The 72,089-nt window shown below is 36.2% G+C and overlaps 1 long non-coding RNA gene across 1 annotated transcript; it reads right to left on the bottom strand.

Annotated features, from left to right (window-relative positions):
- Window positions 1–20,350: 20,350 nt before the first annotated feature.
- LOC143661584 (uncharacterized) lies at window positions 20,351–64,998 on the bottom strand. The gene is made up of 3 exons (XR_013164707.1): window positions 64,896–64,998; window positions 48,046–48,231; window positions 20,351–20,713 (listed from the first exon to the last, which is right to left on the bottom strand). It is a non-coding gene; the product is annotated as an uncharacterized LOC143661584 (long non-coding RNA).
- Between the last annotated feature and the right edge of the window lie 7,091 nt (window positions 64,999–72,089).

The raw sequence follows: 72,089 nt of genomic DNA, 5'->3' as shown, positions 1-72,089 counted from the left end.
GCTTCACTCTCTCCAAGACCTGAGGCGGCATGACTCTCCCACTGCAATGAGGTGGAAGGCCCATTCTCTGCCTTTGGGGCAAACTCACCCTCTCCACGGGCTTGGGTGGGTCCACTCTCCTGGCCCAAGGCTTCTTGACTTCAGACCTCAGCCTCCACGGTTTTGCCTCTGAAGTTATTTTTCCTCCAATGTGTCCCTTCTCTGAACCCGTCAGTCCAGACTGGCAGCGGCTCTGTTTATACAGGTCCCACAGCACTCTCGTTGGCTTTCTATGCAGTAGCCTTGGATCATGCCCATCAGACATAAGGAGTTTCCACAAATCTTTCCTGGATAACTCCATGTCCGATCCTGACTTTCTCTGAAATGGCTGGCTGGTTCCACATTTGGTTAAATCCACACTCAGGGCACTATACTCTGGAGTCTCCCTTTCTGTAGGCCCAGAATTTTCCAGGACCTCAATTTCTAGTTTCTTTTTACTCAAGAGTTCAGTTCTCAGCTTATCTCTTTCCTTTCGCATTTCACTATAAGCTGTGAGGAGAAACCAGGCTGCACTTTCAACACTTAATTTGGAGATCTCTTCTGCTAAATATACAAGTTCATGGCTTTTACAATCTGCCTTCCAGCCAAAGCCACGAGTCAATTTTGCTAGATTATCTGCCATTTTAAAACAAGGCTCACTTTCCTTCCAGTCTACAATAACACGTGCTTCATTTCTGTCTAGGGCCTCATCAGAGGTATCTTTAGAGTCCACATTTCTCCCAACAGTCTCTCCAAAGCATTCTAGGCCTTCTCTATCAAGCTTCTCACAACTCCTCCAGAATCTTCCCCTTATCCAATTAAAAAGCCGTTCCAACATGTTTGGTATTTGCAAACTGCAGCAGCAGCACCCCACTCCTGGTACCAAAATCTGTTCTAGTTTGCTAGCTGCTGGAATGCAATATACCAGAAACGGAATGGCTTTTAACAAGGGGAATTTAATGAGTTGCTAGTTTACAATTCTAAGGCCGAGAATTAAAACAAGTCTATAGAAAAGTCCAATCAAAGGCATCCAGGGAAAGATACCTTGGTTCAAGAAGGCCGATGAAGTTCAGGGTTTCTCTCTCATCTGGAAAGGCACATGGCGAACGCAGTCAGGGCTTCTCTCTCGGCTGGAAGGGCACATGGTAGACACGGCGTCATCTGCTAGCTTACTCTCCTGGCTTCTGGTTTCATGAAGCTCCCCGGGAGGCATTTCCCTTCTTCATCTCCAAAGGTTGCTGGCTGGTGGACTCTGCTTCATGGTGCTGCAGCATTCTCTGCTCTCTCTGAGTCTCTCATTCTCCAAAATGTTTCCTCTTTTATAGGACTTCAGAAACTAATCAAGACCCACTCAGATGGGTGGAGACATGTCATCCCCTAATTCAGTTTAACAACCGTTCTTAACTAAATCTCATCAACCAGGGAGATGATCCCATCACAGTCCCAAATACACAGCATTGAATAGAGACTATTCTACCTTTAAGAAGTGGGATTTATATTAAAACATGGCTTTTCTTAGGGGGCATATATCCTTTCAAACCAGCACAATTTGCATCATTCCAGAAAAAGAAAAAAGAAAAAACTCATACATCCAATACCCCTTATCCCAAAACAATTGGATTTTTGAAAGGTTTTTCTCTCTCATGTGGGGTGTATGATAACTCTGTGTGTGTGTGTGTGTGTGTGTAAGTGTGTGTAGGTGAGTTTAACTATTTAGCAGTGATTAACTATTTAGTTTAACTATTTAGTTTAACTATTTAGTAATGATGTTGTTCTACCACATGCATCAGGTATTTTCTTTGCTGTTGCTAACACCTCCCTCTCTCCCTCTTCCTTGCTGAAGATTACCAAAGCAAAGCAAAGAACTTATTCAAACTCCTTAGAAATGCTGGAATTGCATGAACATTCAAAACTCCTATTGTCGAATTTAATCTTTTGTTCAACTCATACACCGGGGAAATCTCTCTCCTAATAGTTCATACTGCAGAATGTGATGACTCTAGTTAACTCTTCTGGGCTTTACATTTGCTATAAAGACTATTGTAACATCATGATACGTGATGAAATTTACTCCGGTCACCTGCAGGGTAGTCAAATACCAACAATTTAAGGCTTTTTTTTTTTTTTTTTAATTTAAGGCTTTTTATGATACAGTACTAATGTTATAATTTAAGCAATCACAATCTATATTTATCCACCTATATAGATTGTGGATATTTGGATCATTATAAATCACACTATTTGTTTGCAATGGCAACTTATTATATTATAGAAAAAGATTTTCAAATTTGGGAACTAACATGTTAAAGGTGGGCTATGACTTGCCTTGAGTTAGGGAGGAAATTAATGTACTTTGCTCCACCCCTCTTGATAAATAAAAGTAGTCCTTTCAAAAGATTGAGGGTCCTCAAGGAAATTGGGACTCCTGGTCATTTTAAAAATTTTCATTTGAGAACCAAATATTTGGGAACATATTCAAATTTTAGGCAAGGGAAGCCCAGCAATGAGTTTTTAATAGGCAGAGAAGAATTGTAAATATAACACTTGAAATATTTCATCAGCGAATGTCTTTTCCATGGATTTTTCAAAATACCATCTAGTAACCATTAAAGTAATATTTCTCCTACTTTAAGCTTTTGATGATTGCTTTTATAAATTCTGCCATTGTCTGTTTACTATTTTTTTTCTGCAAGGGCAGGCACCCAGAATCGAACCCGGGTCTCCTGCGTGGCAGGCGAGAACTCTGCCTGCTGAGCCACCATGATCTGCCTGTCTGTTTACTATTAATTGCTTAATTTTTCTCCCAATGAACCTGCTTTTCATTTAAATACATTTGTGTAAAGGAAATTTCATCACAACTATAAATGAAAAATATATGCAACAATCATAAACAGAAGTAAATTGGAAAAAAAAGGAACATCAGTGTTTTTTAATTCTAACCAGATAGTGCTCCAATTGAAGGATAAGTTGTAAAAATGGACATTTAGATATGTAGAGAGGCCTTTAGTACTGGTATGAAATGAAAGCTTTCTCCTAGAGAAATAGGAAAGGTTGAAAGACAACTGTGGCATTAATACCTTAATAATTATTTAGTGTAGAAGCTGACACCACTAGTGGTGTACCTACCATATTTTGGAAAATATTGCCTTAAAATAGTAACTTGCAGCTAAATCCATTGCCTCTGTTCTATTCACATTTTACCACAAATTTTCTGAGATCTAAAAGTATTGTGGTTTCCTTTTTTTCAATATTTCGATGGTTTGTTTGAATTGAACACTATTTTAAGTTGTATTTGAATAATCCTACCACCACGAGTGTGGATCCATCCATAGTTATGGTACATATTGCTAATAAATTATTTTCCATTCTCCCTTCGGTTAAATAGCCATTTATCATTTTGTGGACCTCTATGCCCCATTGCCAGGTATGATTAAATGTGTGTGGGTGTGAATAGGAAATTTTCGGTTTCTTAGAAGAGACAGCCCATTTCATAATTTTAAAACATATCCCTGTTTACAGAGGTGCAAGGGTGTTCACTGTACAATTATTTCAACTTCTCTGAAATGTTGAAAATTTTCATAATGAAACATTGGAAAACAACCAAATTACACTACATTACATAAAATAAAAAATGTGCCACTGATTTTTCCCAAGCTAATAGTAAGAAGAAAGTGAAATATACTTTGGCTGAACAAAAATATTACCAAATTTTCTTCATATAAGTTGTGGATTCTTAGGTTCTTGGTCTAAAGAGGTTACAAAACCCTTGAGATACTGACAAGCCCTGAGAAATGTACATATTTATTTCATTTCTTCCACCAATAGTTAAATGTAAATAACTTCATATATTAATCTTTTTTTCATCTATAATCTGTTACATTTTTTATTTGAATAGAAGTTTCTTGAACTTTAGTATGGGAAGGTACATGTGTGGGGGGACACATACTTGAGCTATTGTATAAGCATCAGCAGCTCACCCGTTTCTGTTCATATTGTCTCAATTTGATTTGACATAGTTGCTCAAAAAGAAATATATTCATCTGTTAATTGCTCGGTGAACTTTTACCTTAATTTGCAGTGTAAAGGCTCATCTGAACATTTATATACAACTATATATATGGGGGTCATTTAAAAATCTTTGTGGTGATTCTTTGACACATTTGCAATGAGGTAAGGATGTTACAGTATACAGGAAACAGTTTCCTCAATACGGAAGAAGACATATAACAGTTCTATGGTGTAAATAGTCCCCAATACTTTCCAACAAATAATAGTGACTCATCAAATAAATATTAATGAATCTAACAAAGAATCATTGGAACTTGCTATTACTAGAGATAAACAGATGCATTGATGGATGTACATGGTAACAGTCCCTGAAATATGACTACATTAGGTCTTTACTCTTCTCGATTGATAATGCAAGCTGTAATAAAGCTTTTACTGGTTATTCAATAACAGCAATGGCATTCGCAATATAATATGAGTTGCTTGATGGAGAAGAAGCCAAAACAAAGATTATAGAATATTGTTTTTTGATTCCAGTTTTTAAGATCTTAACTTCATTCAATTTGGTTACATCAAGAGTCTTAGAGTGAGGAATGGAACTAAATAAAGGAAAAGAAGCAGAATTTGTGAAATGAATTCAAAGGCAGTTTTTATTCTCACAACAGCTTTTCAAAAACTGAAAACTCAATTCAATATTTGTAACAGGACAGGCAAAAAACATCCAATGAGACATATTTTAATTCTAGTTCTGAAATGTTTAAATAGACAGGAAAATGCTGCAGCATCTTTTAAAATTTGTTTCATTATTCTCTTCATTGCAATGATTAACTACAACTACTATGTTTGCTTTGATTATGCCTACTCTTTCTAATATTGAGTACCTTAAGTCAGCATCATATAGTGGACATAATTAAAGACTGCGTATGTTTTCTGAGCTAGCACATCCTTCCTCATCCCTGGAATTTCTGATCATTGACCCCTGATGTAAAACAATCCATTGTCCACCTGGCACATGGATTATGCCACATCTTAAGCTTTAAAGTTCACGAAATTGGCTTAACTCACAAGGGTACTGAATGTTTGAACTTCAGCTGACATCCCTGAGGATGGATGATATCAATGAAGAATGAGCATGGTCAACCCAGAGCACACTAGATTTGTCTGAATTGGAGCCATTTGCTTCCAGAATTATTTTATTTGAGGGAATTCCAGACCACATGCTCTATGGGTCATCTAGGTGAACATGCTGAATTTGTCCACCACTGTTATTTTTATCCCAAAGCAATCTACTTTGATATACACAAATAACTTGGCACTCATGAAGACAAAGGGATTTTGAATCAAATAAAATAAAACAACACAGCCTACCATATGTACTGACAAATGCTATTGGTAACCTTTAAAATTTTGTCTATTTGGGGACAATACCATAACATGTTCCAGAATTGTTTACAGCTTTTTAGAATGCCCAGGGAAATTGGTTGCTTTCAAGCAATGTTATAAAAGGTGGGAAATGGGTAAGTCTGGAAGACCTTAGAATTCTAGAATAATAGAACTGAAAAGAACATATTACATATATAATGCCTATATGTAATAGGCATATATGTAATAATAATAATGCCTAGTACTTCATCTCTTTATCCAATTAACAAACATTTATTAAGATCCTACTGTGTGATGGATGCTGATGGCAAAATGAAAGAGAAGGTGCATTTTGTGCCTGAATGAGTTCAGGACCAAGAGGGAGAAATACAACCACAAGGACACAATTAAGTAGTGTTAATTGTCTAAATATATATTAGACAGAGACAGGAACTATGGGAAAACAAAAGTCAGAGTGGAACTCTGTGTGAGGGTTGGAAGGCACCCCTTCCTCTGAGGTCTTCTTCCTTCTTGTGTTCCCTCCTAATGATACTCATGCTCTACTTCATTCTCATCTAACCATGAGTGGTTGGTGATGGCATTGGATGGGAGTTTTCTGTTCATAATAAAGGAAAAGACATATATATCTTATTGTGCGAGAATTTACTTTAAAACATGTATTCAACAATTCTCAGGAGAGAAAGAAAATTTTAAAAAAAGTGTGGTTGAGAATAAAAATACTCGCAATCACACAACTTAACTAGCAGACTATTTAGAGTTAGATTTGTTGTCCTCAATCCTGGTTGCCGACTAGAGTCACCTGTAGAACTAAATTACAATGCTTTGTTCCCACCCTAGAGATTCCGATTTAATAGATTTGGGATGGGTGGTGGGAATCACTGTTCTAAAATGGCTCCCCAGGTGAATCTTTGCTGCCAGGGGTTGAGAATCTTCAATTTAGATTAGTGGTCTTTTTCTAGCTTGCTCTCATCTCAATTTAAGAAATTCTTGCGCTTTCCAGTATCACGTTAACAGGACTCGCTTCTTATTTACAAGCAGATGACATATACTAATGTTGTCTGCCTTTTTTTTGAGCATTAGAAGAGTTGGTATTCTCACTGGTACTCTTTTTTCTTTGACAAGCCTATATAACCCTCTCATTATAATACTATATCTTTCTTGTTCTGGGGAGATTTCCCACATCCTGGTTTTAAGATGCCTTCTCACTGTCTATTGCCCTTAAATAGTCTCCTTTTTATTTATTTTTAAACAATATTATTTTTGTTATGAAATTTGTTGGTTTTTTAAGACAATTAAGACTCGAGATCATCCTCCGTCCCCCTACAGCAGGCAATATTACTTTGTGGCACATTCTTTCTATCTTTTTTCTATGTTAATAAATATATGAACATTTTATTTACAAACTCAGAATCCTACAGTTATGAATCATGTTTTAAAATCAGTACTTCACCTGAAAACTTTTATCTTGCAGGGTTTCAGGATTGATAAATATTATTTTCGGTCATCATTTTTAATGGCTGCTTGGTATTCCATTGGGTATGACACTTTTTATTTTTTTGTTTTTGTAACCAGTCTCCTTTCTGGGGCATGGAGGTTGATGCCACTGTTACCTTCAAAGGGTCCGTACTTGGATTTCGTTTCTTAATGCCACCTTAGAAGATTTGGTGACTTTAAGCCATTCTCCATGATTTTAGTATTTTACAAGTTTTTTCTTCTTCCATATCATTTCAAGCTTCCTCCCTCTTTTTCAGTGGCTTCTTTCTCTTTTTGTTGATCCTCTGGCTTTCAGCGATGTGATGAGAGTGAGTTGGGCAGGAGTAAGACCATCGCAAATGCCCTGCTTGAACTCTATCTACCTCTGTCATTGGGAAATTAGTTCAGGAAATATTAGGAATTTCCTGCTTGGATTGTCTTCTCCTTGTTCCCAGGCTGCATACTCATTCGCATGTGGGTTAGGGCAGGATTTACATCAGTGTGATATATAGTTTGCAGAAATTCTTGGAAGTTTTGTTTATATATCAGTATCCTTAGTGTTCACTGCTGATGTGAGTTTTCCTCTATGTGTCCACCAGGTCAGTTATGAGAAGTCCTGCGTGGAACTTCAGGATTCAGACAGGAATGAGTCCTAATCCAGTGTTCAGCTTCTACCAGCTCTATGTCTGTGCAATAATTTAACTCTCTACGTTTCTCATCATTAACAGGGAATGGCAATTGCACATAACTCATTAGATTACCATAAGAATTCTACGACATAATGTATGTGAAGTGGATATCCCAGTGGCTGACGTGAAGAAGTCCTTAATAAATACAGCTTGATGATCATGGTAATAATGAAGATGATGAGGAGGAGGATTTCAGTGGAAATCTCAGGTTGCCCTGGTGCCTAGAACCATTTTCTGAGGGATGAGTTAAAAGGAATCGAGTCTTTTATTGGAAGTAAATTATTGTTATTTTTTAAAAAATATTTTTATTGACAAATCTTCACACACACACACACAGTCCATACATGGTGTGTACATTATTTTTCAAATAAAAATGAATGTAGCTTAAGTTATAAAACCAAATAAGTTACTGAAAGTGGATTCTTTATTTGCTACTTTTATGTTCACTCTGTACCTGTAAAATTCTTCTTATTTCTTAAAGATTTGTTTCTAACCATTACAACCTTAAAACTAATGCTGCAATTTAGACCAGATCTAACGTTTGCCCTTTGTAGACTTTTAAAAATTAATTAATTATCTATCTTTTTAAAACACATTATTATCACCAACGTTATATTTTGCTGCTTTTCAACTCTTTCAATAAAAGAGTTGCTTCAAATGTATAGTTGTTTTCTTTTCTTCTTCTTTTTTAAACCTCTTTCCTTTTAAGCCCTTGATTTCTACCCTGGTCTTATGTCCCATTTCCAACACATCCATATGCTGAAAAGTTTATTCCAATGTCTTCATTGTTGGTTTGCTTTTTCTTATTAGCCTACAGAAGGGTCCTTTATAGCATCTAGGATATATGTACCACTGGACTCCTTTTCCTTCATGGTCTTTTTTAATTGCTCATTTTCTATCTTAAGTATGTCTGAGTGCTCAACTGATGTTAGAGAATGCTTAGAAGAAGAAAACTGGTGAACAGATGAAGTAGTGGCTGCACAAGGCCAAAAAATCTAATTAAGAATTTTATCTGATCATTCAGATTTGTACAAACCACAAAGTTGAATTTCTTTATTTTGCTTGAACTCAACTCATTTAGCAGCTTTTGGAACATAAACCAGCAATATTTACCAATTTTTTCACTGCACAAAGAGGAAGAAACAACAAATCTCTCTCATTTTTCATTAAACGCAAGCTCATTGAAGAAATTTGTTGTTACATACCATAGTAGCACCCCAGAATTCAGAGCATGGAGGATGCCCATTAGTGTTTTTTTTGCTGATTGAGAGATTTGCCAAATAACATGAACATCTGAATAAATGTCGATGAGAAATCTGAAAATGGGGGGACATTTCTTGGGAATTCCATGCTTAATAGTTTTCTCCTTAGAATGAGTAAGTAGATGTAAATTTCAAATATTTCATATTTTAAAGCATTTTTGGAGAAACCTGCTGGAAAAGTATAGAATATTTACACTAGATGTTATCCCAAGAGCTAATTTAATTTTTTTTCCATGGCTTTAGGAACTATAACCAGTCACTATGGGTAAATTCTTTAGTACAAGTTTAAAAAAATCTTCATGGACAGTGTTTCCATGACCATTCATGAATAAATTTTTATTTCATGTCTTTATTTGTATTGGAGAGGAATTGGAAAATATTATATTGCCAGAGCTTTTAAAATGTGAGAAAAAGAAATCCATTTTGAAGCAGTTGGCCACAGAGTTTTTCTGTTCAGCAGATATCATTGACTGAATGTGGGATGTGGTATTTTATTTTCATCCTCCTGTCTTCCAATCCCAAGGTAATCATTCTTAATTTGTTTTATGGCAGAACATTTCCAAGTAAGATTTTATATCCCAATTTTAAGTACAATTTCTTATCAATGTCATACATCCTTCCCCATCAATTGTATTTTTACCACTCTAGGTTCTGTAGTTGGGGTGCATTTTTACCTTATCAAGATGTAACATACTGGCTACTTCTTTATCATATTTGAAACTGGGACGCTATCATTGCCATGTTCACTAGATGTCTTTCCTATAGTGTAAATTAAGTCATTGAGTTTAGTTATAGTCATTTCCTGGCAGAGAGAGGCAATTAAACTCTGTGGGTCCAAAGCTGGTAATGACTTCACATTTATAGAGCAACCACAGACCATGGTGTTTCATATAAATGATCACAGTAAACCAACATGGACTTTCAAATGGGACCCTGGACTTAAAAGCTGTGTGGCAGAACCTTGTAGTCAACAATGTCATTTTAGCTTATGTCTCTTGACATTGGAATTCTCTTTGTTAAATTTACCAGCAAGTCTCCTCTTCAGTAGAGCACTTTGGAGTACTTTAATTCTAACCACATATTGATTCATCTGATTTCATACTTGAATAGTCATAATTTATATTTATAGAGTTAGAGATGTGCAGTTTTTGTGGTCTATTTGTTTTATAGTAGGGTTCTTTTCCTCTTTCCAAATGGGATCCCACTAAAATCTCTGTTAAACTGTTCCGACGCTGCCACAGGACACTTTGTGTGCAATAGCTTTGGGTGGTTTCGATTTAATCAAGAGGAAGATGAAAGTGGGTGTCCATTTCTTTCAACTCCTCAGCTCTTTCACCATCCATCTTAGTCAATGTATGGTTACTCAAGACACAGCATTAATGATAGCTGTCAAAATAATAGTCTGTGGGTTAGAGGTCAAGAAAAATATGTAAAAGACTTCAGGGTGAACCAGATGATAAAGTAACTCATTTAGCCATTTAAATGCTAGATGAGCCTGGCCTTGGCGGGATCAGGGGTTAGTGGAAGCAAGAAGAATAAATGGGGACCTCTCCAAGTAGTTTACTCTTGTTAAAAGAAAAAAAAAAAAAAGAAGAAGATGATAATAGCATTACCAAACAAGCACACTAGAGGCAATTTTCTTAATTACAGTGCTGACCCAGCAGTGCTCACAGAGTGGTCTTGCCATTGGCATGAAAGCTTTTACTTTCAAATGATATTAACCCTTCTTGGTACTGTATGTCTTAATTAAGATGATTCCTGGAAGTGCTGCCAGTGTCAGCAGTTTCGTGTTACTGTGGGTGTTTATAAGCCATTTGTAAAAGACGTGAGTTGGGGTCCTGGGACAGGGTCCAAAGTGAATTATTCTGTCCAAGGAAATTTCTCAGTGAATCCAAAGGGAAAGTTCCCCAGCAGTGTTTTATTAAGTTGGTTAGTTAATGTTATACTACACAAATTCTTGAGAGAAGAGAGAGAGAGAAAGAGGAAGAGAGTGAGATCTTTTTGTTCCCATAAATGCTCCAGAACAACAAAAGCCGTGCCACAAGATCCAAACAAGAAGACATTACTTGGTTTGAAATAAAGGTCACAATTTGACATTCACAGCACAATTGTTAGACATAATTAATTATAATACATTTTTATTTATAGTATGAAAAGAGTAGAGCAATTGCTTGAAGTAATTACACAATGTGAAAATCCTTGGGATCTCATTTCAACATCTGAAAAACATTGCATCAGTGTAATTTTTAAATGAATTCTTACATTCCAAACCACTGCAGGGCTCCAGGAAGGAGCCTCAGAACTTCTCTCAAGAAGAGCTATAGTTAATTTATGGTCTCTTGAGGATTTGCTTTCGAAGAGAGACCTGCAGTATATAATGTCACTCCAAAATATGTTTTCTGATTTCTCTACCTGGAAATGTGAAAGTTAGCCTCTCTGATAGACTCATGGTTCACTTAAATACAAGGAACATAAAGAATATAACAAAATGGAAACTTGAGTAGGATCTGAAAAATCTGAGTTCTTGAGCAGTCTAGATTGGGTATCTACATATCAATGACTCTTTGAATAGTGGCCAAGGCTCCACATTGCTTGATTCTGGTCAGAAAGTTAGAGGAATAAAATTTTCCCATGGGCTAACTTAGACAGATTAGACTCATTCTATTTTTTAAGCTTTTATTATAGTTTCTTCAGATCTCTGTAATCTTATACAATTTCCTTTGTTGTTATAAAACTATTTTTAATACAAAAATAGTTTCAAACGTGTTTGATTTATGAATTATTTTCAAACTTTACGCTACAAATGTACATACCTCTCTTTATGGCTCATGTTATGCAACTATGAGATAATGTAAAAATAGTTCTTTTATTTTCGTTATTCTTTTAGTTGTTTTATGCATGCAAGATGCCTACAGTAAAACAATGTTTTTTTTTAAGTTTCACAAAAAATGTTTTCCCTTTTAGCAACTGTTCTTATGGGGTGGTGAGATTCTATTCTTGTCCTATTAGTCTCCTTTTAAGAGTTCCTTTTGTCAATGACATCAGAACCAATAGAGATTTACATTGATCTTTGATTGTACAATGTATCCAGAAGCCAGCAATGGGTACAGATTTTGATAGCTGAAAGGTGGTGTGACGGTTGGGTTCAGGTATTAATTTGGTCAGGTGATGGTGCCCAGTTGTCTGGCCAGACAAGCACTGGCCTAGCCCTTACTGCGAGGATATTTCGTGACTGGATAAAAAGGCTGATTTCATAAGTCATCAGTCAGTTGATTGCTGATTACATCTACGATCAACTAAGGGAGTGTCTTCCGCAATGAGAGAATCCAATTGGCTGGATTTAGTCCAATCAGTTGAAGACTTTAAAGGGGAAAGAAAGAATTTCTTTTCTTTTTTGCCTCAGCCAGCCAGCCTCTCCTGTGGAGTTCATCAAGGAACTTCATCAGGGTTGCCAGCCTTGCAGCCTGCCTTATAGGTTTTGGACTTATCCCGGCAGTTGCGTGAGGCACTTTTATAGGTCTCATATTTGCAGATATCTCCTGTTGGTTCTGTTTCTCCAGACAACCCTGACTAATAAAGCTGGGAATGAAAATTTTCCTTCAGTGAAATTGTCCTCATAAAAAACAACCAATCAACCAACCAAATAAGCAAAACACACAAAGAAATAAATCACAACTAATGAAACAACAGTTTCTGTATAGTTCTTAACACTAGGCTGTTGCTCTATATTCTAGAAAAATCTTGATAATGTAGAGAGTTTACATTAGATAGAAGGGAATAAAATCAATAGTAGATTTATTTTATTTGAAATCCAAATAGAATGAACACTATAATTCTTAACCACACTCAGTCATAATGTCTGAAGATTAAAATTAGGGTTAACACTTACTTCTGCCTCATTTATTTCATTCCTCATTAAAGTGTGGAATATTTCAGCATCTTCAGAGTCCCAAAAGAAAATGTACGTTTCTCTTGGTAAAGGTGAGAAGGAAGAACTTGGGTGAATGTGATTATAATTACTATGATAAAATAAATACTATAATAATGTATTACAAAACCAATGCTAGGTGTCATCTGAAGAAGATGTTAATCTAAATTAATCCAGCGCCTAAATTAGTGTTTGAATAATGCCCCCCAAAAATCTTATTTCTATTTCAAAAGACATAGGGCAATTCAAATCACTTGGAAAGAGTATTTCATTGGAATATAATGTTGGATGGATGGATAGAATTTTAAGTGGAATGGGATGGAATGTAAAAAAAGTTTGGAGATAAGAATGAGGAAGTAAAGAAATGACTTAGAAACATTAAAAAAATGTAGTTAGTAAAAAATTTGTAATTAAAATTTAAAAGCTATTTTTTTCTACCTCGGGTATTTATTTTTCTATTTACTTAAATATTCAGCAAGAAGTTATAGAAATTCTATTAAGTTTTTTACCTTTATATATATTGGGGAAATTATTTCATGTTTATAATTAAGATAATTCCAAATTTTTCTAAAATCAGTATTAATATGGAAAGAAAGAAATAAGATTGTAGCAATCAAAAATATGAGAACAGTTCAAAGTTAACTAGTTTATTAAATTTCTTTATTAAATTTCTTGAGCAAATAACTTCTCTGGATCCTGATTCTTCCATTGTAAAATGAAGTTGAACCAGCTCATCCCTACCATCTGTTTAAATGTAGTTGTCAACTATTAGACGGGCAGGACTTGCTCACAAGGTGACACCTTTTCTTAAATTGCTAATTTTGGTCCATTTTGCTGACCAAATTATATCTCAACATGTCTACTGCTCCATGAAGCTGTAAGGATCGCCAGCCCCCCAGAAGACTTGACAGAAACTGAACCCTCAGCTAAGTTGTCCTTCTTGTCCAAAACACAGTACGCCAGACTGATGAGCTTTAACCAATCCTGACTCAGTCAAGGTACTCAAAGTTGTTTCCTTGTTTGTTTGTTTTCCACCTAGAAAGTGATTGGGAGAAATTCATTTCTCCTTAAAAACATGTGGTGGAAGGGGTGCAAACATCTTTCCTATGGAGGAAAGACCTGGAATTAGAGCCAAATAAATCTGACCAAATGACTCTGGGGGACAATCACATACTCTGATGAGGGAAAGTTGTCAAATAAATAGATTATAGTTCAGAAATAAGACTATGCTCTAAATGAACTTAATAAGAATAGAATAAGTTTGAGAAACATCAGATCTATGGAGGGATTGTAGAATTTTCTTAATCAAAATATAATTTTCCAAAGGAGTTACTATTTTGTGTCAAATAGACAAAATCATGAAGTCTTTTGAGATCCCAAATACACCCAATTCTCTTTAATAAATTTAAATTGCTGCTGTGAGTAGAAACTAGTGAGAAAGTCTTCTCTGTTATGGACCCAGTTTTCTGTATTTCTTCCCTATGATTCTGCCTTTGTTTTTCTTTATCTTTTAGTCACTCTTTTTCTAGTGGGTCTCAGAAAAATTCCTTTCATTCTTTAGTTGGGACTTTCTCCTTCCTGTCTGAAAAATGGATACATCGTTCCTGAGACACAGAGAAAATGAACGTACTGCTGTTTTAAAGGATGACACACCCACGGGCATTTATGAATACAGACCATGGGCTTGGGACCTTTTGGGGACACGGGACAGCAGACATTCATAAATCTCAAAACCAGGTAGTAATTAAATAAGCAGCCACATCAGACAGCCTCTCGCCTTATAATTTCAATCTGTCCACTTGATGGAGATAAGAAGCTGATCAGATTTCTCCCACTCCAGGCCTCTTCCCTCCTGCAGTTAGTAACTCACAGGTCCATTAAAACATTAGGTTGGAAAGAGCAAAAGAGATGAGATCTCACAGAAGTTGGAGAAGGGAACTGATTTGACCAGGGCCACAGAGCTAGTTATTGGCCAAGTCTTAAGTAAAACATTCATCTTAATTCTAGCTCAGTCTCAGTTACTTACACAAGTTCTCTAACATCAGGCAACTTCCAGAAATAGCTGTACCCCTTACACCCCAGAGCCTACAGATTCAAGGGACATTAGGAACATGCCAGCAAAGCAAGTTCTACTGAGTCTCCTTCACTGATGCTCAGTTGCTCCCCTGATTCTTTTTGACCTTCTGCTTTTAATCAATTAACAAAAAGTGGGGGGAGCTTTGCAACCAAGAAAAGGTAAGGAGATTCATCTCTGTTTGCTGCCTTTTCTCTCTTCCCAAAGCAGCTTAGGGTCTCCATTAGGAGAAACCATGGCCCGCTCTTTTCTGCAGACCTTGTTCATTGCTTCCTGTCTCTCCATCACAAATTGTAAGCCTCCTTTTCCTGGCCTGGTGTGCAGTCATTACTCGCTGACCAGGCAGCGAGCGTCACAGTGGCTAATGGAAACTTTCTCCTCAGCATAGACGGTGCAGTTCCCTAATTTGTTTAGCTAAACTGCATTAGTCATCCTGAAAGTTTTATTATCAGTCAAATACAGGAAGCTGGATCAGACATGCCGTATTTTTAAAAATTAAAGCATTTTTAAAAAATCAGCTTGGCATATTGATTAGCCAATTTTCTAGACAAGGGACTCATTCCTTTTAATTCCCAGCGTTACTGTAAATTTTATTTCCGCCCATGGCTCATACTGTTCAGAATGGAATCCTACAAAACATACAAAGCCTAATGCAGATGTATTTCATATTAGGCTTTGTTTTAAACACCTTTTCTAAGATGTTTTTGTATTGGTTGGGAGAAGTGGACCCCTGAATTTCTATAGCACTGCCAGAGTAAATTTGGAAGACTGAACCAAGATTCTTTGCTTAACTTGAAACAAAAACTCTCTGTTCCTGAGTGTATGTATGTGCACGTGTGTGTATAAATACATATATAAGCAGGAATACAAGTAGATATGAATATATAAGAATATAACCTAGAAACATAACTAAGCATAACAAAAGGAGATATATATATATATATATATTTGATTCCTGTATGTTTTCCCAGTGGCAGGTATTCTGCTATTTCTATGGAGGGCTCTTCATTTGACTCATTTTGTGTTTCTCCTGGCCTGCAGTAGGAGTGTATCCTTCTTTTCGCCCTCTTATTACTTCTTGTTGTGTGTTTATAACAGGGAAGCTCATGACCTCTCTCACTGCTAAGAATAAGTCAGACTATTATTGTGTGAAACATAAGACTGATGAACTAGCTCCTTCTGGGTGAATGAGCTTTTGCCGTCATAGTGGATGATGTTTCATCGGGACTACTCAAATCTTGAGGCAACAGATTATATAAAGCCCACTTCCAATGTGTTAACTTGAAATCTTCCCGTCCAAAGAAACCTGCTTGTCTCAGTCGCCATTTCATCAGATTCATTGTTATTATTTTCAATGCCTAGCACTGTTCTCAGGTCATAGTAAATCTCACTAATCCCTGTTTCATAATAGTGAAGAACAAGCAGGGGCTATCTCTCAGTTGACATTTAAAAGCATATTTCCTTATTCCTGATTTCAAAATAAGCTACCTCTGTAAGAAAGTCTTTACTAGACCCCTACTATTTATTAAAACTCCTCATCTTACAAGAGCAATGGAAAAGTTTCTGGTTTGGAAATTGTCAGACAATCCATCCTATAGGTAAATGTTCTAGGTTCAGTGGATTTGGTATATGCTAAATAGGAAGGAATTAACTTGAAAGAAAATAGTGGGAAGGTTCATTCATTTTCTCCCAAAGTTTAACTAAAGTAATTAAATTAGGAAACCAATCACTTTGTGTTTGCTCTTGGAGTTTATTTGGGAGAAGCAATTTGTTTAGTAGATTCTGTATTGCCAAGTTAATTTTTTATGACATTTGCAAATGGATCAGATGGTGTAACATTACCTCCTTCTCCTTGTGAAAAGGAAAAAAAAAAAGCACCAAAAATAGATGTCCTAGGCATAGTACTCACATCATTCAAATTACCCAATTCAACATTTGAAGCCAATCTAAATGGCTGTACCCATCCCTACCACCACCCTCCCACACTGGAAATATGCTCCCTGTAAGACGTCTTCATGATGAATGAGCTAATGTTTATGAAGCACTCAGAGATCCTTGGGCAAGACACTATCTAATTACAAAGTATAGTTCTCATTATTAAATGGAAACTATTTTCCCCCTGTGTTTTCTGTTACCCATGCCATTTCCATGCCTTGCCCCCCTGATGGTTTCCATTGCCAAATGAAACCACTTCTTAAAAATAAGGGGGAGAGGGCTGAGAGCGTAATAATTTTAAGTCACAGAGCACTGCACATGCCCAGAAAAGCCCAGATCACTTCCAAATTCAAGGACTAATAAAAATTGGAAGCACTCCAGTAATTTTAAATTGCTTTGCACATTGAAGAGTGATTTAAAATCATTGAAGTGATTCAATTTTTTTATATATGCACTGCAATTTAGAAGTGAGTCAGTCAGACAGCATCATAGTGTGGAATAGAAGTCCAAGACATTGAATTATTGTCTGAAAAGTTAGGAATTCGACTAGAACATAACAGGAGGAACCAAGATCAAACAATTGCCAGAGTAGATTGAGGCAGAAGTTGAAAAACTTTGGTGAATTTCCAGACACATTTCAAAGGACTGTATTTACCTTGTCCATGGCCACCTCTGTTTCCTCTGAACTAACAATATTTGCCATCTCTACTGCCAATTTATACATCTATTATACATGTATTTTAACATTTCTCACATTTATTTCTCAACATTGTTATTTTCATTTGGTCTTTTACTTTTCATGTTTGTGAATCTTTACATAGAAATATAATGTGAGCCAAAAATGCAAATGACAAAGTAATTTAAATTTTTCTAGAGTCACATGGAAAAAAAAAGGAAAGGGAAAAATGTAAAATTAATTTTAATAGTATATTTTATTGAACCCGATATATCCAAAATCTATCATTTCAATCTGTAACTAGTATAAAACTTACTGATATATTTCACTTTCTTTGTTTTGTACTAAGTCTTTGAAATCTGGTCTGTACTTTACCCTTACAGCACATCTCAATTGGAACTAGTCACACCTCAAGCATGCAATAGCTCTATTTGACTACCAGCTACCATACTGCTCAGTGCAGCTCTAGACTATAAATGCCTTGAAAGAATAAATTGCATCTTCTACTTTGAAATCCCGGTTATACTTTGGATTTGCATTTATCATTGCTTTTACCATCTCAATTTTCTTGGTGGCTATAATAGTCAACAATGCAAGTTTATTAGCACAAAACCAAAATGAATCAAAGCAACAGCAAACATTCCAGTGGTCATTCTTCAGCCCACATGTAGTTTGACAGCATGTATTCTACTTATGCTCTGTACAGGATTGAAACAGAAAGCTGACATATAGAGTTTCTGGAAGATCTAAGGCTGAGTTTCTAAGTGTCTATGCACTTAGACATAAAATTCAAATATGGCCATTGGAAAGGACTTCTTTATTAACCATGCCAGAAAGAAGAAAAACACAGGAATAATTTCAGTGGTTGGATTGTGTAAGAGTTTATTCACAGCTATAGAAAAGAGGAACATCATTTTCCCAATAAAGATTCTGGCCAGTAATTGGTTCCTATCTCAAGTGTCTCCTGGAAAAGGCCTTCTATGCTCAGGGGACAGATTTTTCTAAGCTTCCCAGACCAGAACTTGAGGATATGAGTAAATGTAAAAAAGATGGCACTGCACAGTGGATGCATTGTCCAGAAAGCAAATGGCTTTACATGTCTCAGAGCAAAGAAAGGATATATAAAGCCACAAGTGACAGTTTGATGGATAGAGATGGATGGCCAAGGAAAAACCCTCATTTAAAAGTCTTCCTTTGAGCATTCTTCCACCAAAGAATTTCATAGAACTGCATTCTTTCCCTTTTACATTTTTTAAATTATTTATTTTTCTGATTCTAAAGGCAATATATGTTCTTCATAGTTGTTTTGAGAGCACCAAAAGGAAAAAAAGAATTTAAAAAGAGGATCCTTTTCCCACCACCCGAAAGAAATCATTGTTAATTTATTAACCTATTTCCTTCTAGTCTTTCTTTCATGGATTCTATTTTGTGCCTTCTTCCTTTGACATTATAACTATTTCCTGCATCTTAAAATATCTCTTAGTAAAAATAAGTTTTAGAAATATCATCAAATCTCTTTAGAGAAAATGGCCATGATCGACTTTGTCACTCTAATAACACATTTTCCACTGTAAATGATGCTCTGATGAACATCTTTGCACATAAATCTTTTTCTACATTTCAAGTTGTTTGCATAAAATAGATTGCTAAAGGGAAATTACTGGGTCAAAAGATATCAATATTTGCAAGGGTTTGAAATTATATTGCCAAGATACATTCAGGAAAAGATACATTTTCCTTCTGATGGATATTTCTACCATGTTTTGAACACAGCACAAAACCAGATATTCTTGACACCTTTAGTTTTGTTCTCTAACCATTGTTTTAACTCCCATTACACAGTTTTGTTGATAATAGTCCATAGTCGTTTTCAGTAAACCTGGTGTTCAGTACCTACTCAAGCTATTTGCAAACAGCGTACGGAGGAGAGTTTTGAAGATATTTGCTTCTCTGAAAGTGGATTAATGCTTTAATTTTAGCAGATGAATTGGTAGGAAAATATTTTAGGAAAAGATTCTGTTTGTATCTATTTAAAAATAGCACTTTGTGACACTCCTCACTTCTGTTTGCTTAGTGACCCAATCATCTTTTAGGATCTGTAACAACCTGCATTAATTGAGAACGTACTGTGTTCCAGACACTCTCTCAATACTCTACATTTTGGATATTGTCACTTCATCCTCACAATCACTCTATGAGGAAGAAACCATATACAGTTTGGGGATCTGAGTCTTAGATGTTGAAAACATGTAGTTTACTCAAGTCACATTGCAATTAATTAGCAGGGGCAAGGTTCAAACTCAGAATCCAGAGAGTCTACTCTGAGACAAGTTGTCTGCTCTGAACTGCTACCACCACACAGCCTCATATGCGAACTCCTTCAGTGGAAACATTCCTCTTTTACATCCCCACCCTGTCCTCTACCTTCTGTTTTCTTAACATCTACTACTGTTTATTGCCCTTGTCTGCATACTGGTAGGTTGTAAGCTCTTTGAGGGCAATTTGATGTCCTGCTTGTCCTGGTGTCTCTAGGGCCTGTCACAGCACCAGACACCTTGGAAGTACTCAAGAAACATCTCTCCTGGAAGTGAGTCACAAGATGATATTATGCCATTCTTTCCAAAATATGCAAATTTTCCAGATGAGATGGGCTTGTTTTTTATGAGGGCAGTTTGGAATAATGACCCAAACAAACAAGAGACGTCAATCATTTAGCCCTTTGACTACTAAAATGGCAGTTAAGGCACTCTGGACTGCATTTGGCCTGTAATACAGACCAAATATTTAGCCTACACTCCTTCAAAGATTTCTCAACAGTTGTAAACCAGAAAGCCTATTTTTTTAAAAACAGGTCTCAATGGTTATCTAATAACCCACTTGGAAGTCAAGTGAAGCTTTGTGGTTTCAATTATTTTATTTTTCAGAGTGCAGCTCTGCGGGTGTGAACTCACACAAACCAAAGCATAAAAGGGGAGGGGGATTGCACAGAATCTTTGGGAACTGAAGGTTCTTAGTACTCACAGCTTTATTCAGCAATCTAAGTGGGTAACAATGTCCAACTTTGCAGTCTAGCACATTTAAAAAATGATGATTCCTCAGGCAATTGGAATAAAATGCTTAAAAACAAAATAATGATGAAACCATTTGACGACTTTTGTGTGCATTTAGACTCCTGTGTGTTTACAACTTCTGTGTGTTTTCTTTTCTTCTTTTTTTAACGAGGCTGGATCTTAACCTGAGCATCTGGGGCTTCATACATCTTCTTTTCTGTACAAAAACACATAAAGACCACTTGGAGGTTTTGTGCACCTTGTCTTTGGCCTTATTTCTGTTTCATAAGTGGTAGAATTTGGCACAATTACTTGTGCTCAGCATCTTCCTTTTATAATAAAGTTTGTTGCAAAAAAGTGAAATAAATGTAGGAAAAAAATGCACCTGAACTTGAAGATAACTATTTAAGAGTAGGGTTAGGAAATTTATCTCTATAATTTACTATGTATGCTGTATGTAAATTTGTGCACATTGTTTTTGGATATGTTTATATATATAGAATATACTTTTAAGTATCCTTATGAAAGTTTTCTAAGTAATTTTCATATAGAATTTCTGTTTTCTGCTTTCATAACTTCACTCAATCCTATACCTTCTTTTTCAGAAGTATAATTATACTGTATTCAAAGTATATTTAAACAAAGAATACAGTCTTTTTTTTTGATGACATCTTTTCATGCCTAGCCAATATATTTTCTAAAAGAGGCATATGAAACATTTTTTCTAATAATTCATATGTTTGGGGTGGAAGAAAGCTATGTCTAGCCTCAAGGTTCTATCTGGTGGCTCAATGTGGTGACTGTGCAGAGATGGAGAATGTGCTGGGTCAGCCCTAGATAAAAAGTAAGTAGCCAGCAGGTACGATCTGTGACTAAATAGCAAAGCTCAAAAAAGAAGTAACAACTGGTATTGAAGTTCATGTTCACAAAGTGGCACCAAAAGGATGCTCTGTGAATTGTAGTTCAGTGAGGGATTGACACAAAAGACAAAGAGCTTGGCCAGATAGTAGGAAACTGACTTCAGGACTCCTTAGTGAAAACTTTCCCTAATACGTTTCTGTTGTTCTTCTTCTGTTTGCATTCAGGCTTCATTATTTCATATTTGCTTAAAAGCACTCAAGTTATAATTGAGTCTCAGGGTAAAATCTCTGCAAACCTACCACATATTTGGGTCTCGCTTTGACACCACCAAAAGTCTCGAACCATTCGATTTGGGTTAGTGTGCCCTGGTGCTGTGTTGTGAGAAGGGATAGAATACCAAGAGAGTAAAATCCCAAGAGAGAAAACATGGGTCACCACAACAGTGGAGCAAATGGCTTCTTGGCGTCAACCATTGTTCTTTTGAAATGGACAGATGAACCAGAGATGGTTCAATCAGACTTGATCACCCAGCTGAGGTAGTAGGTCTTTCACTAGAATTTAATTTACTGAAGTGGGGTCAGGAGGGTTAACTGGAGCTGCAAGAAATTTTAGATCAGTAGGACATCAGGGAATATGATAGTAAGAGGTAGGATGGGGCAGAGAGGAGAAGAATCAAGAGGAAGTGCTTGGCTCTTCTTCCCTGCTTTGTAGGTCCATGTAATACTTCACTTGAGTAAAAGAGTCTACCGTTAAAACTGCTCTGAGGACCTCTGCTTATAGTTTTATGTGGTCCTTGGGGATGCCACATTCTCACTGATAATGAAAGTCATCATTGATGAATACTGCAGTGAGGAATAACTGGTCTGATAGAAAACAAAACAAACAAAAGAACCCTAAGCTGGATAACAAAACAGATCAACACTTCCAGTGGTGTGCAGCACAGAGCACAGTGGTCCCTCACATCTTCTTGTGAAACAACTGTGGCATAATTAAGGTTAAAATGAAGTGACAGTGCAGGTTATAGATGGCGTAATAGCCACTAAGAACCACCCATGTTGAGGTGTATATTGAAAAGCATGTAATGAGGAGTGGGAGTTATCCAAGGATGCCAGGAAGTGCTGAGTGTTCTTCATATCCCCGGGTCTCTAACCATTTCATAAAATGGGGCTAAGTGGAGGATATTTGATTGTCTAAAGCACGATAATATGCGCCAAAAATCTGATTCAGGAAAAACTCAAATTCCACAAACTATTTACATTTGGAAAGTGTTGGTGTAGCTGCCATGAAAAACAAACAAACAAACCTGGTCAAATGTGGCTAACAGGCAAGATACTATATAGGATTATAATAGTTTCTACATACAAGATTAAACAAAAGTGCATTTAAGAACCCTGGAAAAGAATGGAATTGTGGCATCACAAGATACTAACACAGTCTCTTATTTCGGCTCACTCTCGGATATTGTTTGTGAGATGTCTAGTTCTTGAGTATTAGATCATTCTAATAAGAAACTTGCTTCCTAGAGGCTGTATGGCATAAATGGGTCCAGAAGTTGTATTGCCAAGCTCCAGAGGTCAATTTGTCTTGAATAAAGTGACCTGTGTCTGGTAGAATGATCAGAAAAAGCCAAAATCATTGTAGATCAAGCTTGTAGTTTAGGTTTCAAAAGGTTGGCCATTTCACATGTTAATATATTAATAAATACATATTAAGAAGCATGGGGATGTATTCATATGGTTAATGGCTGATGTTAGTGTTCGTATTTTACTTTTTTTATTTTTCCCAAATGCCTTAAAATGACTTTGTATTACTTTTATTATCATAAAGATAATAAAATCATAAAAGTTTTCGGCTCTTCTTCTGGCTCAGATTTTAAACAGAACCTGGGTCTCATATGGGTGATACAAAAAAGGCAATGGCCTTCTGGTGGTAATTAACTGGATGAGAAGCCCTAAGAGTTCTGGACATTTACTCTAAGACCTCTGTAGGTACTTCAGGAAACTGAGCAAATACATGGGCCAGTGGCTATGAAGAACTTATTCTCCTGAGCCAGACGTTGTACCTGCTTGTTCTAATCCAGATTTGTTCCCACAAAAGAGCAATTATTTATAAATAGATCAAAAGCATTATAGTGAGCTAACTAGGAGTGAGCAGAATAATGCCATGTTCAGTGAAATGCAGAAAATGGAAAGAAAGAAATACAGTGGTATTGTTAGTGAGTACCACGTAATCCATAGCAGTGTTACAGATAATGTCAACAATCTCATACCTGCAATAACAGCTACATTCTGTGAGCTTACAGCAGTGCTAGAGGGCATGTTAGAAGTTAGTACTGAACCCAAATCAAGGAAGTTAGAACTCCAATTCAAGAAGGACATTGAAGTCAATGAAAGGGATGTGTTTAGGTATCAGAAGACGGAAGCATAAGTTCTTTTCCAGAACGCTCAGTGAACTCCTCCTATTATTTCTGGAAAGCAATTTTATTGAGATGTATTCACATACTATACAAACCATCCAAAGTATACAATCAACGACTTTTAGTAAAATCAAGAGTTGTGTGTTCATTACCACAATTAATTTTAGAACAGTATCATTATTCCAAAAAGGAAAAACCCATACCTTTTACTAAGTCACCTCTCAATCCTCTATCTTTCCCCAACCCTACATAACCACTAATGTAATTCTGTCTTTATAGCTTTATTTATATTTACATTTTATATAAATGGAATCATACAATATGTAGTTTTTTGCATCTGGTTTCTTTCATTTAGCATAATGCTTTTTAAAAATTATTGTTATATATATATATAATACACATATTTTTAATTAGAAAAGTTTCCCCTATTATTAACACTTTGTAATGGTAATGCACATTTGTTATAATTCACGAAAGAACATTTTTACTCTTGTATTATTAACCACAGTCATTGTCCACAACAGGGTTCACTGTGTTATATGGTCTCATGTTTTATCCTTTAGCTTTCCTTCTACTGACATATATGAACCAAACGTCCCTTTACAATAACATTCATACACAATTCAGTACTGTTTATTACACTCACAGTAATGTGGTACCATCAACACTATCCATTTCTAAACCTTTATAATCAAGTTAATTAGAAATTCTGCACAAACTAAGCATTGACTCCCCATTCTCTACCTCTATTCTATTTCCTGGTAACTTATATTCTAGTGTCTAACTCTGAATTTGCTCATTATAATTAGTTCATATTACTGAGATCAGGCAACATTAGTTCTTTTGTGTTGGCTTATTTCACTCAACATAATGTCCTCAAAGTTCATCCATGCTGTCACATGCATCAAGATTTCATTCCTACTTACAGCTGAATAACATTCCATCATATGTATATATCACATTTTGTTTATCCATTCATTGGCTGATGAATATTTGGGTTGTTTCCATCTTTTGGCAATTGTGGCTAAATTGCAAATATCTATTTGCATCCCTGTTTTCAGTTCTTCCGGGTATAGCAGGATTGCTGGATTGTAGGGCAACTCTATACTTAGCTTTCTGAGGAATCACCACACCAACTTCCACAGCAGCTGTACCAATGTACAGTCCCACCAGCAAGTGTTCTTATTTCTCCATGTCCTTGTGAACACTTGTAGTTTTTTTTTAATGGTGGTCATTCTAGTCAATGTGAGATGTGATTTTATTGTGATTTTGATCTCCATTTCCCTAATAGCTAGTGATGCTGAGCAACTTTACATGTACTTTTTTGCCATTTGTACTTCCTCTTTGGAAAAATGCCTATTCAAGTCTTTGACCATTTTTTAATGGGTTGTTTTTCTTTTAATTATTGAGTTATATGATTTATTTATATGTGCCACATATTAAGTCCTTATTGGATATGTGGTTTCCAAATATCTTCTCCCATTGAGTTAGCTGCCTTTTCACTTTCTTGACAAAATCCTTTGAAGCACAAAAGTTTTTTTTTTTAGGAGGTAATATTTATCTATTTTTTCTTTCATTGCTTGTGCTTTGGATGTAAACTCTAAGAAACTACCTCCTACCATGAGATCTTGAAGATGCTTCCCTTCAATTTCTTCTAGGAGTTTTATGGTCCTGGCTCTTATATTTAGGTCTTTGATCCATCTTGAGTTCGTTTTTTATGACGTGTGAGACAGCAGTCCTCTTTCATTCTTTTGGATATGAATATCCAGTTCTTTCAGCACCATTTGTTGAAGAGATTGTTCTATCCCAGTTGAGTGGACTTGACAGCCTTGTCAAATATCAGTTAGCCATAGATGTGAGGGTCTATTTGTGAACTCTCAATTTGATTCCATTGGTTAAATATCTATCTTTATCAATGCTGTTTTGACTACTGTAGCTTTGTATTATGCTTTAATGTCAGGAAATATGAGTCCTCCAATTTCAATGTTTTTCAGCTATTCATAGTTCTTTACCTTTCCAAATGAATTTGGTAATTGATTTTCCATTTTTGCAAAGTAAGTTGTTGGACTTTTGACTGGGATTCCATTGAGTCTGTAAATTAATTTCAGTGGCACTGACATCTTTGACTATATTTACTCTTCTAATCTGTGAACATGGAATATCCTTGTATTTATTTTAGGTCTTCTTTGATTTCTTTTAGCAATTCTTGAAGTTTTTTATACAAATCCTTTACATCCCTCGATAGGTTTTTCCTAGACATTTACTCTTTTAGTTGCTATTGTAAATGGATATTTTTCTTGATTTCCTCCTCAGATTGCTCATTACCAGTGTATAGAGACACTACTGATTTTTACTTTTTGATCTTGTATCCTAACACTTTTCTGAAGTATTTCATTTTAGCTCTAGCAGCCTTGTTGTAGGTTTTCCTAGACTTTCTGGATCATGTTATCTGCAAATAGTGAAAATTTTACTTCTTCCTTTCCAATTTTATTTTATACCCCTTAAAAGGAATATCTGTATAATGCATAAGAATAGCTTCTATTTCTATTTCCTGCATAACTGCTCTAGCCGGAACTTCTAGCACAATGTTCAGTAACAGTGTGACAGTGGTCATCCTTGTCTCATTTATAGTCTTAGAGGAAAAATTTCAGTCTTTCACTATGGAGTACGATATTAGCTGTGAGTTTTTCATATATGCCTTATATCATGTTGAGGAAGTTTGCTTCCATTTCTGTCTTTTGAAGTGTTGCTGGATTTTTTCAAATGCCTTTTCTGCATCAATCAAAATGATTATGTTTTTTTTTTCCCTCTTCAATTTGTTAATGTGGTATATTGCATTAATTGATTTTCTTGTTTTGAACCACCCTTCATACCTGGGGTAAAACCCACATGATCATAGTGTGTAATTCCCTTATGTGCTGTTGGATTACATTTGAAAGATTTTCGCACCTATATTCATTAGAGAAATTGGTCAGTAATTTTATTTTCTTCTAGTATCTTTTTTTAATGCAATTTTGTTGAGATATATTCACATGCCATATAATCATCCAAAGTGTACAATCAGTAGTCCACAGTATCAACGTATAGCTATGCATTCATCACCACAATTTTTGAACATTTTCATTACTATAAAATACATGAAAAATAGAAATTAAGATAAAAATACAAGAGAACACCCATAACATCCTATGCCCCTAATCTCCCTATTATTTTTTGTCCTTATGTTTTACTTATCTGTCCATACACTGGATAAAAGGAGTGTCAGCCACAAGGTTTTCACAATCATATGGTCACACTGTAAAAGTTATTTAGTTATACAATAGTCTTCAAGAATCAAGGCTACTGGAATACAGTTCAACAGTTTCAAGTATTTCCTTCTAGCTATTCTAATGTACTAAAAATTTTAAAAGGATATCTATATAATGCATAAGAATAATCTCCATTTGCTTTATTTTTCTCCTCCCTTTTGGTCAAGAAGCCTTTTTCAATTCCACATTAGGGTGCAGGCTCATCCCTGGGGGTATATTCCATGATATCTGGGAGATTTACACCCCTGGGAGTCATGTCTCACATAGGGGGGAAGGCCGTGAGTTCACCTGCCCAGCTGACTTTGAGAGAGAGGCCACATCTGAGCAACAAAAGAGTTTCTCTTGGGGGGGGGTGGTGACTCTTAAACATAATTACAAGTAGGCTTAGCTGCTTCTTTGCAGGAAAAGTTTCATAAGATCAAGCCTCAAGATCGAGGCTCTGGGCCATCAGATTGACAGTTCCCAATGTTTGCAAGAATATCAGGTCTTCCACATTTTCCCCCAGTCCCCCCAAGGGGGTTTTGTAAATACATTTTTATTCTCTGCCCAGATTACTCTGGGATGTACATGTACACATCACACTGTGTACAAACTAACAGAATCTCACTCCCCATTCAAATTTCCATGTATTTATGGTGTTTGAATAAATTGACCACAGAAGTTAAATTAGATACTGTGCTACCAAAAATATAAATTTTACACCAAACAAACATCTGTTTCTTTGGTCTCACACAGAAGTTAAGATTTTAAAATGTAGTCAATATCACTCTTCAGTCTGATTTACCTTAGTCCTCACCAATTCTGCTTCATTCATATCTCTAATTGAAGTCTGATCTCTTTTTCAGTTTTTTAAACCATTGATGTATGGGCTAATGCTGACTTTCAGAGCTGTGGAACTCTTGCTCTGAGTCTCAGGTGTCATAGAAATACCCAAAATTCCAAGGACCAATCAGGTTATACACAAAAAGGTCAGCATCTCAGAATTTAGAAACAACCATTACAACTCTGGAATAGATGTGACTGCTGTAGATGCTTATAGTCAAGGAACCTTTACAATAAGCCTTCCCCTGATAACCTACGCTCTTGGATTCAATTCTCAGAGTTTGCACAATATAGTTAGTCCATATTAGTGAGGCATTGTAATGTTTGCCTTTTCGTTTCTGGCTGATTTCACTCAATATACTGTCCTCAAAGTCCATTCACCTAGTTGCATGCCTCACAATTCATTCCTTCTTGCAACTGCTCAATATTCCATTGAATGTATTGTTAAGTTTGCCCTTCTATTCATCTGCTGATGTACGCTTAGGCCACCTCCACCTATTGCAAATTGTGAATACTGCTCTCATAAGCACCCGTGTGCAAATGTCCATTCATGTCACTGCTTTCAGTTCTGCCTAAAAAACAGGGTGGCAGGATCATATAGCAATCCTATGCTTAGTCTTCTGTGGGACTACCACTCTGCTCTCCAGATGGGCTGCACCATTCTACTTCTCTATCAACAGTGAATAGGGAAGAGTACATTCCTCTCTTCACATTTTCTCTAGTACTTGTATTTTTCTGTTTTTTTTTTTCATATGCTGTATGGTGGGGTCACATTTCATTATTTTTCCATGTGAGTATCTTGTTATTGCAGCATAGAATTATTTTTGTTTTGTTTTGCTTGTTTTGGGGAAGTACATGGACCAGGAATCAAACCCAGGTCTCCCGCATGGCAGACGAGAATTTTACCACTGAACTACCTTTGCACATGCACTGTTTATTTTTTTAATAGTTTTATTCACATATCATATAATTCATCCTAAATAAACAATGAATGATTCCCTGTATAATCACTTACTTATTCATTCACCACCGCAATCTTTATGAGGACATTTCCTTTTCTTCCACAAATACAGAGGAAGAGGAACAAAAGCGAAAATGAGGAATAAAAAAATTAAATAAAATAAGAAGGAGAAATACCAATATCAGCACCAAGAATCTCATACCATTCCTTTATGTCTCTCTCTTATTGACATGTAGCTTTGGTATATTGCCTTTGCTACATTTACTGGAAGAATATTACAATGTTACTGTTTTACAATCAATCTTGTTGAACATGCTGTACTCCTTCAGCATCAAATGCCTGATCTCTACCCTCTTTCAATCTTCTGAAAACCTGGGTTCTCAACTTTAACTCCCAAAGTCCACTCATTAATGTTAGTTCATATCAGTGAGACCACACAGAATTTGTCCTTTTGTTTCTGACTAATTTCATTCAACATAATATCCTCAAGCTTCATTGACATTGTTGCATGCTTAATGACTTTATTCTGTTTTATGTTCCTGACAGTGTTCATTTCTACACTCTTCTTTAAACCTTTCTCTCCTGTCTTTCTCATATGCCCTCCCTGACAGGGGTTTGACTGAGACAGATGCTAAGGTAGGAAGCAAGCTTAAGTTTGCTTCTGTTTTCCAGCCCCTGGGGCCTGAACTCCCTGGAGGAGGGCTACCACTTGGGCTGAGCCCTGCCTCCCTTTCCTTGGGAAATACATACTGTTAGGGAAATATCTTCCCCACTTGACCCATTATTTTGTCTCTCAGACCTAACTTAACTCAGACCTTGCTTGGGTCCTGCTGACAATTGAAAATGCCCAAGGCTTTCTCAAATGACCTACAGTGAATTTTTTTTTTAATAAGAAAAATAAAAAGAAATACCTTTCCAGACCCAGTCCTTAGCCCTCAAGGTTTGCCAGTTAAGAGCCAGAGCTGGTACCTAGCTCCATGTTCCCTCTTTCTAGTATTCTGAGCTCGGTCAACTCCAAAATCCTCCTTCTTTGTTCTTTTCTATTTTATTTTATCTTTTGTCTGTCAGCCAGCCTTCTTTCTGCTGGGGTTAAAATCACAAATGTAGCTTGGATGAGATACCTTCCCTTGCTCTCAGTAGAGACTGCTTAAAGATATGCCTTTTATGTAATTATTTCCTTTACCTGACAAATTACTTTGTCTCTTGGATATACATTAATTCTGCCCTTGCTTAGGGCAGTGCCAATGTCTGAGAACGCTCTTAGATATATCCAAGGGGCTGCTAAGAAGTTAAAAAAAATGGAGAGAAAAAATATATATCCTTTCCAAGGCCAGACCCCAGCACCCTGGTTTTGCCAATCAAGAGCTGTAGTTGGTACCTGGCTCTATCTGCCCCTTTTCCAGTATTTTGAGTTCATCCAAATAAAAAAGCCTCTGGTTGTTGTGTTCTATCAGCTCCAACCCCTCTCTGCTGGGATTAAACCTTCAGATTCCTTTCATGCTTGCTCCAGTTTTATCTGTGCTTGGAACTTGTTTTCAACCATCCAAATTTGTTAATTAATTTCACAATTGGAGCATAATGTCCTCAAGGTCCATCTATGTTGGTTCATACTTCATAACTTTATTCTGTCTTACAGCTGCATAATATTTCATTGTATGTATATACCACAGCTTGTTTAGCCACTCATCTGTTGACGGGCATTTGGGCTGTTTCCATCTCTTGGCAATTGTAAATAATGCTACTATAAACATGGGTGTGCAAATGTCCATTTGTGTCCTTGCGCTCATATCCTCTGAGTAGATACCTAGCAATGGTATTGCTGGATCATATGGCAATTCTATACTTAGCTTCCTGAGGAGCAGCCAAACTGCCTTCCACAGTGGTTGTACCATTTTACATTCCCATCAATGGTGGATAAGTGTGCCTTTTTCTCCACATCCTCTCCAGCACTTGTCGTTTTCTGTCTTATTGATAATAGCCATTCTGGTGGGTGTGAGATGATATCTTATTGTGGTTTTGATTTGCATTTCCCCAATAGCCAGAGAAGTTGAATATCTTTTCATGCGACTTTTGGCCATCTGTATTTGTTCTTCTGAGAAGTATTTGATGTCTTTTGTCCATTTTATTATTGGGTTGTCTGTCTTTTTGTTGTTGAGTTGAACAATCTCTTTATATATTCTGGATACTAGACCTTCATCTGATATATCATTTTCAAATACTGTCTCCCATTGTGTAGGCTGTCTTTTTACTTTCTTGACAAAGTTCTTTGATGCACAAAAGTGTTTAATTTTGAGGAGTTCCCATTTCTTTCTTTCTTCAATGCTTGTGCTCCGGGTGTAAGGTCTAAGAAGCTGCCTCCTATTATAAGATTTATAAGATATTTCCCTACATTTTCTTGTAACAGTTTTATGGTCTTAGATCTAATGTTTAGATCTTTGATCCATTTTGAGTTAATTTTTGTATAGGGTGTGATTTATGGATCCTCTTTCATTCTAATTCTCTAATCTCCATTTATTAAAAGACTGTTCTGTCCCAGGTAAGTTGGCTTGAGTGCCTTATCAAAGATCAATTGTCCATAGATGAGAGGGTTTACAACTAAACAATCTATTCAGTTCCATTGGTCAGTATATCTATCTTTATGCCAGTATCATGCTGTTTTGAGCACTGTAGTGTCATAATAAGCCTTAAAGTCAGGTAGTAACCTCACTTTTCTTTCTCAGGATATTTTTAGCTATTTGAGGCACCCTGCCCTTCCAGATAAATTTGGTTATTGATTTTTCTAGCTCTGAAAAGTAAGTTTTTGGGATTTTAATTGGTATTGCATTGAATTTGTAAATCAGTTTAGGTAGAATTGACATCTTAACTATATTTAGTCTTTCAATCCATGAACACAGTATGCCCGTCCATTTATTTAGGTCTTCGTGATTTCTTTTAGCAATTTCTTGCAATTTTCTTTGTATAGGTGTTTTGTATTCTTAGTTAAATTCATTCATAAATATTTTATTCTTTTGGTTGCAATTGTAAATGGAATTTTTTTCTTGAATTCCCCCTCAGATTGTTCATTACTAGTGTATAGAAACACTACAGATTTTTGAGTATTGATCTTGTAACTTGACACTTTGCTGTACTCATTTATTAGCCCTAATAAATTATTTTTTGCTAGTAAAAATTAAAAAATAAATTAGTTTTGCTATGGATTTGTTGGGGTTTTTAAAATATAGTATCATATCATCTGCAAACAGTGAGAGTTTTACTTCTTCCTTTCCAATTTGGATGCCTGGTATTTCTTTTTCTTGTCTACTTGCTCTGGCTAGAACTTCCACACAATGTTGAATAGCAATGGTGATAGTGGACATCCTTGTCTTATTCCTGACTTAGAGGGAAAGTTTTCAGTTTTTCCCTTTGAGGATGATGTTAGCTGCGGATTTTTGATATAGTCCCTTTATCATGTTGAGGAAGTTCCCTTCTATTCCTATCCTTTGAAGGCAACAAGAAACGATGTTGAATTTTATCAAATGCCTTTTCTGCATCAATCAAGATGATCATGTGGTTTTTCTGCTTTGATTTGTTGATATGGTGTATTACATTAATTGCTTTTCTTATGTTGAACCATCCTTGCATACCTGGGATGAATACTACTTGGTCATGGTGTATAATTCTTTTAATATGGTGCTGGATTTGATTTGCAAGAATTTTGTTGAGGATTTTTGCATCTATATTCATTAGAGAGATTGGTCTGTAGTCTTCTTTTCTTGTAATATCTTTGTCTGACTTTGGTATGAGGGTGAGGTTGGCTTCATAGAGTGAGTTAGGTAGCATTCCCTCCTCTTCAATTTTTTTGAAGAGTTTGAGCAGGGTTGATACTAATTCTTTTTTGAATATTGGTAGAATTCACATGTGAACCCAACTGGTCCTGGACTTTTCTCTTTTGGGAGCTTTTTAATGACTAATTCAATTTCTTTATCTGTGATTGGTTTTGTTGAGGTCATCTATTTCTTCTTGAGTCAGAGTTGGTTGTTCATGCCTTTCTTCGAAGTTGTCCATTTCATCTACATTGCCTAGTTTAGTAGCATAAAGTTTTTCATAGTGTCCCCTCATTACCTTCATTATTTCTGCAGGGTCAGTGGTTATGTCTCCTCTTCCATTTCGGATTTTATTTATTTGCGTCCTTCCTTCTTCTTTTTGTCAACCTCACTAAGGGTAGATCAATCTTATTGATTTTCTGATAGACCCAAGTTCTGGTTTTGTTGATTTTCTCAGTTATTTTCATGTGCTCAATTTCATTTATTTCTGCTCTTCTCTTTGTTATTTCTTTCCTTTTATTTGCTTAGGGGTTAGTTTGCTGTTCTTTCTCTAGTTCTTCCAAGTGGACAGTTAATTTCCTTAATTTTTGCTCTTTCTTCTTTTTTTGATATAGGCATTTAGGGCAATAAATTTTCTTCTTAGCACTGCCTTTGCTGCATCCCATGAATTTTGATATGTTGTATTTTCATTTTCATTTTCCTTGAGATATTTAATGATTTCTCTCGTAATTTCTTTCTTGAGCCACTGGTTGTTTAAGAGTGTGTTATTGAGCCTTCATATATTTGTGAATTTTCTGGTCCTCTGCTTATTTTTGATTTCCAATTTCATTCCTTTATGAGCTGAGAAAGTGTTTTGTATGATTTCAATCTTTTTAAATATATTGAGGCTTGCTTTGTGACTCAGCATATGGTCTTTCCTTGAGAATAATCCATTTGCACTTGAGAAAAAGGTGTATCCTGCTGTTGTGGGGTGCAGTGTTCTACAGATGTCTGTTAAGTCTAGCTCATTTATTATATTATTCAAATTCTCTGTTTCTTTATTGATCATCTGTCTAGATGTGCTGATTGATGAGAGTAGGGAATTGAAGTCTCCAACTATTATGGTAGATATGCCTATTTCACTTTTCAGTGTTTGCCTCATGTATTTTGGAGAACTCAGGCTTGGTGCATAAATATTTATGATTGTTATGTCTTCTTGTTGAATTGTTCCTTATATTAATACATAGTTCCTTCTTTGTCTCCTTCAATTGTTTTACATTTGAAGTCTAATATGTTGGGTATTAGTATAGCTACTTCTGCTCTTTTCTGATTGTTGTTTGCATGAAACATCTTTTCCCAAGCTTTTACTTTCAACCTATATTTATCCTTGGTTGTAAGATGTACCTCCTGTAGACAGCATATAGATGGGTCCTGTTTTTTAATCCATTCTGTCAGTCTATGTCTTTTGATTGGGGAGTTTAATCCATTAACATTTAAGTTATTATTGTAAGGGCAGTACTTTCTTCTAATATTTTGCCTTTTGGATTTTATGTGTCATATCTAATTTTTCTTCTTTTTACCTTTACTGATAGTCTTCATTTCTATACTCTTCTCCACACCTCTCTCTCCTGTCTTTTCCTATTTGTCTCTACTACTCCCTTTAGCATTTCTTACAGAGCTGGTCTCTTGGTCACAAATTCTCTCAATGATTTTTTGACTGAAAATCTTTTAACTTCCCCCACATTTTTGAAGGACAATTTTGATGGATATAGAATTCTCAGTTGGCAGTTTTTCTCTTTTTGTATCTTAAATACATCATCCCACTTTCTTCTTGCCTCCATGGCTTCTGCTGAGAAATCTGTGCATAGTCTTATTGAGCTTCCCTTGTATGTGATGGATTGTTTTTCTCTTGCTACTTTCAAGATTCTCTCTTTCTCTTTGACATCTGACATTCTGATTAGTAAATGTTTTGGGAGTACATCTGTTTGGATCTATTCTGTTTGGGGTACACTGCACTTCTTGGATCTGTAATTTAAAGTCTTTCATAAGAATTGGGAATTTTTCAGTGATAATTTCCTCCATTAGTTTTTCTTCTCCTTTTCCCTTCTCTTCTCCTTCTGGGACACCCACAACACATATATTCATGTGCTTCATGTTGTCATTCAATTCCCTGAGCGCTTGCTCATATTTTTTCATTCATTTCTTTATGTTTTCTTTTGCTTTTCAGATTTCAGATGTCCTGCCCTCCAGTCCACTAATCCTATCTTCTTCCTCTTGAAATCTACCATTGTAGGTTTCCATTGTTTTTTTTTCATCTCTTCTACTATGACTTTCAGTCCCATAAGTTCTGTGATTTGTTTTTTAAGACTTCTGATTTCTTCTTTTTGTTTGTTCCTTGCCTTCTTTATATCCTCTTTCAATTCATTGATTAGGTTTTTGATGAGGTTTTCCATGTCTGTTTGAACATTCTGAACTAATTGTTTCAACTCCTGTATCTCATTTGAATTTTAGGTTTGTTCCTTTGACTGGGCCATAGCTTCAATTTTCCTAGTATGATTCATTATTTTTTGCTGGCATCTAGGCATTCAATTTCCTTAATTAGTTTATTCTGGAGATTGTTTCCACTTTTTTTTACCTAGAATTTTCTTGGTGGATGACTTTGTTTTCTATCTGTTCTTTGGCATTCAGCTGAGCTTATTCTGGACGTCTAGCTTAGGTTTTGTTTAACAGATCAGAGTTTTTCCATTCTTGTTTTCTTGTTTCTTGCCCTACATGTATGGTGCCTTTTTTTTCTCCTTAGGAGGGTCTACTTAGGTATTATAGACCCCAGTCAGATTTTCTAAGACAAAACCAGCCTCCTCTCTGGAGGAAAGAGTCACCTGCATCAATATTCCCTGAAGGTGAGACCAGCAGATTGAAAGACTTTCCTATGAAGCCTCTGGATTCTGTGTTTTTCCTGTCCTGCACAGTATATGGTGCTTGTCTGCCTGTGGGTCCCACTAGTATAAGGTGATGTGGTACCTTTAACTTCAACAGACCCTCCTGGTTGGGGGTGTGGTTGAGACAGAGGAGAGGTTGTAGGCTGGCCTTAATTGCTTCATTTTTCCAGACCCTGGAGTTTGAATTCCTTGAGGGAGGGATTCCACCTGAGCTGGGCCCCACCCCCCTCCTGGGGAAGGCACAGCCTCCAAACAAACTTTCAAACAAGCTTAATTCTGCTCATGCCTGGGCAGCTGTATCCAAAGAGCAGTCAAGCCATAGAAACACAGCCACAAAAAAGAAAAGAAAAACCCTTTTCAGGGCAGTACCCCCATTCCTCAGGTTTGCCAATCAAGAGCTTAAGTTGGTACTTTGCTCTGTGTAATCTCCAGGTCCTATGTGCCGCCCTCCTTTCCATCAGGGCCCAGACCCTTTCAAGTATTTTGTGCTGTCCAATCCAAAAAGCTCTGGATTTTCCTTTTCTTTTTTTTCCTTTTTCCATCAGCCCTGCCCGCTCTGCACTGGGGCAAAATCCAGCAACCTCAGCTTTTACTTGAGGTTCAGCTGAGCTGGGGGCCTATTTTAGTAATCAGAATTTGTTAATTAATTCCACAATTGGAGCTTGGTTGCACTCAGTCCCTGCTGGGAATAAAGTCACTTTACTTTCCCCTTGCGGAAGCAGCCTGTAGGGGAGGGACACTGGCTGCTGTGACTTGGGGGACTCACGGTTCTGGCGGGGCTCACAGCTGGTCCAGCTGGTCCAGACTGGGGTATGCTGTGTGTCCGATCACAGATGTGGCCCCAGAAGTTGATCTGTAGTGTTCCTGGCTATTAACTAGCTGCTCTGGAGGATGAACTAAATCCCACTCCTCACTCAACCACCATCTTGGCTTCTCCAATGTCTTTTGATTAGGGAGTTTAATCCTTTAACATTCAATGTTATTTCTGTAAGGGTGGTACTTACTTCAACCATTTTATCCTTTGGGGTTTTTCTTTTCCTTATTTTGAGGGGGTCATATTTTATTTGTGTTTCTCATTTTACCCTTTTAGTTACTTTTATTGATAATCTTCATTTCTATACCCTCCTCTAAGCCCCTCTCTCTTGTCTTTTCCTTTCAGCCTGCAGAACTCCTTTTATTATTTCTTGTTAGGCAGGTCTCTTGTTGACAAACTCTCTCAGTTTCTGTTTATCTGGGACTATCTTAAACTCCTCCTCATTTTTGAAGGATAATTTTGCCAGATGAAGAATTCTTGGCTGGCAGTTTTTCTCTTTTAGTACCTTAAATATATTATTCCACTGCCTCATTGCCTCCACAGTTTCTGATGAGAATCCAATACTTACTCTCATTGTGGAGCCCTTGTGTGGTAGTTAGATTCAGTTGTCAACTTGGCCAGATGAAGGCACCTAGTTCTATTGCTGTGGATATGAGCCAATGGTATGTGAACTTCATCTGTGCTGATTACATTTGCAGTTGGCTAGGAGGCGTGCCTGCTGCAATGAATGGTGTTTGACTTAATTGGCTGGTACGTAAATGAGAAAGTGCAACATAGCACAGTCTAAGCAGCTCAGCATACCTCATCTCAGCATTTGCAGCTCAGCCCAGCCTTTGGAGATGCAGAAAGGAATCACCCAGGGGAAAGCTGTTGGAACACAGAGGCCTGGAGAGAAGGCCAGCAGAGATCACCCTGTGCCTTCCCATGTAAGAAAGAACCTCAGATGAAAGTTAGCTGCCTTCTCTCTGAAGAACTAACAAAATAAATCCCCTTTTATTAAAAGCCAATCTGTCTTTGGTGTGTTGCATTCTGGCAGCTAGCACACTAGAACACCTTGTATATGGTGATTTGCTTTTCTCTTGCAGCTTTCAGGATTCTCTCTTTATCTTGGCATTTGGTTAGTACATGTCTCAGAGTAGGTCTATTAGAAGTCATTCTGTTCAGAGGATGTTGTGCTTTTTGGACATATATATTTATGTCTTTCATAAGCATTGAGAAATTTGGGGCCATTATTTCTTCAAATGTTCTTTCTTCCCCTTTTCTCTTCTTTTCTCCATCTGGGACACCTATGATACATACACTTGTGCACTTTGTGCTGCCATTCAATTCCCTGAGACCTTGATAAAATTTTTTCCTTTTTCTCTCTATTGGTTCCTCTCTCCATAATTAGGAGATTGTTCTATCTCCTAATTCACTGATTCTTTCTTCACATCTGCTGTTGTATGTATGCTTCTAGTGTATTTTTAATCTCATCTATTGTGACTTTCATTCCCATAAATGCTGTTATGTTTCTATTTCTACTTTTAAATCTTCTTAATGTCCTTTATCCCTTTAGCTGCATTTTCCTTCATCTCCTTGAATTGATTTAGGAGAGTTTTGTTTGAACATCTTTGATTAGTTGTTCCAAATTCTGTGTCTCCTCTAAAGCTTTAATTTTTTCTTTTGACTGGGCCATATCTTCCTGTTTTTTAGTATGTTTTTTGTGTTTATGCTGAAGTTTAGGCATCTAATTACTTGATGTATTTACTCTCAAGAACAGTTTCTCTCTTGGCTAGAGTTTTATTGTTGATTGGCTTTGTGTTAAGGTTCTTCTTTGACACTTGGTTCAACTCATTCTAGAGCTTTAGAACTGCCTGTGTTTAATTGATCAGATTTATTCAGCTCATCTTGATCTGATTCTAGCCCTGGGTACATGGTACAATTTTTTAGATTGCACTATTTGTGCAATTGTTCCATCCTAAGGAGAAAGTTTTCTTTCCTCTATTCCTTCTCCAGGAATCTTTACCTGCACTATTTGTTTTTGTTTTGTCACTATAGTTGCTTTTTTTTTAACTGTCTATTTTTTTTCCTCTAGCTGGTTTTTCCTGGATAGAAAATTTGGGGAGGAGGGCCACCCCAGATAGTACTTCCCCAAGTCAGTATTTCCCAACCAAAACATGGCCAGGGACCCAGACCAGGTGGAGACCAGTTCCAAAGAGCCTTGGGGGGAGGGTCGGGAAGAATGCTTAAAAGGCTTTTATGATGGATCTTTGAAGTTGTGCTTTCCTGGACTGTCCACAGGATGGTGCTCTTCAGCAAACTTTTCCTGCAACCCTATGGAGGCCCTGTCTTTTAACCTCCACTGACTTCATCCCTGTCTGGGGCACGATTGAAACAATGGCTGCAGCAGTCCCTGTCTGGTGTCCGATGAAACAGTTGTTCAAAGCCAGAACCCAGTGATCTAAATTTGCTGATGAAAAGCTGTGCACATTATTCAGCTGTGTCTCCCTCCTGCTCTTGGGGATGAGTGGTTTCATATCCTTTCCCATCTGCAACCACCACCAGGGACCAGACCTGAGATGGCTCACCTCGAGAGTGGGACATGGATTTTGGCAGCCACTGTAGAGTGAGTTATTCACAGTTTGTTTTTTTTTTAACCACAGTTTCTCAGTCTCTTCATCCTGCTCTTCCTTGGATGCTGTACAGTGTTGCCCTGGCCTCAGAGACTAGAACACAGTTTTTCAGAGAGTTTCTGTCTGTTCACTAGCTGTTTTTGGAGAAGAAGTGTGTCTCGGAGTTTCCTACTCTGCCATCTTCCTTGGAAGTTCCCTTCTACCTCATTATATTTTGCTTTCATGGGATTACTATCATTTCATGGCTCATGCATAGCAGTTTTTGTCCAACTGCACTGTTTTTTTCCCATGACGCTTCTTAGTTTCCAACACTTCAGTTGATTCATTTTCCAGTATCATGAAGTTAAGGAATTTTTGGTGAGGCCACAATATATACAGATGTGTTTGAAATATATCTACCTCATGTATCTCTAGTAATATTGGTTGTGGATTTCTTGTCACTCTCAAAGTCCCTTAGGCTTTGTCGATACTTTTTTTTCGTTTATATCATATTGCAAAAGAATTTCCTCTCAAATACCTCTATAATTATTGACTTCTAAATGACCATTTTAATTGAAATCATTTTGGATTTCCCAAAGGTAGTCAGTCCAGTGCCATATTTTTAAAAAATGACCTATTAGCAGCTTTAGAGTGATACATATTATTACAAAGGGAATCCCCTTTTATTGCTCTTCTACCTATAGGACTAAATTATTTCAACAAGAAGAAATCTGTTTCTCTTCAAGTTTCTGACAACTAACACTTGGATTTACCTTCTATACACCTTACTAATAATAAACACCTCATGCCAGTCTTATTATTAATCCAGGGAGTTTGCATGCGAATTTAGTTACCAGTCACAGTAAAGGTATTAATTATTTTGAGAATTGGAGATCTTTAATGAACCCTAAAGTTCTTATCAAAATCCCTTATTTCACAGATGTCCTAATGAATTCACAGGAATCGTTACCCTAAGTGGAAAGCTATAAACACTTCCTCTCTTTGGTAGCAAGGATTTAGAATAAATTGCCTTAAATATTTTAAAAAGCCAGCACTTTACTAACAAGAATCACAATAAACTTTTTTTTACCTTCAATTTATATGGATAAGCAACCCTGAATTATTCATTCTCTTAACATATTTATTAAATGCTTTGTTATGTGTCAAATATGGTTCAGAACCTAACATTGGACTTTTAAATTAATGAAAAATTTCAGACTATATCCTATATGATGTAACTTTATGTTCTTTTTCTCACTAAATGACAAAATTAAGTTGATTATTTTTAAAAAGAACTTCAGCAGCAGCGCTGTAACAGAAAGTGATCACTCTGAATTAGTAACGGCAACAGCAGTGACACAATTAGCTGGAATTCCTACTGCCCAAAGTTTTTTTTTCTTGGGCTAACCGAGATTTTACTTTTTTTGGCTCCAGAGGACCTAACAATCTGTGGACTAATTGCAGGCTTTGCTATACCAAGGTAATGAGAAAGATGGCACTGGAGTCGGTGGTGCTAGAGTCAGCTACTCCTTCTTCCAGAGCAACAGCTGCTGTTCTAATATTAAAACATGGCACTCATTATTCAATTCAGGAAAACTTTACCCTATGCTTTCACATGTAGGATTTCCATTGCTTAGTATATTGTTAAGGAAAAGCCTTCCTAGAGCTTAAGTGAAGATTTCAACTTCAAATCATAAGTGAACTGTCTTTTATACACACGCTTACATATATTATGTCCTATATCATTTAGGTTCTTATTTAACAGCTCAGTAAAATTTATTCTGCTTTTTGAATATATGTTCAGCTGAATCGACCACTCATAGCTAAGGACTTTACTTTCGATGTGTATTTGTTACCACCACCTCCTATACAATAAAACACTGTCAATGTCTCACCAATTTGACCAATGTCTTCAAAACAGTGCCAGTGTGCTTTTAAGTATTTAAGTCTAATAAATTATCTCTATTCAGAGATCCTAAAGTTTCAGACATGTTTTCCAGACAGAAGAGAATATAAAGACTAAAAAAGACTAAATGTTCTAAAATTTGTCAACATAAACATCTCATGATGCTATTTCAATTTTATAGTCCGGATTTAATAGATGTTAGTTTTACTCTATTGACATTGGAATTTGTATTTACTCCCCCAACTGTGAGTGTTGTTTGTTTTTGAACAATAGGAGATAACAATTCTTTCCAAATAAGAAGAGAAGCTCTAAACCCACAATAGTTTATTGCACTGCTATTTTGTGTTAATTTCACGCTAGCTCCTGTTAGCCTCTTGGTTGCTGACACTATTTTTATTGAATATTATCATCATATGCTTAGGCTTTTGGTGATGAGGACAATGATTTATGGACCTCCAAACCGTCATCCGTTATGGGCTGCCGAAAACATTGTATTCATGTTAATTCTATTCAAGATTGAGCTTTTCATATTTCCTGTATTTTAATATTAATTCTTTATTTATTTGAGAGCGGGAGAAGTGGTAGAATATAACTTTTTTTTTCTTGCATGGGTAGGCACCAGGAAGCAAACTGGTCTCCAGCATGGCAGGCGAGAACCCTGCCGCTGAGTCACCATGGCCCGCCACCGAATATAACTCTTTAAAAAAGGAAAAATAGGAATTTTCTCAAGACCTTCTTCTTGGAAGAAATATGCAGACATTATATTAGCCAATGGATAATCTTTCCTTGTAAAATTGGGTCAGGAAATGTGTGTCTGGTTCCAACAGAAACCCTTAAGATTGAAGAGAAGGAGGATTATGCAAAAATTACCACGAAGCTCCTTACAGAAGGTTTGATAATGTGCCAGAGAAGAGCAGTATCAGAAGGATCAATTGAACAACGGAGGATACAGAAATGTACCTTTTATGTAAAATGTTCCATTTCAAAGGACATTCTATCCAGAGTATTCAGGATATCCAATTGAAGTTAAAAGGAGCCTGAGTGAGCTTGGACTAGGAAAATGATGGCTGCCTGAATCTAAGTCTCTCCATACATTCTCCTTAAAAAAATGAGATCAACAGGAGAACAAATAAAACCACACAGGATTACTAGAGAAAAATGAAAAGATATCCAATTTCATTAATGTAAGAGAAATTCAAATTAAAATTATACTGGATGTTATTTCTCACTGGTTAGATTGACAAAAATTCTAAAGGTTGAAAATATACTGTGAATGAGGCTCTGAGGAAAGAAAGAAGAAAGGAAGGAGAGAGAGAGGGGAGGGGAGAGAAAAGGGAAGGGAAGGGAAGGAAAGGAAAGGAAGGGAAAGGGAGAAACTGCAGACAAATCTTGAACTTTCACAGTAGGGATGTTTGTTGCAGTGGTACCTTACTTAACCAAAGAATCACAGTTAATATCACTAATAAAGGATACATGGACATTATGTCCCTCTTGGTATGATAACCTGGGATAGATACATTGTTTGTATAGCATTTCAGCCAAAATGTATAATCTGAGCCTAATGAGGAAGCATCAGAGAACCTAAATTAAGAGGCTTTTTCTAAAACAGTTGGCCTGTAGTTTTTAATAATGTCTGTCATGAAAGACAAAGAAAGTCTGATAAACTATTTCAGATTAAAGGATACTCATGAGATCCTGGATAGCATTCAGGACTGGGAAAAATTATTATAAAGGATTTTATTGGGGCAATTTAATACACTGAAATATGGACTGTAGATTAGATGATAGCATTAAATCAGTATTAAATTTTCTGAATTGTAAACTTGCATTTTGGAAATACTTAGTATTAAGGTTAAATGACACAATATATGCAGCTACTGCCTTATGAAATGGCTTTAGAGAGTTGCAATGCAGAAATATGTTAAAATCTGTAAATTTGAGTATAGGATATTCAGGAGGTCTCTGTCCTTTTGTTACAATTTTGTGTGCCTTTGAAATTATTTTGTAATAAAGAGTTAAATAAAACATAGAAAATCAACTGTGCTTCAGACCCTTACTCAGGCAGTAATCTTTAAATGAAATGCTTGCAGATGGTAGAGTAAGGATTATCATCCACTAGATGCAAGAGAGGAATAAACTTTTCAAAAACTTCCAAAAAATGGCCTCTCCTCTAATGTGGGTGCTTTTAAATAGTTGACCTGAAAATCTTTAATCTTTTTTTTATTTTTTATTTTTTTTAACGCAACATTTAGAAATCATTCCATTCTACATATGCAATCAGTAATTCTTAATATCATCACATAGATGTATGATCATCATTTCTTAAAAATCTTTAATCTTTTTCCCCTCTTATTGCTCTTTGCCGTGAAATGGGTTCACTGCTCAGTCATGATGACGTTCCCTTTTGTAAATGTCCATGCGCATTACAAATTAATCACAAAGGAATAAGCAACTGTTTGGCCAAGATAATTAAAAATTAGCAACATACTGTGAACGATTTGAAAGATATTTTTAAAAATTACGTATGTAGGGTTCTCCCCTATTCCTAATTTTTAACATGAAATATATGCTGTTTAAAATCTTGGAAAACATAGAAAAGTATCTTAAAGAGAAAATGAAAATCATTGGGTAATGGTTTAATGATGGAGAAGAGAGTTAAAAATTATTTCAGTTTTTTTTTTTTTGGCTGAAGAATCATAATTATTTGTACAAAAAAATGTATATATTGGAAGGACAAGAGGAGATGCATATTGTTGATTTATCAATGAAGACAAATCCACTGCAATCCCCCAAATAGCACATTTGCACTTGAATTCACTAACGTTTCCGCTCAGAAAGTGATCTCTCTTATAAAGACAGAGAAACAATTTGCTGATATTCAGTCTCATTAGGTAGATAAATCAATAACTACATAAAGCCTGAGTAGCTTGTTGGCACAAACTTGAACGACCTTATTTTCACTTAAATGTATCAAGATTTGTACTTTTAAGTTGTCAACCAAAAAATCTATACAAACAAGTGAATAATTGAATTATTCACTTTTTATACATACAGATCTTGAAGGAGTGGGGGAGCAAAGAAAAGAAAGATTCGATTTTTCCCATGAGCCTTTCAAAGCTTAAAAAGATTGGGATGGAGAAATGACCACACCACTCTGTGAAGATCTAAAAACGAGCCTTGGTCTGAAATCGGGCCTGTGGCCAATTGTGGATTTAAGTACAGGACAGCTGGGTCACTTTCCTGTGAGCTCTTTTACCTTCCAGACCTTTCCGTGGCGTTAAGGCTTTTACTGCCCTGGGGTGACTGGGGAAGGACCAGGACTTCCCTGCTCAGGGTCCCCTTAGCAGTTCATTTGTCATGGATCATGTTATAGAACAGAAATGTTTGTTTCTGCGCCTATTCATTTCAGCTGGCAGGTGGTTATTATTAGAATGAAAAATTAAGCCATTATACTGTGGAAGCCTCGCTGGCTCTATCAAATTTATGGAGTTAATACAGCAAAATTATCTTTTAGAGCTGATAAAAACAGCTGTATGTAGTCAGCTGGCTTATTCTTGAGCAGAAAGAAGCCTAAAATGGCAGCCCAACGGGACTGAGCCAAGATAGAGGTAGCAGTGGCAGTTGCTGGTTTGGCAGCCTGAGAGGAGATATGCCAGAAATGATGCTAGTGTAGTCTGAGGAATGTTTTATTCTTTTTCAGTCTCTCTGCAGGGAGGAAACAAAAACCATACCTTCAAGTTTTCTAAAAATAAGCTTCTGTGGTCCCTGAATAGCATCGTTCTTTATAGGTATGCTAGTTTTCTGTTATTTAGTGCTTGTTCCAATTAACATTTCTGCTACAAAAATATTCCGGCAGCCACTATACCTTTTCAGAAAACCAGTGAATTGCAAGTGTAGCTACTTCCTATTTATAAACCACTCTTCTAATATCTTTAGGAGCTGCTTGTCTCTCGTAAAAGATTTGAATTAAAAAAATGCAAAGCACAATAAAGGCTTAGGTGGTGGTTTTCATTCCAAGAGCTTTACAGCGATGACTCATTCAGGCCCCTCTGGAAAGGTCACGCTGCTGGTGAGACTCACTAGACCAGAATGGATTTGCATCCCTGCGGCCGACGTCGCTAAGGCACTCTGGACTGAACCACGCATCAACACTTGGGTGCTTTCAACCCAGATTTCTTGAGATTTGTAATAATGTCATAATTCCCAAATGCCACATGTAACACTATCCAAAATGCCAATGATGTTAGAGTCATATCTTAATCCTATCCTAAAGCCTTAGGTTAAGAGTGTCACAAATTCTTCTAATCTCTTGTTCTCTGCCTCTCTATATATCCATTCATCTGTATTTTCTATCATCTATCTATCTATCTATCTATCTACCTATCAACAGGAACAATTGTTGTTTTATTATTTGGGGGGTTATTTTACTTTTTTTCTAGTGCCATGAAAATGATTTTATTGGAAGAAATATGCAGACATTATATTAGCCAATGGATAATCTTTCCTTGTAAAATTGGGTCAGGAAATGTGTGTCTGGTTCCAACAGAAACATTAAGATTGAAGAGAAGGATTATGCAAAAAATTACCACGAAGCTGACATCACCTTGGGTTATCATCTTCCATTGGTTTCCTTAGCTTTTTAGAGAGAGGATCTCTACATCCCAATCTTGTTAAGGTCATGTGACAGTAACAACAATTTTTGACTTCACGAAAGGTTAGAAGCATTCATGTGATTAAGAAGACTAGGTCTTGAGGCAAATTTAATTGGCCTACACCGCATTTTCTTTAAAAAATGTAGTAGGTTTGGCTAAGTAAGAATAGCATTTTTGAGGTACAGGACTGTGGACAAGAGGGAGGAGTTTTTTGGTTTGTTTCTTTTTTTTCCTTCAAATATAAGCTTAACAGAGTGGAGTGGGGGGCAAATGCACTGGTTTTGGAGGCAGTGGAAAGGTTCTTTAATAATAGGTATCAATTATGGAGCTTCTTGTGTGCTAGGCTCCATTCTTCACGATCTCCTGACATTATTTCATCCTATTACCTCACGTCCATTTTACAGATGAGGAAGCCAAGGCACTATGTAAATGCTTGAAGAAGGTCATACTGATAATAAATGATTGACATTCAGACTCAAACTGAAATTCAGTTCAAACAGCCTGGCTCCAGACACTTCACCTTAAACACTGAATGAAACAGCTTTCCCTACCGCTAGAGAAGCTGCTGAATGGAGTTCCTGTCCTGCGGTGGCCAGTGGCAGTTCAAGATCATAGTGAAGGCAATGGACCAATCTCTTCTAAGAGCCTTGGACCCACAGGCTTCACATTCTTCCTCCTCAGGTCCCTGCTGCCTCATCCATCCATTTTGGGCAGGTGTGGCTGCTGAGGCACGAAAGGAACATTTGTGTGGTGGCTCTTATTTTGGAGCATGTCATTCCTTAGACTTTTAGCAGTTTCTCTTCCCCAGGAGTCCTGTCTGATCCAACACATTACTGGAGCTCCCTGAGATCATTTTACTCCTCATGGGCTATAAACTTCATAGGAAATGTTGCAGTGTTAAAATCAGTAAATAAATAAGTGAGAATAGCAACAGCTTTTTATTTATCTGAAATTACCTATGATTAATCTTGACACTGTAGAGTATCTTTGGTCAACACTGTAGAGGATGCTTAAGACATTATAAGACAGCATGATATATATATATATGTATATAATTCAATAATATCATTATATATATATATATAATTCTGAGTATGTCACTTTCTAACTGTGTAACTTTAGGCAAATTACTTAACTTCTCTGAGCCTCAATTTTACCATCTGTAATAAGAACCTTATAGGGCAGTTTTGAGCCTATGCAAAAGAGATCGTAAATAACTTCTTACTTTACCTCTAGTAGATATTAGGTAAATATTAATTCTTTCCCTTTAGTTAACCTTCAAATGTGTAGATAGATAGATACAGACAGATAGACAGACAGATATAGATAAAATATAGAGACAAGAGAAGAAAAATATGAATACTAGCATTACATTCTTAATGATGCGGGCATATTTTTTTCATAAAGGATAAACATTAAGATTGCCGATAAGAGCAATGCTTAAAATGTGAGTTGAGCATTCCATTGCATAGTTGCTTGAGATTAGGAATTAAAAAGGATCTCTCCATTCAATTGTGGAAGACTTTGTAGAATAAGTAGGATTTGGGAATTGTTTAAAAGTGACTTTCTGAAATTTTCTTCCAGATTAGAAAATTCCAATTAAAGGTTTTAAAATTTTGATATTTAAAAATATGTGTGGCCAAGTGGACATATTATTTTACTTCAAATGAGGCATCATATAATTAAACCTTACACTTTTCCCCATGAGTATTGATTGTTATGAATGAGAACAAGATGTCTCAATGATGGATATATCACATTTTAAATGACAATGGCACATTCCAAAGATGCATAATGGATAACGGCAACACACAGTAGTAATCCATTGCACTATTTTTTAATAAAATGGAAAACAATTAAAATGAAAAACAGCATTACTCTATTTAACTAACTTTCTGAGTGTTACTAAAAGATGCACAAACAACTATGAAAACAATATATAATCTAGAAAAGATGTGGTTTCTGTTCTCAAGCAACTAAGACACACGCATACACACTTGTACATAGAGACTGCCCGTATCCATGAATTGAAAATTAGGTCAATCCTCAAGACAACAACAACAGAAAATTAAAGAAGTTATATATAAACATTGGAAGAAACACAGAATTTAAACACTCAAGGACATATTTGATAAATTTGTTCTGCTTCCCATGACAAAAGCAAATGTCTTAATTCAGTAGGAGAACTAATTTAATTTCATTTAAAAAGGCAAATTTGCATAATCCATATGCTGTCAAGAGTTGTCATGACCAAATTTTCTGGTAGTCTATTTTATTTTACATATAATATGCATGCTTATATATATTCAAAAGTACATATATATTCATATGTATGTATATACATATATGGGCATATGTGAGTGTGCTGCTCTGACTCACTGCATCCCTGTTTTCATATATATATACCAACCGGGATAAACAGTAATCCTAGCTAATATCAAGCATCAACAGAAAGTAAATTAAGAGGAGGGCTAACATAAGAAAAGGTTGTACTTACGGTAAAATTTCAAAAACACGGTTCTCTGGTTGCACTGTGGAAATGTATGGCTTTGTTTCGGTGCACACTGTGCTCCAAGGTTCTGTATTGTCAGCAATAGCCCTGTGTATGCTTTAGAAGTTTTGTTCAAGTTTCATAAATCTTGTCATATATCAGTTTATTGTAAATACGGCCAAAGTAAATAATCTGCAGCCAGAAAAGTGAAAGATCATTTGTGTCTTAATTGCAGAAAACGTTCTCTCTCAGCCAATACCATGGCTTTCCTTTCATTAATCAGGCCTTTGGTGGCTAATCTCTACTGATGTTCGAAGGAGTTTTCTGTGAACAAGTTTCAGAATATAAACTAGCCTGAGAGTGCAATCATTAATTGTTTGAGTGACAGCTAGAATAACCCTCATGTGGCTTTTTCTTTTTAATACTTGTAATATTGAGAAACATGGAGAAACCGAAGACACTTCTGAGAGGAGTGTCAATCCCAGGAATTTGGGAATGCTCATAAATCCTCTTTCCCCTTTTACCTCTGGCTAAACACGATTCAGCTTCATGCTTTAGTTTGATGTTCTCCCCACTCTCCATTTTCAGCTATTAATCTCACGTGCTTCACTGTCTTGACACTAAACTACTCAAAATTTAACAAAACATTACTCAGACACTAGAAATAAAGATCTTTTGTGTTTTCGTGAGAAAGCTCTCTTACCTAGACAGCTCCTTTATAAATGGAGCATGTAAAATGAAGATATAATTATGACTTCCTGTTAGATTGCTTTAGGGCTTTGATATTTCCTAGACAGAAGGACTACAACTCTTGTACGTCCTTTACCCAGGCATAAGTTTGACATTTCAACTACATCTCATCCTTGTACCTCTGATGGGTGTACCTGGATCCCTGTTAGGATACTTGTTTTTGTTCCCATGGTAGCCTCTTTGTCATTATCCTCATCCAGGAAACATGTCCAGGGTCACATGTTTTCCTTTTGCTATACTTCGTCTTTGAATTTCCAAGGAGAAGAGTTTGCCTCTTCCACATGGCCCATCTGACCTTGCTCTAGAGAAAATTCACTAAAGTCGTAAGATACTGAAAGTAAACAAGTCAAAGAAAAGGGTGATCTGACTGCTGGCAAGAAAACCCAGCCAAAGTTTTATACTCATTCATTCATTCATTCATTTAATAAATATTGATTAAATGGTTATTATACACCAGTACTGGTAGAGTCCTTGTTTCTCCTACAGCACATAATTCCAGTGGGGAATGACAGGTAGTAAATAAATGTACAAATACATGATTTCTAATACTAGTGAGCACGTATGAATGAGAGAGTACGGCCATTATGAAAAAGGATTCAGGGAGGAGCACCGCAATAGGAGATAGAGAAGACGACTCTAAGAAGCTGATATTTGAAGTGAATGATGAGAAAGAGCTTGGCATGTGGAGGTGTGAGGAGGTTGTAGCCAGAGGGAATAGCGAGTGCAAAGGCCTGGAGTCAGGAAATAGTTTGAAGTGATAGAGAAACATATTAAAACCAGTGTGGCTGGTGCACAGATTACATGGGCTAGATGGTCAACTTGGCATTTCTACTAGCTAAGACCATGATGGTGAACACACGGGCACATCTCTGTTTTGAAGGCACCACCTAGACTCTTTGGCCTGTAGTTGATTCTTAGAGTGAACATGGCCCAGTGAACCAGTTGCTTGAGCAGATTCTGACAAGATACTGGATATCTCTGATTTCTTCCCCTACATATCCCAGAAAATCTGATCATTGAGGAAACTACTATTAAAACTGAACAATGCTTATACATTCTATGAGTTAGAAGTAAATGGCTCATTTATTTCTTATAACAAATGATCAATAAATGGTAGGAAGAAAGGGAGTTGGTTTCTTGGTAAAGGTTTTTGTTCCATTCCACCTTGCCCCCTACTCTCTGCCTTCTAATTTAACTTTTTCACAACTTGGCACTTTCCTTCCCATTCAAAGCTGCTCCTCTTACTGCTCATTTTAAATAATTTCAACTGGTATAAAATGGTCAAATTAATAAGATTGAAAGAATACTTCTTTTGTTATCTCCCACACTCCCATTTTTGAGCCCTAATTTGAGGAGCACCTTGTCTGCTCCTGCTGACCCAATCTTTGATAAAGAACACCCAAGAGAGTTGCCAGGGAATGGGAACCAGCTCTTCATGCTTCCAGGAAAGTAAAGTCAGATCCCAATTAACCCTGGAAACTTCTGGAAAGACCCTGCATTATTTAGTATTTATCTTAAATCCTGATCAGTCATATAACTATTGCCCCAAGCCTTTTTAAAGCACTGAATGAACTATGTCTGAGTTACTCAATCATTATTTTTCAATGCAGTCAATCACTGTAATTCCTTAGTCCTTCAGTATGAAGCCTTGCTCAGGGTTATGGTACAAATTGATGTTGCAAGTTTTATTATCTTTGTTTTCTGATGAAACTGCCAAGGACAGGTGAAGAAAGACTCCTCAAAATTTAGTTTATGCTTATGATGGGCAACTGAAACATGGGTGCTAGAAAATAAAACAAGCCCAATGAAGGAAAGCAGCCAGGAATTTATTTAATAAAGGATTTAAGAAATCCTTCTTACTCAATATCTATTTTCACTTTAGAGGTCAACTTGAAGAATGAGGGGAAATTTTACCTGATGCATGCAGGTCTTGTTCATAGTCTCTAAATATCAAAGTAATCATCATTTGAACCAAGAATATATAAAAATAATGATTTCAATAAAATTTAGGGCCCATAGCTTTGCTAATCCTCCAAAGCAAGTAACTGACAAAAAAAGTTATTTTTAAAGCTTTTTCCTAAAATGTTGTATTACATTCAATATGCTAGTAGTAAGTGTAAGTAGTGAATGACACAACCTGCTTTTTTGGGTGTAGATGAAACCACAGATGTTTTTCAGAGATATAATAGGCTCAAAAATATATCTGTTGTGCGTGTATTTTCATGGGGGAATTCTAGTTACGAGACTGTATCTCTTGGAAGAAAGTTGTGGGAGTATGTGGATATTTATCTCTAAGAAAGTTTGTTGAAACTCTGTTAATAATAGCATAGACCAGAAATGTTAATGTCCCATGAAAAGGGAGTAGTTAATAAATTTTCATCATGGGAAACTATGCAATCATTATAATAATTTACCATGATGTGTTTTTAAAGGAAAGGTAATCAGATTGAAAACTAGTATGAGTAGACTGAACCATATGAAGTTGTTTTTATAGGTCAGAAGTTGAGTATCAGGGCAGTGCAATGATGGCTCAGTGGCAGAATTCTCACCTGGGTTCGATTCCCGGAGTATGCCCATGCCAAAAAAAAAAAAAAAAAATGCTCAATATCAGTAATTTCTTATCATTCAAACTAAGGTATGATTCCATTTTTGTAAATAGCAAAAATAAAGCAATTATGTGAATATATGTGCTTGTGTGCATATAAAAACTACGAAAACTACTTGTAGAAGTTAACAAACTGGTTTCAAGATTGTAAAATTCGTAATAATGAAGACTGCATCATCAGCATGGTCATCTTTTGGTAATATTACATTATTCTTCTATATTTTAGACTTCCCTTTAAAAATATTTTCATAATAAGGAAAAACAACAAACAGAAAATCAGAGTACATACATATTCGGATGCCCAATTAATTGACTGGCACCTTCAGTAGTCAGAATATTCTCTGTTCTGAAGCAAAAGGTGTATATATCAAGAATTTGGTTAGCACTCACATGCACACACAAACGTCCATGCGTATACATACAATATGTTCAGTTCATGTCTTGAGTCATTTTTAGATAGTTGCTGGTCAGGAAGGTTATTGGCAAAGAGCTGTTAGCAACTCTTTGTAGCAAGCTGAGAACAAACAGTAATCCATTTGTATTTCCAATTAGTGTAGAACTGGGTTCAGTATCCACATGTCTTCCCACGGGGCTCCTTGCTCTCATCTTCTAATCTTTGAGCTAGTTCCATTACTTAACCACTTTGGGGTTTGATTACATTGGCCAGAGCTCTAACACACCCCTCATTCCAGCCCCACATACATCCCATGTGTTTGTAAAAGTCAAGGCTCCAATTCATGCAACACTTTCAGTACCTAGGTTGCCTTCACAAGACCATTTGCTCTCTGTGAAAACTGTAGATGTCAATACACAGGTAGCCTTATCTCCTATTGTGTTTACATCTACTGCTATGATCACTGACAAATGTGAAATTATGCTCACAATTAAGGCCTGGAGAAAGCGAAAGATCTTTAATCAGCAAACAAAAATTAGATTATCTTCACTTGACTGTTCTTCCTAAAGCAGAATAGTAAATTCATACTAGAGAAAAAAAATTCTTAAACAAAACAAACTAAACTATTTTGAGATGACAATTTTAGATATAATATAGATGACAATTATCTTTCAAGTACATGGGCTGAAAATTTCGGTCCCAATTTTGAGTTCATCCTTTGAGTAATAAGAACTTAATTCTTTCACTGATTTCAACAGAAATTCTTTCCCATCTAGTATTTCTTAGTTTGGGTTGTTTTTATTGAAGTCCTATGAGTACATTGTACCAATGTACCTATTTGGTTTGCCTGAATTCCCACCTGTCATATATATTTTTTTCTATTCCTTTTTCAAACTTTTATGTGTATAATAATCGTGTGTAGAGTGTGTTTAAAATGCAGATTAAGAAGCTCCATGCCTAGAGATTTTGATCCAGTAGGTCTGGGATAAGGGCCCAAAAGCAGCATACAAGAGATTCTGATGTATTGTCAAAGTATCCCAAAGGTACCTCTTGGGAAAAGAAGGCTTATAGTCCTGCCTTTACCAAATTGCTTACTGAAATTTTTCCTCCAATCTGTCACCCTTTCTCTATCAAGTGCCCAGTTTTTCTGAGTTCTTTAGAACACCAGGTATCCTTCACAGTCTCAATATTAAATTATCTACCATTTTATTAGAAAAGACAATGTCATGATCTACTTTGGTTGTTTGAAAATTTCCTTGGGATCTTAACCACTCTCCTAAACACTGTTGGAGGAAAATCCTTTGCTAAGAGAAATGTTTTATCTCCTTACATAAAGCCAACCAGACAATTAACAGATATTCCAATTCAATGACTTATTTGGATTTTTGTTACCTTCAAATGCTGATTTTAATGAGGCCCACTCTTAGCTGTGACTAGATACAGGTCTTAGAGACCAAGGATCAGATTCATGGTATGTATCTTTCCTGTCAATAGTGATTCAAGAGATTAAAAAAGAAAACATCAGAAATATAAACTCTTCAAGACTTTTTTTTTTTTTTTTTTTTTTTAAAGAGGGAGGAAGGGAAGGAAAGACAGAGAGAAGGAAGGAAGGATGGAAGGAAGGAAGGGAGGAAGAAAGGGAAACATCTTTAAACATTTTCTTGTTTTATTGTATTTTGTTTGTTTGTTTGTTTTTTACATGGGCTGGGGCCGGGAATCGAACCGAGGTCCTCCGGCATAGCAGGCAAGCACTTTTGCCCGCTGAGCCACCGCGGCCCGCCTCTTCAAGACTTTTTAATGCACTTCAGGAAAGAATAGCCAAGGTGATTTTTTTCTCCCTAAGCTACCACTTGAAGAATTTTCCTCTGTGTGTAAAAATGTAGTACATGGAGTCCACCTGCTTCTACTACACAGCCAGAGAGCCTTCCTTCCGTCCAAGCTGAGCTACAGAGTTCCCCTGTTCCCAGGATTTAGAGATCACTGGCCCAGCTGTGAAATGCAGTCTTCAAGCACAGAACATCTGGAAAGATGATATGAACAGTTCATCTTTCCATATTTATGTTTGAAAGCTGAGGCCATGTTTATGGAATAAAGAATTTGTTTAAATGAATGTTCGATTATGAACTCCTTACCACACTGTAACTGGCCTCACAATTGGTGTAGCAAACCAAGATCTCTTTATGCATATGCATATATGCATACATTCATATATATGTGTATATATCTATATATAGAAAGACAGAGTTCTCGCCTGCCATGCCGGAGACCCGGGTTTGATCCTTGGTGCCTGCCCATGCAAAAAAAAAAGGAATATTTATCACAAAATCATGGCTACTAAGAATCTTTCATTCTTTCAGGGAATATATGATTAGAAATTGGAGTCCCAGAACTAAATAATCTTCCTTTTAAAAGACAAATGTCCTGATAAATCTATTACTCAAATTGTTTCTGAAAGATAATTGACCAGTTTCTCTGATATTAAGAGCATAATTGCAAAGGAAGATCTGTGAAGAACAGTTTGAGATAAATATGGATAAAAATGTAAAGAACAATTATGTTACTGGAAAATTTTGGATAAGCAGCTTTGGCCTGATTATTTTCCTGTCTTTTCCCAATCTGATTTATCAAAGATCATGGGAAGTTCCTGGGAAACTATAACCCTAGCTTCTGAATCAACAACAGGTACTTGTTCAGAGAAATAATCTAAATTTTCTACTGTATCTTGGCTGAAATCCAGGCTATAAAGGACCTCAGAACTTCCATGTATTTGGTTTTGATGGCTTTTGATGCACATGCCCTGCATGGAACTTGGGAGGGCAAGGAGATTCATAACTGACTTACTGGTTTGACTGACTGTGCTAGTACAGTGCTAACTGTCATGGTATAAGTATTGTCTGCAAGAGCAAACTCATCCTTCCCCAAAGCCATTCGAAGTGCCGATAGATTATTTCTTGGTAGTCATGTCAAATTCTATGTATTTATTGTCGTATGATTTAAAAAAAAAATTGAAATAGTGCTAAGATCCATGTCTGGAAATGTTGATTTATTAAAAGCACAAACAACTGAACTCACTATTTTTAAGCCTTCATAGACATTTATTTCAGTATCTCATGTGACATCAGACCTCTAATAACTAATTCCTTCTCTGATTCTTATTCATGTATGGTTGTTGCTCTGTTTAAACTTTAAGTTAACATTTTTGCTTATCTGTTTATATATATGTGTGTGTGTGCAAATTTGTGTGAGTTCACAAATGATTACCTTGATGAATTCTAATTTATATCAATCTGATTGAAAGAAAATTAAGAGAACCCCAATCTGTTTTTTTATTTAAAGTTTTATTTTTAGTACCAATTACTGAATTTATGTATTAACTTATTCCAGTGTTTTATTTTGTTTCAGTGATCTTTGCTACCTCAGGGCCTAGGGCAACTTCAGAGGACTCAAATTCATGTTATATAAATGAATTAATTAGTAGGAAAAATTAAGGCTATGTTTTATAAGAATAATTGTATTTTACAAGTCTTTAATTTTGCTATAGGTAATCTAAGCTAGGATATCATTTTGCTATACTAATGGCTGAATTAACACCTAGAAGCAGCAAAAATTTGCCTTGATAACGAAAATGCAAGCACTTTCCCAATATTTTGCTTCCATGTTTTGTCAGCCACTTAAGTGTCCTTTGACATTAATGCATATTGAGTATTATTATATACACATCTCTACCTCTGTTAATTATGTTTTTGTGCACTGACCCTTAAAAACCTGACTGGATAGGGGCTGAGTCTTCCATCATCTTGTAATCTTTTACATTGTTTTGTAAAGGACTAATACACAGTTGTCATTAAAGGAATGCCAGTTGAATTGTTCCATGTTTGACTGGAAAGATAAATCAATTATCTTCATGAATATTCCAACAATTCAGTAGATAGCAAAACATGTACAGATGAAAAATTGGTTGCAGAATAGGAGTTCTACATCCAGCAATGTTCAACCAGTTTATTTTAGACCGAAACTCATTTAGAGAAATATCATTGCTAGAAAAAAATACTAAAGAAAAAGAAATTTAATTGAAGGTATCAGACCCTACTGGACTCCCATGAAGTTGAATTGAAGAGGTAGAGTTAAAAATTCAGGGAGATCTAGGCAGCTAGAGTTCACAGGGAAGAATACTAGTGAAGAGAAATCTGAAAATGGAGAGAACTCCAGAAGATTCCCTTCAAAGACTCAGCTGGTCATGATCAGTACATACGGGCAAGGAAGCTACCCATGGCTAGGAAAGAACAAATGGAAAGGCTTGTAGTAAACAGGCACAAAGATCACCCAGGGCCAAGATTAGCAACTGTTCCCTCAAACAAGACAAGAAAAACTCCCAAGGCATTTGGAAGTGTGAGAAGTGCCTTGCCTCAGTAGTGAGGAGTGATTAACAAACAGTGCTGATCTATTTTTGCCCTACAAATCTTAAATTCAAGGTACCAAAAGGATAACATTTTTCTGCATGGGTTAACTGTGTCCCAGAACAAAGCTCAAGAATATTCTTAGAAATGCAAAGCTATACAAGATTCAGCCAGGTAAAATTTAGTGTATAGAATCCAATAAAATATTATCAGGCTTGGAAAGAAATAAGATAATACAAGCCTATAAATGCTTAAATTAGAACTGAAGAAAGGCCTCAAATCAATAACCTCAGGTTCCTCCTTATAAACTAGAAAATAAAAGGTAAACTTAAACCCAAAGTAAGTAGAAAGCCAGATCAGAAAATAAAGGTTAAAGCAGAAATCAATGAAATAGAGCACAATTGGGAAAAATCAGTGAACACAAAAGCTGGTACTTTGAGAATATCAAAGCTAAATATCTGGCTAAACCTCTAGCCAGACTGATTAGGAAAAAGGAGAGAAGTTGTTCTAGTTTGCTAGCTGATGGAATGCAATATACCAGAAACAGAATGGCATTTAAAAAGGGGAATTTAATAAGTTGCTAGTTTACAGTTCTAAGTCTGAAAAAATGTCTCAGTTAAAGCAAGTCTATAGAAATGTCCAATCTAAGGCATACAGGGAAGGATGCCTTTGTTCAAGAAGGCCAATGAGGTTCAGGGTCCGTCTCTCAAGTGAGAAGGCACATGGAGAACACAGTCAGGATTTCTCTCTCATGTGGAAGGGCACATGGCGAACACAGTGTTATCTGCTAGCTTTCTCCCCTGGCTTTCTGTTTCATAAAGCTCCCCAGGAGGTATTTTCCTTCTTCATCTCCAAAGGTTGCTGGCTAGTGGACTCTGCTTTGTGGTGCTACAGTGTTCTCTGCTCTCTCCGAATCTCTCATTCTCCATAATGTTTCCTCTTTTAAAGCAGAAATCAATGAAATAGATTTCAGGACTTCAGAAACTAATCAAGACCCACCCGAATGGGTGGAGACATGTCTCCCTTAATCCACCTTAACAACTACTCTTGATTAGGTTACATCTCCAGGGAGATGGTCTAATTACATACAATATTGAATAGGGATTATTCTGCCTCTACAAAATGGGATTTTGATTAATACATGGCTTTTCTAAGGTGCATACATCCTTTCAAACCAAACATTTCACCCTCTGGACCCTAAAAAAGACGTTTTCCCCATATACAAAATACATTCATTCCATAACAGTATCAAAAATCCTTAAACCATTTCAATAGCAATACAAATGCAATACAAGGTTAAAACCAGAACAAAATAACAAAGTTAGTTACAAGCATGGTCTGTCCTAAGGCAAAATTCTCCTCTGTCTCTGGACCTTTGAAAACTCATAACAAGTTATTTGCTGCCAACACACATAGGAGAAACAGTCATGAGATACATATACGCATTTCTATAGGGAGGAAAGAACACGGTCACCGGACCCATACAGTTTCGAAAACCCACAGAGCAAAGTCCATTAGATTTCAAAATCTGAGTCATTTATCTTCAGGGCTTCTGAAAGCTGCAGTCCCGCCCTTTCCAAGGGCCTATGCAGAGGCTTGCATCTCTCTGAATGCAACCTTGGGGGACATTGGGGAGACCACCTTTTTCTCAGCTCCATTTTCTCCAAGGATCAAGGCTGCACCTGGGCTCTCTGCCATCTCTGGGGCACACATTCAACCCACCATTTGGTGGCAGCCAGGCTCTCCCCAAACCCCAAGGAATGTGCTTCACCCTCTCCAAGGTCTGAGGTGATATGACTCTTCCACTGCAACAAGGTGAAAGGCCCATCCTCTGCCTTTGGGGCAAACTCACCCTCTTCATGGGCTTGGGTCTATTCTCCTGGCCCAAGGTTTCTTACCTGCAGACCTCAGCCTCCATGGTTTTGCCTCTGAAGTTATTTTTCCTCCAATGTGTCCCTTCTCTGAACCCCCAGTACAGACTGGCTGCAGCTCTGTTTATAAGGGTCCCACAGCACTTCCATTGGCTTTCTACGCAGTAGCCTTGGATCATGCCCATCAGACATAAGGAGTTTCCAGAAATCCTTCCTGGATAACTCCATATCTGATCCTGGCTTTCTCTGAAATCGCTGGCTGTTTCCACATTTGGTTAAATCCTCACATGGGACACTTTTCTCTGGGGTCTCCCTTTCTGGAGGCCCAGAATTTTCCAGAATATCAATTTCTGGTTTCTGCTTAGGCAAGAGTTCAGTTCTCAGCTTATCTCTTTCCTGTTGCATTTCACTATAAGCTGTGAGGAGAAATCAGGCTGCACTTTGACATTTAATTTGGAGATCTCTTCTGCTAAATATGCAAGTTCATGGCTTTTAAAATCAGCTTTCCAGCCAAAGCCACTAGCCAATTTTGCCAGATTATCTGCTATTTTAAAACAAGGATCATCTTCCTTCCAGTCTCCAATAGTACACACATCATTTCTGTCTAGAGCCTGGTCAGAAGTATCTTTAGAGTTCACATTTCTACCAACAGTCTCTTCAAAGCATTCTAAGCCTTCTCTATCAAACTTCTCAAAACTCTTCCAGAATCTTTTCCTTATCCATTTAAAAAGTCATTCCAACATGTTTGGTATTTGCAATCTGCAGCAGCATTCCACTCCCCAGTACCAAAATCTGTTCTAGTTCGCTACCTGCCAGAATGCAATATACCAGAAATGGAATGGCTTTCAAAAGAGGAATTTAATAAGTTGCTAGTTTACAGTTCTAAGGCCAAGAAAATGTCTCAATTAAAGCAAGTCTATAGAAATGTCCAATCTAAGGCATCCAGGGAAAGATACCTTGGTTCAAGGAGGCCGATGAAGTTCAGGGTCTCTCTCTTAAGTGAGAAGGCACATGGAGAACACAGTCAGGGTTTCTCTCTCATCTGGAAGGGCACATGGCGAACATGGCATTATCTGCTAGCTTTCTCTTCTGCCTTCTTGTTTTATGAAGCTCCCCGGGAGGTGTTTTCCTTCTTCATCTCCAAAGGTCACTGGCTGGTGGACTCTGCTTTGTGGTGCTAAAGCATTCTCTGCTCTCTCCAAGTCTCTCATTCTCCATGTTTCCTCTTTTTTAGGACTTCAGAAACTAATCAAGACCCACCCAAATGGGTGGAGACACGTCTCCCCTAATCCAGCCTAACAACCACTCTTGATTAGGTTACATCTCCAGGGAGATGATCTAATTGCATACAAGACTGAATAGGGATTATTCTGCCTCTATGAAATGGGATTTTGATTAATACATGGCTTTTCTAGGGTACATACATCCTTTCAAACCAGCACAGAAGATATAAATTAAAGATATTAAAATGAGAAAATAACATCGGTACACATTCTATAGGTATTGAAAGGCTAAGTTGAAACATTTTAAGACAATTTTATGGTAATAAGTTCAATGATACAGATGAAATAGACAAATTCCCTAAAGACAACCAAAGTTCCCTCAAGGAGAACTAAATTATCTTATTAACATATATCATTAAAGAGGGCAGGCCACGGTGGCTCAGCAGGCAAGAATGCTTGCCTGCCATGACAGAGGACCCGGGTTCGATTCCTGGTGCCTACCCATGTAAAACAAACAAACAAACAAACAAAAAACACAAACAAACATATATCATTAAAGAAATTGAATGTGTAATTAAACATTTTCCTACAATGAAATTTATAGATTCAGGGAACTTCACCCCTAAATTTTGCCAAATATTTAAAGAAGAAGTAACACCAAGTTTTCCTGAGTTCTTTCTTACAAGACTGTACACACGAAATGGAAAAAGAAAAACACAAGTATCACTTATAAGCATCGCTGTGAGTATATGAACCAAATATAGCAAATCAGACTCCTAATATATGAAAAAGATAATACATCACGATCAAGTGTGGTTTATCCAAGAAAGCAAGGCTGGTTTTACATTCAAAAGTCACTCAGTGTACCCTAGAAAAAGAATGTTTTAATTCTGATCCAATCTTGTGCTAGCAACTGTTTCTTTTAATCCTAATTTAATACTGTAGGTTTTGATTAGATTATCTGCACAGATATATGACATACACACTTGTGGGTATAATCTTTTGATTGGATGGAGACGTGACTCCACCCATTCTAGGTGAGTCTTGATTAGATTACCAGAGAATTTCAAAAGGGGAAACATTTTGGAGAGAGACAAGAAAAATGACAGACACCTCAGAGCCAAAAGAAACTTCACAGCAGAGCTGACACAGATGTGGACACGTGGAGAACAGAGACACAGGTGTTGGGAGATGCTTGGAGCCCAGCAGACATTGCCATGAGATGGTAAGCAAGCCAGAACTTGGAGAGAACCAAGGGAAGCCAAGAGAGGAAAGCCAACTTTGGAAAAGTAAAATGAGGAACCTCCGCAGGAATCGAGGCTGAAAGCAGCAGAGCCCAAGAGCAAGGGACCAGCAGATGCCAGCCATGTGACTACCTGATCCATCGGCCTTTCTTGAGTGAAGGTAACTTCTTGTTGGTGCCTTAATTTGGACATTTTTGCTTCCTTGGAGCTGTAAACTTCTAACTTATTAAATTCCTCTTTTAAAAAGCCCCTTCCAGTTCTGATAATTCGCATTCTGGCAGCTTGCAAATTAACATAATACCTTTAATTTTTCTTACCTAAATGCCCTAGCTAGACCCTCCAATACAGTGCTGAAGAGAAATTGTAAGAATAGACATCCTTGTTTGGTTCTTAATCTAGGCAGGAAATCATTTACCTTTCACCATCAAGTGTGTGATGTGTGCATCCTTGAGTGACCAATAATAAAACTTTACTAAATATGTATTGTACCAACTCCCCCTCATGATTTTAAAGGTCTAATAACCCAATACTTGTTCTGACCACCATGTTATTCAAAAAAGTTACTGGAAGACATTTCAAGATCAAAGAACATGTGGGGGAAAGCATAAATAAAAGTGACAATCACGGGTGGGCCACGGTGGCTCAGCAGGTAAGAATGCTTCCCTGCCAAGCCCGAGGACCCGGGTTCGATTCCTGGTGCCTGCCCATGTAAAAAAAAAAAAGTGACAATCACATCAAACATGGGGAAAGTCGATCTGTGAGAGCACAGGAGATTGAAAGAACAATATTCCCCACATTAAGAACTTGTTATGTTAAAACACAAACTGGAGTGATTCGACAAACTGGGAAGGACTTATTCAAAAGCCATGATGCCCTCTTAGAATGATACTTATTTACTTTATTTGTCACTGTATGTGAAGTAGCTAGGATCTTAAAATTTGCTGATGGCTAAATACAATTATTCTGCAAAGATTCACTCACAGACATGTGCATTAGGTTAGCTAAAGGTCTGAGTATTGTGCTGGTTTGAAGCTGTTATGTACCCCAGAGAAGGCCACATTCTTTTAATCCATTCTGGTGGGTGCAGACCTACTGTGGGTGGGACCTTTCGATTAGGTTGTTTCAATTGAGATGAGACCCACCCAATTCAAGGTGGGTCCTAATCCTTTACTGGAGTCTTTTATGAGAAGATAAATGACAATAAAAGAGAAAGCTTAGAGAGAAAAACACTGAGAGAGAGAGAAAGCTCAGAGAGAAACAGCCCAGAGATGCTGGCAGAGGACCCATAGAAGCTCAAGAAGAGGCCACTGGAGCTAAGATCTGAAGGACAATGAGACCTGGGAGTGAAAAACAGGCAAACACTAGCCATGTGGCTTTTCATGTGACAGGTGCCCCAGATGCCAGCAGCCTTTCTTCAGAGTCCAGGTATCATCCTGTTGATGCCTTAATTGGGACATTTTCATGAATTTGTAAACTAATAAATCCCCATTGTGAAAATAAACCCATTCCTGGTATATTGCATTCTGGCAGCTTTAGCAAACAATACGTACATACATACATACATATCATGCATTTTCTGATAATGTCTCATCTTGAAAATAAATTCTGCCTTGAGTGAGTATATGAAAGACATTTTCAGCTTTTAACATAGAAAAAATCAATAGGGTGCACAAATCTTTTAATATTCTCAGACCTTCTAATCCAGACCAAAAAAAATGAAGGGGCTATCAAATAATATCATTGTTAAGAGCAAATTCTCCACACCCCCCACACCTCTCCACAGATAAAAATATGAAACCCAAGTCACACAGGAATAACTTCTAGTGGGAAAAGATTCTAATGTGTGCAGTGCAGGTCACCTCTCCAACTGCCAAAAGGAACAAAAAGGTGTTCTGGAAGATGGACATCAGTCCTTAAGCTTATACTAAGTTATCTCATGGGATTTTTTTAAAAGAGGAAAAACAGGTGGAAATTCTTTAAGGTTACTAGAAAAGTGATAGGTATGTTCCTAAGGCTGCCATAAGCAATGCTTAATCACTATTTCAGATTATGTAGAATGAGCACACCCTAAAATGCCTCACAGTATTTTGGTTGTCTTTGAATTGGAATCTTCATCATTTCTAGTAGGTGAGTGTTAGGTCCAGGATCTCGCTCAGCTACCATCAAAGTCCAAACTGTCTCATCTCATGCTGGCATTAGTCTTTCATTGTCAACAAGTAAGCCCTGGCTACCAATCTTGGCTGAATGTGTGAAGGCTGGCAAAGGTTGTGAGCACGGCACCACCAAGAGAAGTAGTCCAAACTACCTGCCCACTCCTTGGTACCACGGTATTGCAATTGCCAAGGAAGACACAACACACACAAACACTGGTTGGAACAATGCTTTACTCATGTAAAGAAGAGACAGAGCAAGGTCAGCTTTGGTAGTGGGCATCTGTCTCTTACAGTCATTGGGTCCCTCCCAATACTCAATAGAGTGATGGCTTGCACACACTTTGTACAATATAAATATAATGTCATGTAATGATAGGTATTATGGTAAAGTAAACAGGATAAGGAGCTAGACAGGGAAGGATTCTCTTACCACAAATATTTATTTACTGCTTAATCCTAATCCTTCTGCAACCATTCACAAAAACATATCTCTTACATACTTACATAGTCCAAAGATCAATAGTAAAAGTAATAGAATCACTTATGTGCTGAACATTCCCAGGTTTCATTATTGTTTATGTGTCTAAAAATTATCTGGCAATAGAGTTCTAAAATTTTGTCCAAAAGAGATGAAGTGAGGATGCCAAGTGGCTAATAAAATGACCCTTTAAAGTATCTAGTATCTAGCTTTTATTTCTTTGCAAAGTGAAGATGGTGATAGTGTTTTACAAATAGTTTAGAGTGAGTGCTTTAAAAACATTATCGTGAAATATAACAGACAAACATGTTAAGCTGAATAATTCAGCTTAACAAACTGTTGAAAACCAAACATCCTGGAAAAAACCCTGGTCATGAAATCGATCATTTTTAACCCCCAGAAAGTTTCTGTGCCCGCAATCCCTGCACTCCTGACAATTAACAAGTATCCTGACTCATGATTTCACTACTTAAGCATGAATTCCTAAACCATAGAATTAGTTCTGCCTTGGTGTTATCAGAGATTTTTAAATTTACCATTCTGATAGCTACCAGGGGATTGCATTAAATCTAGAGATCACTCTAAGGAGAATTAATATAATTACAATGTTGAGTCTTCTAGCTATAAATGTGGCACTGTTCTCCACTTGTTTTGGACTGTCTTCATATCTGACAATAAAGTTTATAGTTTTTCCCCAGAGAGTTTGCAAATCTTATACTAAGCTTATTTCCAGATACTTTATATTATTGATGCTATAATAAATGATATTCTTATTTTAATTGTAGTTTTCTAATTATTTGCTGCTAGTATTAAAAATAAAATTGCTTTGTATATTGACTTTGTATCCAGAAAACTCGCTGAAGTTTCTTATTAATAATTTTTTTTGGATTTGTATGTACAGATAGCATCTTTGATGAAAATTTTATTTGTTCTTTTAATCCTTAAGTGTTTACTTATTTGTGTATGCATTTATTTATTGTTTTACTGCAGTAGTAAGCAATAGAATGCACTCTTTCTCATTACCAAATTCAGAGGGAAAGCTTTAAATATTTCTCCATAAAATTGCCATAGTTTTATGGATAATCATCGTCAGCTTAAAATTCTTTCCCCCTAGTTTTCTAAGGGTTTTATTATTAATATATGTTGAATTTTATCAATCTATATGAATTTTATCAGCCTCTACGAGCACATGATTTTTTTCGCTGTAGTGAGTTGCATTAAATTGTCCTTTTTACATTTTTTCCTTTAATGCAATTTTATTGAGATATATTCACACACCATACAATCCATCCCAAAGTTTACAATCAGTGGTTCACAGTATTATCATATTAGTTGTGCATTCATCACCACCATCAATATTAGAGTGTTTCCATTACTCTAGAAAGCACCCAAAACAACTGCCCTCTATCAATGATCCCTAGCATTGATGTGGTACATTTGTTACTGTTGATGAAGAATATTAAAATATTACTGTTAACTATTGTCCATATGCAGTGTGTGTATTTCCCCATTTACCATTCTATTAGTAAATCTTTGTAATAGTTTTGCATATTAGTTCTAGATCGAGGAGGAAATTTTTAATATTTGTACTGTGAATCACAGTCATTTTCCGCCCCAAGATTTACTGAATTGCACATTCCCTTGTTTTAACCTCTGGCTTTCCTTTTGTTGACATATATGATTATAAACTTCCCCTACCAACCACACTCAAACACAGTTCACCACTGTTAATTATACTCACAGTAATGTGCTACCATCACCTCTATCCATTTCCACTCATTTAAATTCAACTTAGTTAAAAATTCTGCACATCTTAAGCAACCACACCCCATTCTCATTCCATCTCTTGGTAACCTAAATTCTAAATTCCATGTCCATGAGATTACATAGATGATTAGCTCATCTTAGTGAGGTCATACAATATTTGTTCTTTTGTGTCTGACTCATTTCACTCCGTAAAAGGTCCTCAAGGTTCATTGATGTTGTTGCATGCTTCAGTATTTCATTCCTTCTTACTGTTGAATGATATTCCATTGTATGGATCTATCACATTTTTAAAAATTTATTCATCAGTTGATAGACTCCTGGATTCTTTCCATCTGTGACTAATGCTGCTGTGAACATCGGTGTGTAAATGTCTGTTTGTGTCCCTGCTTTCAGTTCTTACGGGTATCCTGAGTGATCACAGGGTAACTCTATACTTACCTCTCCGAGGAACCACCAAACCACCTTCCACGGTGGCTGTATTATTGTACATTTCCGTTAGCGGTGAATAAACATTGCCATTTCGCCACATCCTCTCCAACGTTTGTTGTTTCCTGCTTGCTTAATAGTGGCCATTCTAATAGGCATGAAATGGTATCTCATGGTTTTGATTTGTATTTCCCTAATAGCTATGGAGATGAGCAGCTTTTCATGTGCTTTTTAGTCATTTGTATTTCCTCACTGAAAAAATATTTACTTGTGTCCTTTGCTCATTTTTAAATTTTGGATGCCTTTTTATTGTTGAGTCATAGGATTTCTTTGTATATGAAACCCTTATCAGACATGTGTTTCCAAATATTTTCTCCCATAGCTTGGATGCCTTTTCATCTTTGACAAAGTCCTTTGAAGCACAGATGCATTCAATTTTGAGGAGGTCCTATTTACTTATTTTTTTCCCCTTTCATTACTTGTGCTTTGGATTTAAGGTGTTCTAATTTTTAATATTAAAAAGCTTGCATTCTTGGGGGGAGCATGGTCGTGATGTTATCCTTTCTATAAATTATAGGAATCAATTTGCTAAAATTTAGATTTTTAGTAAGAAAGGGCTCTTATATACCTTTTTAGTTACTTCAATGGGTTTTGATATCAAGCTTATAGTAACTTTATAAAATGTGTTGGAGAGTATACCTTCTTTTTCTTTTCTCTGGAGGGGATTGAGAAAGATTGGAGCTGTTTTACCATTCTTGAAAGGTAGGCTTTACTGGTGAAATCATCTGGGTCAAGTTTTCTTAGTGGTAAGGTTTTAATTAACAATTCAATTTATTTATTAGTGATAGACTAAAACGGTTTTGTGTTTCTTCTTGTGGCACTTTCAGTAAGTTGTATATTCCAAGAATTTTCTAATTTCATCTAGATTGTCATATTTTTACATAAAGTTGTTCATAATATCCATTCACTAATTTTTAATGTCTGCAGCATCTGTTGTAATGTCTCTCTTTTCATTCCTGATATTGGGCAATTGGGCCTTCTCTCTTTTTATCTTCATCAGTCTTAGCTGATAGAGATTCATTTTCACTATTGTCTTCAGAGAAAAAAACCTATAGCTTTTTTGATTCTCTCTATTGTATATATTTTTCTATTTTACCATTTTTGTTTTTATATTTATTAGTTTTATTTTATTTTATTATCTATACTTTTTTAGGTTACTTTTATAATTCTTTAAGATGGATTCTTAGCGCATTAATTTCAGCCTTTATTTGTCCTTAAAATATGTATTGAAAGATGAGATTTTTCCCTTGAGTATTGCTTTAACAAGAATGTATTATTGTTTATCATCATTCAAATTAAAATATATTTTAAATTTTTTGATATGGTTTGTTTTCAGACCCATAGATTTAGAAATGTAGTTCTTAATTTCCAAGCATATGGGGATTTTCAACATGTCCTTATTATTGATTTTTAGCTTCAAATATATTGTGTCAGTACCCTGAAATATAATGATATTTGCTTTATAGCCTAGTTCATCATCTATTTTTTTCCTACATATTTCTTGCATACTTAAAAGAGAATGTTTATTGAAGGGAGCAGATTTCTATGTATAAGTGCTTTTCAATCTCTCTGCAATGAAGGACCAGAGTTTAAATTTCAAATCCTTCATGGACAAATACTTTTGTGAAATTAGTATGTTTTAAAATGTACACTAGAATTTTATGCATAAAAATGCATTACTAGAAGTATGTAATAGGAAAATATGTGAATTTTCAAATTTTATTTTTTATTATTAAATTTAGGATTTTCTTACTATGTTTGAAAAAAATAAAATATTAAATGTCCATAAAGTTATCCAAATGATTGGTCTCAATTTCTTAACTTATTTTGTTATAATTTGTGGACCTGAATTTATCAGATATATGGGTTACACTTTTAGTAACAACTGCTGTACATTCCCGTTCAATCTAAGTTGGAATATCTACTCGTATCTACTATATTATCATCAATAGCTTGCTATCTTCTGTCAATTTCTGATAGAGGTGATTTTAAATCCCCCAATCTCATTATGAGTGTCTCTATATCTCATTTCTGTTCTGTCAGACTGTGCATTTTATAGTTCAGTCTGTTGTAGGCAAGAAACTTTTAAAATTACTTTTCTTTCTGATAAATGTAATTTTTATCACATAGTGAACTTCTTTACCTATAATAATGTTACAGCCTTAAAGTCTTGTTTTTATGTTGTAACCTTAAAATTCTGTTTTCCTGTTAATACAGCTATTTTAGCTTACTTTTGATTAGTCTCTTATATATGCATATATATTTATGCAAGTGTATGGAGTATGTATGTATTTATATCTATCTATATATGTATATGTATGTTTTAGAAGTATGTTTTCCTAACAGCAAAGAGCTGTTTCTTAATAGAGTCAAATCATCTTTATATTTCAACTAGAGTATATAGTCCCTCTACAATTAACATAATTACTTTATATAGATACATACTATACATAACATACACATATATATAACATATGTAAATATATATACACATGTTTATATTTAACATCTGATTGTGTGTTTTCTAATTGTCTTTCTCACTATGTTCCATTTTTATCCTTTTTTGTTTCTTTTGGATTGACTTTAATCTTCCCCTATTTACTTTGGAGTTACACACTATTTTACTATTCTCTTAGTAGTTATTCCAGAAATTAAATTATACTTCAATAACATTAGACTTATTCAAACATTATTCAAGTCTAATTTTAATCAATAATTTTACCTTATTCCCTGGCCAGGCAAGGAATTTAGAATAATTAAATTCAATACTCATGCTAATATGACTATTCATTTTAATTATCTGTCTATGTGCGTGTGTCTTTCACTCTCTATTACTCTCCCTCTCTAGGTAGATATTTATCTATATGTCTGCATTTCAAAAGATATTATTACTAAAGTTAAAATTTATTTAGATCTACACATACACTTACTACTTTCTTTTCTTTTCATGCTTTCCTGTATTCCTGAACGCCCTCTAATACAGCTTTCCTTTTGGTTGACTAACACCCTCTAGAATTTCCTTTATTGCAGGTCGGCAAAAGTGAGCTCATTTAATATGTGTGAGTATATGTGTGTGTTTCATCTTTATTCTTGAAGACCATTACAAATATGTTTATTTTTTCTCTTAACACATTTATATACTTCTGTCCTCATCTGGCTTGCATTGTTGTGGTTGTATTATCAGCTGCCATTATGACTGGTGAAACTTTGCAAATATTTTTTCTCGCCCTAGTTGCTTTTACTAATTTCTCTCTGTCTTTGGCTTCTATAATTTTATAGGATTGTATTTTCTGCAGATTTCATTTATTTGTCCTGCTTGAGATTCAATTGATTCTTAAATTCATGGATTTTTTTAAATCAGTTCTGGAAAATTCTCAACTATAATCTCTTCCACAGTCTTTTGTTCCATTCTCTCTTGTTATCTTATGGGACTCCAGTTACACGAAAATTGGGATTTCTAATGGCATCTTATATACCTCTACCTTATCTGTATTTTCTTCTAATCTGTGCCTCTGCAATCCCTTGTTGATGTTTTCTTTTTTACCTATTGTTGTTCCACTAATTATTTCTTAAAAAGTTTCTAATCTACTATAATTTAGGTTGTAAATTCTATCTGGTCTTATTTCAAAGTTACGATGTCATTTAAAGACATGTATTTCAGTTCTTATCAAAACTGTTCAAGCTTGCCATCCAGCTTGTATAAAAAAAGTATACTTGTTTTAAGGTTTGTATCTGATAATTCCAGTTTTGCTATTTTCTTTGGGTATCTTTCTCTTCTCTGTTGTTTCTCTTCTTGTGTGATGTTGTCTTCTCATGCATCTTGTAATCTTTGAATTTGAATTGGTCATTGTGTTAAAACTACATATGGAAATAATTTGAAGACTAGCTTGATGTTATTTTCTTTCCAAGATGATTTTCTATTGCTCTGTTGGGTATTTGAGAGCTTTGGAATTAAGAATCATTTCAATCCAAATTCGGGGTCTGAGGAACTGGATGACTAAAAGCAGGACTGCAGTTTGAAGAAGGATTGCATTATTTATAGTTCACCTTTTCTAAGTTTCAGCCCAAAGTGGAGGAAGATTTGCCAACTCTCCAGCCTCAATAGAGCCTGTACTGTGGCTTCTGCCTCAAAAAGTTTGAGGCTATTAAAAGTTCAGCTCAGCATCTCAGCTGCCCCTTTCAGTTAAAAAAAAATCACTTAATTCCAGGCACATCTCTCTGGAATCCCATCATCTCTCAGATCTCAGCCTGGAAATTCTTCAATAGCTTATTAGTTCTTTGGCACTTTTAAATCAACGTTATTTTCTTTTTCACTTTTTAAAGAATTTCCAGCTGTCTGGTACGTGGTATACCAAAATGTTTTGAAACACAGTGTTTTGGTGTTTAATGTTATCTGATACTTTAAAATAGAATATTGGTCCTTATAAGTTTTCAAGTGGGTCTAATTCATGATATTTTAGCATATTCTAGTGACACGTAGGTGGCTAACATAAAATTATGGGTGAAATCTGTGGTTCAAAACACCCTTATATATCCTTTAACATTGCGCAGACTGGATGCCTAGACCATCTTATATTTCAGAGAACAATAAAATCTAATTGTTAGCTGAAGTTGGAATATAGGAATCACAAATATAATTCAGAAGTTTTGAAACAGTGGAACATGATTTTGAATTACATACCTCTAATAAAGGGTGGTGGTGGTGATAAAAAGAATAGTTTGAATAACATCAGAGAATGGTTGAAAGAGTATGATAGTCCTTTAATGTAAATGTATTTCTTTCTAGAAGACAAATGCAACCATTCTCTGCTGACTCTGCCTAAAAGCCAGACTTTAAAGAATCATACAGGTTTTACTTCAGTTATTTCTGTTTTCAACACTCACTTTTAATAAGGCAGAATTTAAATTTTTGGCCCTTAGTAGATTCTTCTACTTCACTTCTTTCTCTCAGTGTCTCTCTTTCTCACCCTCTATTTCTTTCTCTTTTCCTTTCTTATAGTCTTTTTCTATCTGTATATTTTTCCTGAATATTTGATAAGGAAGTGCAGACTTGGCCATTTCATTTTTGTGTGGGGGGGTCATTTTTTAAAAACTATTTTTATAGAGAAAACATCATTCTTCACCGTGATCATTGTTACAACATTTGCATCACTCCAGAAAAAAAAAATTTGAAAAGAGGAAAAACTCACACATCCCATACCCCTTACCCCTCCCTCTCATTGACCACTTGTATTCCAATCTGCCAAATTTTCACTCCCTATACCTCTTTTTATTTATTTATTTTTTATTCTTAATTTTTCACTCATCTGTCCATACCCTGGATAAAAGGAACATCAGACACAAGGCTTTCACAATCACATGGTTACATTGTAAAAGCTATATAGGTATACAATCGTCTTCAAGAATCAAGGCTACTAGAACACAGTTCAACAGTTTCAGGTACTTATCTCTAGCCACTCCAACACACCGTAAACTAAAAAGGTTTATCTATATAATGCATAAGAATAAACTTCAGGATATCCTCTCAGACCTGTTTGAAATCTCCCAGCCACTAAAACTTTCTTTTGTCTCATTTCTCTCTTCCCCATTTTGATCAAGAAAGTTTTCTCAATCCCATGATGGCTAATCCTGGGAGTCCTAACCCACATTGCAAGGGAGATTTACACCCCTTGGAGTCATGTCCCAGTGAGTTCACCTGCCAATTTAGCTTAGAGATGGCTTAGAGAGAAAGACCACATCTGAGCAACAAAAGAGGTCCTCCAGAGCTAACTCTTAGTCATACCTATAGGTAGGCTAAGCTTCTCTGCTATATACATAAGCTTTAAAAGAGCAAGCCTCAAGATCAATGGTTTAGCTTATTCATTTGTGTGTCCCTAATGTTTGACACACTAGAAGGTTTTCTCCTGTAGTAAAGTTTAATAGTTTCATATTTTTAATTTTTTCTCCCATCTCTCAACGGATTTGCCAATACTTTTTATTATCTGCTTAATATACTCTGGGATTTATCCATGATTACATTAAGCTATTCAGGATTAAAGGCCCTCATTCTTATTCAGGGCTCCCTATGTTTGGATTGTTTAAATGATCTATCCAGACAGGTTGAGTTAGATTATGTGCTACAGAAAATTTAGGTTCTGGACAAAATAAATGTTCTTCCTTTGGTCTCAAAGAGTAGCTGAAGTTCTAAAATGCAGACAATGTCTTCCTTACCCCTGTATTCTGAATTACCTTAATCCTGACCTGATTGGTTTCATTCTTATCTGTAAATACCAGGTTATACATATATAAAACAGCCCCTCAAAATCCAGAGATAACAATGACCACTCTGGACTAAATGTCCTATAAAAGAGGGAACATTTGGAGAAAGAAAGTGATTCAGAGAGAGCAGAGCAGAATGACACAGCCACGAGAAGCAGAGTCCACCAGCCAGTGACCTTTGGAGATGAAAAAGGAAAACGCTTCCTGGGGCGCTTCATGAAACAGGAAGCCTGAAGGGAATGCTAGCGGATGACGCTGTGTTCACCATGTGCCCTTCCAGCTGAGAGAGAAACCCTGGCTATGCTTACCATGTGCCTTTTCATTTGAGAGAGAAACCCTGAACTTCGTCGGCCTTCTTGAACCAAGATATCTTTCCCTGGATGCTTTAGATTGGATATTTCTATAGACTTGCTTTAACTGGGAC

This window comes from Tamandua tetradactyla, chromosome 17 (assembly GCF_023851605.1).
Source record: "Tamandua tetradactyla isolate mTamTet1 chromosome 17, mTamTet1.pri, whole genome shotgun sequence".
Taxonomy (NCBI): Eukaryota; Metazoa; Chordata; class Mammalia; order Pilosa; family Myrmecophagidae; genus Tamandua; species Tamandua tetradactyla.
This window is presented reverse-complemented; position numbering and strand designations above follow the sequence as displayed.